We start from the raw sequence: 72,089 nt of genomic DNA, 5'->3' as shown, positions 1-72,089 counted from the left end.
AGAGTCCCTTGGACTGCAAGGAGATCCAACCAGTCCATTCTGAAGGAGATCAGCCCTGGGATTTCTTTGGAAGGAATGATGCTAAAGCTGAAACTCCAGTACTTTGGCCACCTCATGCGAAGAGTTGACTCATTGGAAAAGACCCTGATGCTGGGAGGGATTGGGGGCAGGAGGAGAAGGGGACGACAGAGGATGAGATGGCTGGATGGCATTACCGACTCGATGGACGTGAGTTTGAGTGAAGTTTGGGAGTTGTTGATGGACAGGGAGGCCTAGCGTGCTGCGGTTCATGGGGTCGCAAAGAGTTGGACACAACTGAGTGACTGAACTGAACTGAACTGGGTAGATAAAAAACCTTTCTCCATATCCACTTTTCTGAAAAATGGAGGGCATAGAGTAAGGCCTGCATTTATACTGATCTGTAGAAACAACACATGATCATTCATTTATTCACTGTTTGAAAAGTACTTCTTAAGCAGCTGACATATGCAGAACACTGTTCTTTATGCTGTGAGAAATACAACAAACAAAACCAACAAGAAACTGACCAATTGTGATACATTGTGTCTTTCTTCAAGGGGACCATATAAGAGAGGGAAGTAAAAAAGAAAAAGATGAATGATGTTCATCTCAGGTAAATTACACAGACATTACTGTGTGAATTCTTGGAAGAGATGCTCAAGTCTCCTCCTCAAGATGAAGCAAATCTGAACGTCCATGTGCAAAGTAAACACTTTATTTATCCTCTGGTTAAATAGAGGCATGGAGGCCAAGATACTCAGTGTGGTAGTCAGCTGGAGGCCAGGGCACTCACGTGGAGGAAAGTTGAGAACTGAGAAATAAGGTGGAAAAGTAGATGGAGGCTGTAGTGTGGAATGCTTTGAATGTAGAGTACACGAAGTTCCGTATATATGGACGGGCTCCATTCCAAGAGCACAGTGGGTAAGTCCAATTTGTTCCCTAAGTACAAAACGTTAGCCTGAAAGTGAAAGTGTCAGTCATTCAGTCATGTCCAACTCTTTGAAACCCCATGGACTGTAGTCCACCAGCCTCCTCTGTCCATGGATTTCTCCAGGCAAGAATGCTGGAGTGGGTTGCCATCCCCACTCCAGGGGATCTTCCTGTCCTAGGGATCAAACCCAGGTCTCCTGCAGGGAGATTCTTTACCATCTGAGCCAAGGAAACCTCCAAGGAAACCTAGATACCAAAATAACACACTCAGCTATATAGTACTGTACTGTAATAAGTTTGCAATACTTTTCATGAAAATAATACATAAAAAACAAACACGAAAATGAAGAAAACACTTTTAATCTTGCAGTACAGGACCTTGAAAAGTACAGTGTTACCAGCTACACCACTGATGCTTTTATGCTTACTTCTGGACATCCCGGGCTTGAAATAAGGCTATTGGACTACTGTACTCTATACAATATGGTACAGTGAAGTGCACAAAAGCACGACCACTCATACATGTATATGTATGTGGATACATACATACATACATACATATACAGGATACATGTATGTGACAATGTATACCAGACACATGAACTAACCTGTGTGGTGGACATTGGAATGCACATTTGCAACTTTGAAAGTTTGCAACTTGAAGGTTTCTATGTAGGGGACTTACTGTAAGTAATTTCTCTTCTCTGATGAGCAATTATAGGTTTCAAGGACCTGGCTTCTTCTGTTAACTGACAACGTTCTGAGGACTGGATATTTTCTACTGCCTTGCCCAAAGTGAAGCCTTTTTGATTGTATTATGAAAGCAGAATTCATGATTAATCTGGGGAAATGGCCAAGAAACCAGAAATAGGACAGCAGTCTGACACAACAAGTGATAATAAGTTTTATACACATATTAACTGATTAACCTGCACAACAGACTTATAATAAACAGAGAAGACAATAATCATTGTCTGGTTTTACAGATTACTGCACTGAGGGCCATAGGAGTTATTACACATCAGGTGAAGGACAAGCTCTTACTGACCCCCAAGCTTCTTCATTTTTGTGGGTCTCTAACATTAAAAAATCCATACTGTTCCAAAAAGCCAAAATCAGACATACTCTAAAATTTTCTGTCAACTGTAGCATTTATTTGGCAAAAAGAGTGCCTCTTATCTTGATCCACAGAGGCAGGAGTGGGTGGGAAGGATTACGGAAGATCCCTTTGCAAAGACTTAAAAGGAAGGGAAACATCTACTGATGTTCTGAACACCACATCTTAAACATTCCTGTACACGTCAGTCTCTCAAGATGAAGAGATGTTATTTGAAGCCTGGTGAAAATGTAGCCACACCCACTCAACTCTAACTTTCCTCCTTTCTAGTAAGTGAGTAATTTATGAGGGCAGCTTATTTCTTTCAGGACCAGAGGGGTTGGTTGAACAATGATTATAACACTTCTATGTTCATGGGATCAGAGTTGCATCCTTTCTTGTGAGGAAAAGTGAGCCGCCCTGTCACCACTGCACACTGGCAACTGATACCCTCGCCAGGCTCTATGAAATCAAACCTCATGAATGATGCTAATGACCCTGGGGTTCCCCTCGTGAAAACAAGTGAAAACAAGACTTCTAACCTAGAGACTTTTGGTTTATGTCGATCCTGAGTTCTCTCTGGACTCTTAGGAGTATCATCCAGAGTTGTTCTAAATTGCTTCTTCCCAGGCTTCTTTGTTTTAAGACTCTCTTTTTTAAAACTTTTTTTTTTTTGTATCAGAGCATAGCCAATTAACAAAGTTGTGATAGTGACAGGTGAACAGCAAAGGGTCTCAGCCATACATAGATATGTGTCTATTCTCCCCGCAAAACCCCCCTGCCATCCAGGCTGCCACATAACATTGAGCAGAGTTCCTTGTGCTATACAGTAAGTTCTTGTTGGTCATTCATTTTAAATACAGCGATGTGTACATGTCCACCTCAAACTCCCTAACTATCCTATACCCCGGCAAGCATAAGTTTTCTAAGTTTGTGAGTTTCTTTCTGTTTTGTAAATAAGTTCATTTGTATCATTTCTTTTTAGATTCCACATATAAGGGATGTCAAACAGTATTTCTCCTTTTGTGGCTGACTGTTGCAAGACTCTTTTTTTTAAAAAAAAAATTCCTCCTACTCTTCCTCTTGCTCTACATTGCACCCAGCATTAGGGACATACAGATATAACTCAAGTCCATATGCTTTGGTGACAGGCAAGCATCATGGTGACAAGCATGCATCTTTATGCCAAGGCAGGGACAAAATTCTTGTCTCCTGGAGGCAGCTGTGGACTAAATAACAGAGACAAAACTACTTAGCTCCTGAGTGGTGGGTTCCCTGGGCCCTTAGGGGAGTTTTTGTTTTCTGACTTTCAGTACCTCTACATTTTAATCTTCTTGGCCTTTCTTTCTCTTCATGAAATGACTTCCTTCTCCCACCTGTTCTGATGTTCTGCTGCCTGCACGCTGGTCTATTGCCTGACTTGGATCAAGTCAAGTGCCAAGAAAGGATCTTCTAAGCCATTTTCTCCTGATGGGAGATTTCAGGGAGTTCAGGGCCAAAATAAAAAGATTTCAGACCCTCTGAAGAAAGTATTTCTTGTTTTGATTCATCTTTCATTAACTTGCTTATTGAAGAGCTGAATACAGGCAGAAAGAAAAACACCTCACATTTTCTCGTACAACTATTTTCAGACATGCCCCTGCTGGTGGCTCCCTTTCTGGCCTCTCATTACATCTGAGGCATATTCCATAGATTTGTAGTCACTTAAAACTTGAATTTCATATTCAATTTTACTTTTTCCTTCTATACAAATTCAGGCTTAACTTATTGTTTGGAAAACGTGTGTGTGTGTGTGTGTGTGTGTGTGTGTGAAGGGGAAATTTTTAATTTTCCTTGTTTCTTTTACTCCCTCTCTCCCTCTCTCTGCTACTTCTGGCTTTCCAGAGATAGAGAGGGGAGCTTTAAGAAAAAGGGGCAAAAGGATGTGGGCAGGTGTGAAGGCCATCTGGCCACTGATGGTCGTCTTTTCTGCAGTAGCTGCCCTACTGGACAAACTTCTACCTTAGGAATAATCCAGAAAGGAAGCAGATGTTGATTTTTATACTGGTCTATACCCATCAAACCCCAGTGCATCCATATCACACCTGGCAGAGTTCCCTCAGCTCAGCAGTGGTTCTCATACGGTATTATATCATGTGATACCTGCAGCTTGGCTTGATCAAGGCAGTGGATAAGTTTTCCATCTCACTGGGCCACTTCATCACCATCTTTTCAAGCAGAGTTAACACAAAGGAATAAATCCTTCCCACAGGAAGGAAAAGGGAAAAGTCAGAACATTTTCTCCCATGCTCTTCCTGTTCTAACAACTCTTTCTAACTTATTAATTCCTCTTTCTGGCCTTTCTTTTATAGAAGCTGGTTGCTTCCATAGATGCTAACTGGCCGGAGAGGCACATGACTGATTCTACTCTTTACTGTGCTCTGAAGGCAGATAGTGTAACTTTCAGAAATTATCCTTAAAATGTAATTTAACATCCTGCTAATATTCTGTTTGGTGGCTCAGATGGGAAAGAATCTTCCTGTAATTACAAGAGACCAGGGTTTGATCTCTGGGTTGGGAAGATCCCCTGGAGAAGGAAATGGCAACCCACTCCAGAATTCTTGCCTGGAGAATCCCATGGACAGAGGAGCCTGGTGGGCTATAGTCCATGGGGTCACAAAAGAGTCAGACACGACTAAGTGAATAACATTTCCACTTCTGATATTCTTCTTAATGTTGTTTGTATTCTCAGACCCAACACAGTAGGAGTAAATTAAATGTCTGGAAGGATGAATCAATGGTTAAGTAAATAAAAGAAGAGGGAAAGGAAAATTATTTTGGTACAGAGGTCTGAATATAATAGAGCAATTTTACAAATGTTTAAAATATTTTTTTGATGTGGATCATTTTTCAGGTCTTTATTGAATTTGTCAAAATATTGCTGCTGTTTTATGTTTTGGACACAAAGCATGTGGGATTTTAGCTCCCCTGCCAGAGATTGAACTCAAACCTGCACCCCATACATTGGAAGGTAAAGTCTTAACCACTGGACCACCAGGGAAATCCCTATAATAGAGTATTAATGGCAATTCCATTAGGTATCTATTGTTGCATAATAAACTACCCCAAAACTTAATAGCTTGAAATAGCAGTTCTTATCTGACACAGTTTCTGAAAGTCAGGATTCAAGCAGCAGGTGAGGTAGGTGGTTCTGGCTCAGGATTTCTCATGAGATTGCAATAAAGATGTCTGCCAAGGCTGCAGGCATCTGACTGCCTGACTGAGCTGGGGGATCTCTGTCAAAGATGGCAGCCCCACGCCCTGTGGGCAAGTGTCTTCTTCAATTCTTCATCACATGGGCTTGTCCATAGTGCTGCTCACAATGTGGCAGCTGGATTTCCTCTGAGCCATAATCAGAGAGGGTTGTGGGGAGATGGAAGACCAAATCAAAAGCTGTAGTGTCTTCTAGAACCTACTCTCAGACAAGACATGATTCTCACTTCTGGCATTTTCTGTCACACAGACCAACCAGCTCTGGTGTAACGTGTGAGGAAAGAGCACAAGAGTGTGAATAACAGGAAGCAGGGCCCACTGAGGCGCCTCTTGGAGCACGGCTACCACAGCAGTCAACTCAGGTGTCTTAACTCTTTGAATGCGTATACATTCAACAACTGAGGAGAAATAGACCAATTCCTTGAAAACTGAAACTGCCAAAATTCAAACAGGATGAAACAATCAGCTTGAAAAGTTCTAAGACCATTCAAGTAATTGAATTTATAGTCTAATCTCCTGAAAAAGAAATAAGAATGAGTTGGGAGATTGGGATTGACATAGTTACAGTGCTGCTAATGCTGCTGCTGCTGCTGCACTTCAGCGTGTCCGACTCTGTGCGACCCCATAGATGGCCTCCCAACCAGGCTCCCCCGTCCCTGGGATTCTCCAGGCAAGAACACTGGAGTGGTGTATAAAATAGACAACTAATAAGAACTTAGAGTACAGTGCAGAGAACTCTGTGCAATGCTCTGTGGTGACCTAAATGGGAAGGAAACCCAAAAAAGGAGGGGTATATGTATGCATATAGGTGATTCACTTTACTGTACAGCAGAAAGTAACACAACATTGTAAAAAAATTATACATGTACTTCAATGAAAATTTAAAAAAAGAAATATCCAGGCCAATGTTTCATTGAAGAAGTCTACCAAGCATTTAAAGAAGAATTTACAGCATTTTTACACAATCTTTATAAGACTAGAATTACCCAGATAGCAAAAACAGGAACGAAAATACAAAGAAAACCTACATACCTAAATCCCTCATTAACTTACATGCAAAAACATTCAATGAAATATTAACACATCATGAGTATTAACATGGAGGAACAAGATGGCGGAGGAGTAGGTGGACGTGGAGTACATCTCTCTCTACGGATACATCAGGAATACACCTTCAGACACAGAAGTGCATGCAGAACCTCAGCTGAGACCAGACCAGAGTACCTGACCAGCGGAAAAGAATATATAGACCCAGGCAAAACTCGGCAGGACGAAGGAACTAGGGGGAAAAACTGGAGTGCTGGTAGGACTGGACCTAACCCCCCTTGGGTGGGGGAACGGAAGCAGGAGTCCGATCCCCACATCGGGGCAATTGTCTGAGTCAGAGGAGAAACATTTAAGGCTAAGAGTGAAACAGCTGATCTATGGCAGCCTAAATGGAATGAGAATCAGACAGTCTTTGCCGCAGCCATACATACCCCAGATGGCACAGTGGCTGGGGGCTGGAGTTTAGGGATTGTGGAGCAATCCCAGGGTGAGGGCTGCTGTTGACTGTGGAGAGATGGATCGAAGGGATGTGAGGGAGGAGATTGTGGTGGGAAATGCCTGTGGAGGAAAGCCAGGCAGCCATGGAAGCAAGGAGATACTGCTGAGTCACGTTTAGGGGGTAGAGCCATCACTATAGCCTCTCTCCCCACAACATGCCAGTATTGACAGCTGAACAATAGAGAGGCTGGCCCATCAAATGCCTGACGTACTGAACTACAGAGTAGGACCCCACCCAGTGTGATCCTTTAAGTGACTGATGCACTGATCTACAGAGTAGGACCTCACCCAGGGGGGTCCCTCTATGTGCCTCATGCAGTGAACAACAGAGAAGGACCCCAGGCAAGGGAGCCCTCTAAGCACCTGGATGGGTGGCACTATGGAGAAAGACTGGATAGAGAGGCCTTCTGATCGCCAGCTACAAGAGGCTCGAAAAAAGACTCTGATATGGCCATAACTCCTGCGACAGAGGCAGTATGTGTCCATGCACACGTGGTGTCGCCTGGGTCCGTGTAAGCTAAGCAACTGTGTTACCTTCACACTGAACTCTCACTGGGGCAAGCTGCCACAGGCGAGAAAAGTCTTGCCCCTATGAGTGCAGGGTCCCTTATGTAGTGTCCGACTCTGCAACCCTGTGGATTATGGCCTGTCAGGGATGGGGGCTCTCCAGGCAAGAATACTGGAGCGTATTGGCCAATACTGGTTGCCATACCCTTCTAGAGCACTGTATTTCCTGCTGCTCTAGCCACCAACTCCCCTTAGTGCTTGGTGCTACCAGAACCCTGTGACTCAAGCAGCTGCACCACCTCCACACCTGGCCCTCACAGGGGCAAACCCAAGTCCTCCAGGGCAGCCTCAGGAGCAAACCCCAGTGGACGACTCATATCCAGAGGTGGAAATAAAACCACAATTGAAACCCAGGGGCTGTGTGACTAAGGAACAAGACCCCAAACCCTCCCACCAGCTGTGCAAGCTGCAGATTAAATCCACACGATCAACTAGGCAGACTCTGTGTCTGTGGAATATATAAAAGGTCATTGCGAGCTCCCACAAAAGAAAACGCACTAGTTCTGATAGCTGTGGACATTGGAGGCAAGAACACAGACAAGTAGGACCAGATTAGAATCTGAGCTGCCTCCACACCAGGTCCAGAGACCAGCGTGGTGTTAGAGGGCATCCTATGGATGTGAGGTGGACTGTAACTCCCAGAGAGGGAAAGGACTCTGATAGCAGTGACTCAAGAAAAACATTTGTTATTCTTATGTTTCGACTTGTTCTGTAGATTCTTTTGGATTTTTTTTCTTTTTTTTTGCTCCCCTGGCACCCCACCCCCCGCACCCCACAGCCCCACCCCCCTCTCTGTTGTAGTTGTGGGTTTTTTGGCACTATGAAATAATCTAACTAAACTTTTGAGCTTTTTTTTTTTTTTTCCCTCAGTCGCATTTTTTATTTTTGTTATAAACCTCTGCCTCTATGTTGGGCTTTTGCCGTTCTGGGGAGTGTTGTTGTTTTTTTTTTTCCCTCTCTTTTTTTAATTTTACTTTTTTAAACCTATTATTATTTTTTCTACATTTATCCCTTTGTTTGCTTTTCCTGCTGTTCTTTTCCCCTTGCAGTTAATCTTTAATATATATAAATCTTCTTTATCTACCTATATTTAACGTTGCATATCTATTCTTTCTTTTCTTTAGTCTCAACATATTGGTTAGTTTTATTTTCATTGCTTTATTCCCAACTAGCACCTTGCTTTAGTTTTGTTTTCCAGTTTGTGCTTTAGTTAGTTTCATTCTTGTAGCTATAATTTTGGGTTTCCTTTGTTTACCGGCTCAATCTGTTGTACTTTAATTTTGTTGGACTGTTTAGATTTTGCTTATGGGTGGTGTATATGTATATGTGTATATTCAGACACAATTTTTATTGTTGTTATAAACCTCTGCATCTACTTGGACTTTTGCAATTCTGTGGAGTTTTCCTTTTCTTTTTTCCTTTTTTCTTCCTTTTTAAAAATCTTTTCTCTTTTTTATAATTTTAATTTTTAATTTTTTAAACCTATTATATTTTTTCTACATTTATTTCTTTGTTTGCCTTTCCTACTGCTCTTTTCCCCCTGCAATTAATCTTTAATATATATAAATCTTCTTCATCTAACTCTATTTAACTTTGCATATCTATTCTTTCTTTCCTTTCCTTCCAACATATTTGTTAGTTATGCTTTCATTGCTTTATCCCCTACTTGACCCCTTGCTTTAGTTTTATTTTCTAGTTTGTGTTTTAGTTAGTTTTGTTCTTAACTGGTAAATATAATTTTTGATTTCCTTTGTTCCCCAGGTCAATCTATTGTACTTTATTTTTGTTGGACTGCTTTGACTTTTCTCAAGGGTATATATGTATATGTGTATATTCCATTATTTTAATTATTATTTGCCTGATTTTGTAACTGCCATTTGTCTGGGGTTCCTCTTTGGTTTCTCATTTTTAGATATTTTAAAAATCTCACCTAATGCCACAATAAACCACTTGTGGAATCCTTGTTCCTGACCAGAGAGCAAGCTCTGAGCCTTTGGGGTGGGAGCACTGACTCCAAGACCATAGACTACCAGAGAACTAACCCTCAGTTCAGTTCAGTTTAGTCACTCAGTCATGTCCGACTCTTTGCGACCCCATGAATCGAAGCACGCCAGGCCTCCCTGTCCATCACCAACTCCTGGAGTTCACTCAGACTCACGTCCATCGAGTCAGTGATGCCATCCAGCCATCTCATCCTCTGTCGTCCCCTTCTCCTCCTGCCCCCAATCCCTCCCAGCATCAGAGTCTTTTCCAATGAGTCAACTCTTCGCATGAGGTGGCCAAAGTACTGGAGTTTCAGCCTTAGCATCATTCCTTCCAAAGAAATCCCAGGGCTGATCTCCTTCAGAATGGACTGGTTGGATCTCCTTGCAATCCAAGGGATTCTTAAGAGTCTTCTCCAACACCACAGTTCAAAAGCATCAATTCTTTGGCCCTCAGCCTTCTTCACAGTCCAACTCTCACATCCATACATGACCACTGGAAAAACCATAGCCTTGACTAGACAGACCTTTGTTGGCAAAGTAATGTCTCTGCTTTTGAATATGCTATCTAAGTTGGTCATAACTTCCCTTCCAAGGAGTAAGCGTCTTTTAATTTCATGGCTGCAGTCACCATCTGCAGTGATTTTGGAGCCCAGAAAAATAAAGTCTGACACTGTTTCCACTGTTTCCCCATCTATTTCCCATGAAGTGATGGGACTGGATGCTATGATCTTCGTTTTCTGAATGTTGAGCTTTAAGCCAACTTTTTCACTTTCCACTTTCACTTTCATCAAGAGGCTTTGTAGTTCCTCTTCACTTTCTGCCATAAGGGTGGTGTCATCTGCATATCTGAGGTTATTGATATTTCTCCCAGCAGTCTTGATTCCAGCTTGTGTTTCTTCCAGTCCAGCATTTCTCATGATGTACACTGCATATAAGTTCAATAAGCAGGGTGACAATATACAGCCTTGACATACTCCTTTTCCTATTTGGAACCAGTCTGTTGTTCCATGTCCAGTTCTAACTGTTGCTTCCTGACCTGCATACAAATTTCTCAAGAGGCAGGTCAGGTGGTCTGGTATTCCCATCTCTTTCAGAATTTTCCACAGTTTATTGTGATCTACACAGTCAAAGGCTTTCACATAATCACTAAAGCAGAAATAGATGTTTTTCTGGAACTCTTTTGCTTTTTCCATGATCCAGCGGATGTTGGCAATTTGATCTCTGGTTCCTCTGCCTTTTCTAAAACCAGCTTGAACATCAGGAAGTTCACGGTTCATGTATTGCTGAAGCCTGGCTAGGAGAAGTTTGAGCATTACTTTACTAGCATGTGAGATGAGTGCAATTGTGCAGTAGTTTGAGCATTCTTTGGCATTGCCTTTCTTTGGGATTGGAATGAAAACTGACCTTTTCCAGTCCTGTGGCCACTGCTGAGTTTTCCAAATTTGCTGGCATATTGAGTACAGCACTTTCACAGCATCAGGGAGTATCAAATAGTGAGGACTCACACAAAGGAAACCACTGTAATACAAGACTGGGCATCACCGAACCACCAATAGCACCCTGTGCAGGATGCCTCATCCAAACAACAAACCAAACAGAAATACAAACCCAATGGCAGACAGGATTACCACCTCACTCAGCCTTGCCCATCAGAGGAAAAACAAACAAACAAAAACTCAGCACAAATCTCACCTTATAAGAAGCTTATTGAAACCACTGGCCCAGCCTTAGAGGGAAAAAACCAAAAGGAAGAAAGAATTCAACCTTGAAGCCTGGGAAAAGGAGACCTCAAACACAGTAAGGTGGAAAAAAAAAATAGGCAGAGAAAAAGCAGATAAAAACTACACATATGAAGGAACAAACTACAAACACAGAGGTCCAAATAAATGAAGAAGAAATAGGCAAACTACCTGAAAAAGAATTCAGAATAATGATAGTAAAGATGAGCAAAAATCTTGAAAGCAAAATGGAGAAAATGTAAGAATCAATTAACAAAGCCCTAGAAGAATGAAAGAACAAACATGCAGAGACAAACAACACAATTACTGAAATAAAAAATACTCTAGAAGGAATGAATAGCAGAATATCTGAAGCAGAAGAACAAATCAGTGAGCTGGAAGATAAAACATGGAAATAACTTCTGAAGAGCAAAATAAAATAAAAAGAATGAAAAGAACTGAGGATAGTCTCAAAGACCTCTGGGACAATATCAAACACACCAACATTCAAATTATAGGGGCCCCAGAAGAAGAAGAGAAAAAGAAAGGATATGTATGAGAAAATTTTTGAAGAGATTATAGTAGAAAATTCCCCCAACATGGAAAAGGAAATAGTCAATCAAGTTCAAGAGGCACAAAGAGTCCCATACAGTAGAAAAAAAGAGTGTTTCTCCTTGGGGAGACACATACTAATCAAACTAACAAAGACTAAACACAAAGAAAGACTATTAAAAGCAGCAAGGGAGAAGCAACAAGTAACATACAAGAGAAACCCCATATGTTTAAGAGCTGATCTTTCAGCAGAAACTCTGCAAGCCAGAAGGGAATGGCAGGATATATTTAAAGTACTGAAAGGAAAAAATCTACAACCAAGATTACTGTACCTGGCAAGGGTCTCATTCAAAATTGATGGAGAAACAAAAAGCTTTTCAGACAAGCATAAGTTAAGAGAATTCGGTACCACCAAACCAGTTTTACAACAAATGTTAGATGGACTTATATAGTCAAGAAATACAAGAGAAGAAAAAAAATCTACAAAATCAACCCCAAACAATACAGAAAATGGCAATAGGAACATATATATCAATAATTACTTTAAATGTAAATGGGTTAAATGCTCCAACCATTCAGACTGGCTGAATGGATACAAAAACAAGACCCATATATATGCTGTTTACAAAAACCCACTTGGGGCCTCAAGACACATATAGACTGAAAGTGAGAGGATGGAAAAATATATTCCATGCAAATGGGAAGCAAAAGAAAGCTGGAGTAGCAATCCTCATATCAGACAAAATAGACCTTAAAATAAAGAAGATTACAAGAGATAAGGGAGGACAGTACATAAAGATCAAGGGATCAATCCAAGAGGAAGACATAACAATTGTAAATATCTATGCAGTCAACCAGAGAAGGCAATGGCACCCCACACCAGTACTCTTGCCTGGAAAATCCCATGGATGGAGGAGCCTGGTAGGCTGCAGACCATGGGGTCTCAGAGTCAGAAACGATTGAGCAACTTCACTTTCACTTTTCACTTTCATGCATTGGAGAAGGAGATGGCAACCCACTCCAGTGTTCTTGCCTGGAGAATCCCAGGGACGGGGGAGCCTGGTGGGCTGCCGTCTATGGGGTCGCACAGAGTCGGACACGGCTGAAGTGACTTAGCAGCAGCAGCATGCAGTCAACATAGGAGCACCTCACTACATAAGACAAACAACTAACAGACATAAAAGGAGACATTGAAAGTAACACAATAATAGTAGGAGACTTTAACGCTCCACTCACACCAAAGGACAGATCATCAAAACAGAAAATTAATAAGGAAACACAAGTCTTAAATAATACATTAGATGAGATGGATCTCATTGATGTTTTCAGGACATTCCATGCAAATGCAGAAGAATACACCTTTTCAAGTGCACATGGAACATTCTCCAGGATAGACCACATCTTGGGTCACAAATCAAACCTCAGTACATTTAAGAAAATTGAAATCATATCAAGCATCTTCTCTAACCACAATGCTATAAGACCAGATATCAATTACAAGAAAAAAAAAACTGTAAGAAACACAAACACATAGAGATTAAACAACACGTTTCTAAATAACCAACAGATTACTGAAGAAATCAAAAAGGAAATAAAAAATTTTCTAGAACAAATGACAATGAAAACATGACAACTCAAAACCTATGGAATGCAGCAAAAACAGTCCTAAGAGGGTAGTTTATGGCAATAAAGTCCCTACCTCAAGAAACAAGAAAAACATCGAATAGACAACCTAACTTTACACCTAAAACAACTGGGGAAAAAAAGAACAAAAAATCTCAAAATTAGTAGAAGGAAAGAAATCATGAAGATTGGAGAAGAAATAAATGAAAAAGAGATGAAAGAAGAAAAAGTAAAGATTAATAAAACTAAAACCTTTGAGAAGATAAACAAAATTGACAAACCTTTAGCCAGACTCATCAAGAAAAAAAGAGAGAAGAACCAAATCAACAAAATTAGAAATGAAAAAGGAGAGGTTACAATAGACAATGCAGAAATACATAGGATTATAAGAGACTATAATGAACAACTATATGGCAATACAATGGATAACCTGGAAGAAATGGACAGATTCTTAGAAAAGTTCAATCTTCCCGGACTGAACCAGAAAGAAATAGAAATTATGAACAACCCAATTACAAGCACTGAAATAGAAGCTGTGATCAAAAATTTCCCAAAAAACAAGAGCCCAGGACCAGATGACTTCACAGGAGAATTTTTTCAAACATTTAGAGAAGAGCTATTGCCTATCCTTCTAAAACTCTTTCAAAAAATTGCAGAGGAAAGAACACTTCCAAACTCATTCTACGAGGCCACCATCACCCTGATACCAAAACCAGGCAAAGACAACACAAAAAAATAAAACTACAGTGCCGGGGACCAGCCCCGGCTGATCCAGGGTATTCGAAGGAGAGACGGCATAGGCGAAGATCAGGAAACAATTGCTTAATTAAATGTTAATTAAGGATATAAAGAGTAATAGAATGAGGATAGCTCAGTAGGAAAATTCAGTGGAGAAAAGAGGCTGAATAATTCAGCCAGAAGGTAAGAGAAAGAACGACATGGTGAGACCAAGTTTCGGTGAACAAGGCCCGCACTTTATTTTCCAAAGTAGTTTTTATACCTTAAGTTATGCATAGAGGATAATGGGGGAAGGGGTAGAGTCTTGCAGCAAAGCAGGCTTTCTTCCTGCAAACTTATCATATGCAAAAGCTTAGGTGATTTGCATCATCTTCTGGCCCGGAGGCCTGTTAACATTTTAAGACCTTGTCTTCAGAAAACTTATTTTTCTCTGAAGGTGATTGGTCAGGAGCCACCCTCCAAAAGCATTAGATAAAGTTGCATTCCTACAGCGCAAAGGTGTGGTGGGCTATAACAAGAAAAAGAATTAACTCAAGGGTCCCAGGTTACAAACATTAAAGCTACTATTTACACCAATTATATTAATCAATACACTGCCAGGGACACCGCAGGTAAGGGATATGGAGACTTAGCAGCAAACATTGGCCCAACAAGTGAAAATCCCTTCACCAATACAATTTCTAATCAATCTTTTAACTACTCAAAAGAATCTGTGTTTAGACAGTTTAGAACATCTCCTGCCTCTCACAGTTGGGAGGCTCTGAACAATCACATGTGGCCGGAAAAACCTATTCAGGCAGGCTAGAGGATTTCCAAAGGAGTTTGTAGGTTAAACACTGTCACACCCAGGAATTATTAACTGGAGCTGTAAGCTAACTTTTTTCAGAGAGGTAGTGGGGGACAGCCCCCCGTAAAGTCAGAGGTGTAGGTGAAAGCACAAAGCAGAAAGTAGGCAGACTCTGGTTTTGAGGGTAGATTGCTCGAGAATTTCCAGGGAGACTCCCGAGGCTTGATCCCGCCTTTGCGTATGTCAAGCCTCCTTCCTCATGACCTTTGCCACGGGCGGAGCTCGCTCCCCACACTACAGGCCAATATCACTGATAAACATAGGTGCAAAAATCCTCAACAAAATCTTAGCAAACAAAATTCAGCAACACATCAAAAAGCTCATACACCATGATCAAGTTGGGTTTATTCCAGGAATGCAAGGATTCTTCAATATATGCAAATTGATCACTGTGACACACCATATTAACAAATTGAAAGATGAAAACTATATGATAAACTCAATCGATGCAGAAAAAGCCTTCGACAAAATTCAGCACTCATTTATGATTCAAACACTTCAAAAAATGGGCATAGAAGCAACCTACCTCAACATAGTAAAGACCATACATAATAAGCCTACAGGAAACATTATTCTCAAGTGTGAAAAACTGAAAGCATTCCCTGTAAGATCAGGAACAAGACAAGGGTGTCCACTTTCACCACTATTATTCAACATAGTTCTAGAAGTCTTAGCTACAGCAATCAGAGAAGAAAAAGAAATAAAAGGAATCTAGATCAGAAAAGAAAAGGTAAAGCTCTCACTGTTTGCAGGTGACATGGATACTATACATAAGAAAACCCTAAAGATAGTATCAGAAAATTGCTAGAGCTAATCAGTGAATTTAGCAAAGTTGCAGGATACAAAATCAATATACAGAAATCACTTGTATTTCTATATATTAACAATGAAAAATCAGAAAGAGAAATTAAGGAATCAACCCCATTCACCATTGCAACAAAAAGAATTAAATATCTGTGAATAAGCTTACCTAAGGAGAGAAAAGAATTGTACATAGAAAATTATAGGACACTGATGAAAGAAACCAAAGATGACATAAACATGTGGAGAGATATTCCATGTTCCTGGGTAGGAAGAATCAATATTGTGAAAATGACTATAATACCAAATGCAATCTACAGATTCGATGTTATCCCATTCAAATTACCAATGACATTTTTCACAAAACTAGGACAAAAAATTTCACAATTCATATGGAAACACAAAAACCCCCAAATAGCCAAAGCAGTCTTGAGAAAGAAGTATGGAGCTGGAGGAATCAACCTTCCTGACTTCAGATTATATTACAAAGCTACAGTCATTAAGACAGTATGGTACTGGCACAAAAACAGAAATATAGACCAGTGGAACAAGATAGAAAGCCCAGAAATAAACCCATGCACCTATGGGTACCTTATTTTTGACAAAGGAGGCAAGAAATTACAACGGGGCAAAAACAACCTCTTCAATAAATGGTATTGGGAAAACTGGACAGCTATATGTAAAGGAATGAAATTAGAACACTTCCTAACACCATACACAAAGGTAAATTAAAAATGGATTAAAGACCTAAATGTAAGACCAGAAATTATAAACTCGTAGAGGAAAACATAGGCAGAACACGCGATGACATAAATCAAAGCAAGATCCTCTATGACCCACTTCCTAGAGTAATGGAAATAAAAGCAATAGTAAACAAGTGGGACCTGATTAAACTTAAAAGCTTTTGCACAGCAAAGGAAACTATAAGCAAGGTGAAAAAACAACCCTCAGAATGGGAGAAAATAATAGCAAATGAAACAACTGACAAAGGATTAAATTCCAAAATATACAAGCAGTTCATACAACTCAATACCAGAAAAACAACACGATCAAAAGTGGGGAAAAGACCTAAACAGACATTTCTCCAAAGAAGACATACAGATGGCTAACAAACACATGAAAAGATGCTCAGCATTGCTCATTATTCAGTTCAGTTCAGCTCATTATTAGAGAAATGCAAATCAAAACCACAGTGAGAATCACCTCATGCCGGTCAGAATGACTCTCATGAAAAAGTCTACAAATAATAAAATGCTGGAGAGGGTGTGGAGAAAAGGGAATTCTCTTGCACTGTTGGTGGGAATGTAAATTGATACAACCACTATGGAAGACAGGGTGGAGATTCCTTAAAAAACTAGGAATAAAACCACCATATGACCCAGAAATCCCACTCCTAGGCATATACCCTGAGGAAACCAAGGTTGGAAAAGACACATGTATCCCATTGTTCATTGCAGCACTATTTACAATAGCTAGAACATGAAGGCAACCTAGATGTCCATTGACAGATGAATAGATAAAGAAGTTGTGGTACATATACACAATGGAATATTACTCAGCCATAAAAGAAAACGCATTTGAGTTAGCTCTGTTGAGTTGGATGAACCCGGTACCTATTATACAGAGTGAAGTGAGTCAGAAAGAGAAAGATAAATATCATATTCTAACACATATATATGGAATCTAGAAAGAGTATTACATTACCATATGTAAAATAGATAGCAACGGGAATTTGGTATATGGCTTAGGAAACTCTGTATCCCGAGGGGTGGGATGCAAGGGAGATGGGAGGGAGGTTCAAAAGGGAGGGGATATATGAATACTTATGTCTGATTTATGTTGAGGTTTGACAGAAAACAAAATTCTGTAAAGCAATTATCCTTCGATAAAAAAATAAATTAAAAAATAAGTATTAACACATCATAAGTATAAAAGGAATTATATACCATGACTCAGTGGGCTTTATAGTAGGTATATAAAGCTGAGTCAACATTCAAAAAATCCAACTGCATAATACACCATATCAATAGATTAAAAATAGTAACCAAACGATCATAATAATCAGTATGGAAAACATATTTGAGAAAACCCAAAATTCATTCATGGGAAACAATCTCAGAAATATAGGGAAAAAAGAGAATTTCAGCTGCCTAAAGAAAAATTTTTAAAATATCTGTAAGCTAACATCATACTTATTGGTAAATAACTTTCTTGCTAAACTGGTAAGGAAGCTAAGATTAGGAACAAAACAGGAATGTCTGCCCACTGCTCCTAATCAATTTGTTACTGGACGTTCTAGCCATTATCAGTTCAGTTCAGCCACTCAGTCATGTCCGACTCTTTGTGACCCCATGAATCGCAGCACACCAGGCCTCCCTGTCCATCACCAACTCCCAGAGTTCACTCAAACTCATGTCCATTGAGTCAGTGATGCCATCTAGCCATCTCATCCTCTGTTGTCCCCTTCTCCTCCTTCCCCCAATCCCTCCCAGCATGAGGGTCTTTTTCAATGAGTCAACTCTTTGCATGAGGTGGCCAAAGTCCTGGAGTTTCAGCTTTAGCATCATTCCTTCCAAAGAAATCCCAGGGCTGATCTCCTTCAGAATGGACTGGTTGGATGTCCTTGCAGTCCAAGGGACTTTCAAGAGTCTTCTCCAACACCACGGCTCAGAAGCATCAATTCTTCGGTGCTCAGCCTTCTTCACAGTCCAACTCCCACATCCATACATGGCCATTGGAAAAACCATAGCCTTGACTAGACAGACCTTTGTTGGCAAAGTAATGTCTCTGCTTTTGAATATGCTATCTAGGTTGGTCATAACTTTCCTTCCAAGGAGTAAGCGTCTTTTAATTTCATGGCTGCAGTCACCATCTGTAGTGATTTTGGAGCCCAGAAAAATAAAGTCTGACACTGTTTCCACTGTTTCCCCATCTATTTCCCATGAAGTGGTGGGACCGGATGCCATGATCTTCGTCTTCTGAATCTTGAGCTTTAAGCCAACTTTTTCACTCTCCACTTTCACTTTCATCAAGAGGCTTTTGAGTTCCTCTTCACTTTCTGCCATAAGGGTGGTGTCATTCCCCTCCCATCCAGGCTGCCACATAACATTGAACAGAGTTCCTTGTGCTATTCAGTAGGTCTCTGTTGGTTATCCATTTTACTCATAGTTGTGTGTGCATATTTGTGGACATAACAAGCTTATTAGAAAATTTATATGGAAAGGCTCTCGCTTAGCCTAGTTTTAACAATCTTGAAAGTAAAGAATAAAGTGAAAGGGAATCACTTGGCCTCCCTCATAGCTCAGTTGGTAAATCATCTGCCTGCAATGCAGGAAACCAGGGTTCGATTCCTGGGTCAGGAAGATCCCCTGGAGAAGGAAATGGCAACCCACTCCAGTATTCTTGCCTGGAGAATCCCATGGACAGAGGAGCCTGACAAGCTACAGTTCACAGGATTGCAAGAGTCAGACATGACTTAGCGACTAAACCACCACCACCACCACTGTAGCTAGAGTCATCAAGACCACATGGAACCAATGCAGTGGTAGACAGTTCATCACCGACTTGATGGCCATGAGTTTGAGCAATTTCCAAGAGATAGTGAAAGACAGGGAAGCCTGGCATGCTGCAGTCCATGGGTCACAAAGAGTCAGACACAACTTAGTGAACTGAACAACAACAGACAGTTCAGCGGAGAACAGAACAGATAATCTGTAAGTAGATCCACATGAATATACCCAACTATTTTTTTTAAACTTTATTGGAGTATACTTGATTTACAGGGTTATGTTTTATTTCTATTGTACAACAGAGTGACTCAGTTATACATGTATGTTCTTTTTCATTTTAAATGAAGTTCATTGAGAGTTGAGAGTTCTGGGTTCTGGCATCAGCTCCTTCCAGGGTTTTCACCCCAGTGGCAAGTCCCTCTTTCTCTGAGACTGACCATGTGTCTTATTTGTGTGGCATCAGGCACTTCGCTAGGCAAGAGGGACCTCTGTGGCCTTGAGACCTGGGCACTGCTTCTCTGGGCCACTGTCTTGAGCCAGACTGTGGAGTGGCTTTGCCCAGCCCTGTTTAGAGATGCTCTCAGGGGTGCCCTTTCGAGACATGCATGGTGCCTTCACGCGGGAACCTGAGGAGTCATTTGTCTTCCAGCTGCTCAGAGCTCTTGTGTCCGAGACCTGCTGTAGAGTTGGGAGTGGCCAGACCCCAGTGCTCCTCCACTCGTCCCCGGGCACATCCTGCCTCTCGTCCCTCATAGCTACCAGACTGTTTACCTCCCAGAATGTTTGGGCTTGAAGTTACATTAAAGTGACTTCAATGTAAAGTCATTACATTACATTACAGGTGTTTAAGAGAGAAAAGAAAAAAAAACCCAAAAACCTCATCATTTCCAAGGATGGCTTAATTATGGTGTCTTTTCCTTTCACATCCTTCTGTCCCCTAGGGTGAATTTCCAGCATTAAATAAACACTTCAAGTATATTGGAGGCTTCCCTGGTGATTCAGCTGGTGAAGAACCCATCTGCAATGCAGGAGACCTGGGTTCAATTCCTGGGTCAGGAAGACCTCCTGGAGAAGGGAATGGCAACCCATTCCAGTATTCTTGCCTGGAGAACCCCCATGGATAGAGGAGCCTGAAAGCTACAGTCCATGGCGTCACAAAGAGTTGGACAAGACTGAGTGACTGACACTTCCATTATAGTTTACCACAAGATATTGAGTACAGTTCACTGTGTTATACAGTAGGTCCTTGTTGTTTATGCATCCAGTACATGACAGTTTGTACCTGCTAATCCCCAACTCCCAGTCCTTCCCCACCCCATCCCTCTACCCCTTGCCAACCATAAGTCTTTTCTTTTTATTTGTGAGTCTGTTTTTGTTTTGTAAATAGATTCATTTGTGGTTGTATTTTAGGTTCCACATAGAAGTGATATCGTATAGTATTTGTCTTTCTCTTTCTGACTTAGTTCACTTAGTACGATAATCTTTAGGCTCATCTATGTTGCTGCAAATGGCATTATTTCATTCTTTTTTTATGGCTGAGTAGAGCCTGGTGGGCCACAGTCCATGGGGTTGCTAAGAGTTGGACACGACTGAGCGACTTCACTTTCATGCATTGGAGAAGGAAATGGCAACCCACTCCAGTGTTCTTGCCTGGAGAATCCCAGGGACGGGGGAGCCTGGTGGGCTGCCGTCTAAGGAGTTGCACAGAGTCGGACACGACTGAAGCGACTTAGCAGCAGCAGCAGCAGTATTCCATTGGCTGCACCAATTTACATTCCTTTCAACAGTGTAAGAAAGTTCCTTCTTCTCCGTGCTCTTTCCACCATTTATTATTTGTACACATTTTAATGATGGCCATTCTGAGTGATGAGAGGTGGTACCTCGTTACTGTTTTTATTTACAGTTCTCTAGTAACTAGTCATGTTGAGCATCTTCTCATGTGCCTATTGGCCATTTGTAGAAACATCTAGGTCTTCTGCCCATTTTTTGATTATTTTTTGTTGTTGCGGTTATTGAATTGTAAGAGTTGTTTGTATATTTTGGACGTTAAGCCCTTGTCAGTTGCATCATTTGCAAATATTTTCTCCCAGTCTGGAGGTTATCTTTTTGTTTTGCTTATGATTTTCTTTGCTGTGTCAACTTAAATTTTTGAGTTAAACTATTTATTCTGATAAATATAGATCACAGGCAGCTGTTAAGAAATCACTCAGGGAGATCCCATGCCCCCTTCACCTGGTTTCCTTCCGTGGTGACGCCTTGTAAAACCATGGTTTAAGATTACACCCAGAAGTGTTCTGTGGCTACAAAGATCCTGTGTTGCTCCTTTATAGCCACATTCCCCTCCCCCTGCCCCCAGCCAAAAGAATGTTGTATACAGACCTAGAGAATGTTACATATGTAAATAGAATCACACAGTATGTGATTTGAAACTGGCTCTCTTCACTCAGCATCCTTAGTTGGATACAAGATGTCCCATGTATCAATAGTTTGTTCTTTTTAACTTGCTGAGTAGTACTCCATGGCATGGACACACTGGTGTTTTTAACTGTTTATCCACTGAAGACAGTTGGGGTGTTTCAGTATTTGGCCATTATGAATAAAGCTGCCCTAAACAGACTTGCCAGCCCCCATGATTGTGTGATGAGCCAATTCCTTAAAATAAAAAAATATAAAAGGAAAAAGTAAATAAATAAACATTGTGTATATGTGTATGTGTGTGTTTGTGAATGTGTGTGTGAACATGTGTGTGTGCATGTATTTTCTTGTTTTTTTTTTTTTTTTTCCTGGAGAACCCTGACTGATACACTAATTTCCCCATATTTACTACTGAAATATCTGCCTTAGGGAGAGGATGTTGCTAATTTTGTCAGCTTCAGAGCCCATTTTAGGTCAAATTCACTACTGCTTTGACATGGTAGAGTTTTTCCTTCTTGTGTTTTTGTATCTCTTGTCCAAACTTCCAAATATTGAAATGTTTCACATTTATTTGTCTTCCTCTGGGCCAAATGGTTATAGTTACTCATGGCAACCTAGTTCAAGACTTTTATACCTCATCGAATGTTAAATGTAGAAAAGATCTTTGAAATCATCTAGTCTGAATTCCCTCTTAGCAGAGGAGAAAGCTATCGATTGCTGATCTTGGAACTGAGCTAAGCAGCCATGTTTTCTTAAGCACTCAACTTACTGAGTGCTCAATTCACTCTTCCATTCTCTTCCTCAAGCCAGTAGTGGCCAACCTTCTCCCAGCCCCTGGTGGTCTTCTTCAACCGCCATAGAGTAAGCCAAACTAGCTCCTGGGATGAGGATAGATGCCAGTGGATAGGGTGGAAGAACTAGCTACATTTTGTTCTGTTCCCTTACCATGAGCCAAGACATTCAGATCGCCCAAAGCTAGGGTGACTGACTACATCTTTGGATTTTTGAAGCCCTCTAGGAACTCTGGCACATTCAAAACTAACATATTCCAGTTGGATTCACATGTGGTTCAAATATGCAACTTTCCCTGTCCAAATAAATAAATAAATTTAAAACATTCAATCTTAAAAAAATTTAAGACGTAGAATGATTTTAGCTTCCAACAAATGGCTGGTAGAATTTGTTTCCTTTCTAAGTGTAGTTTCATTTTTGAAATCAAGTCTGCAGAGATTAATGCACAGCTTATGAGACTTGGCACAGAGAAAGTGAATTGACTTTCTTCTGGGAAGTGTGAACCTGCATTGTGTGCAGTTTTATTCTTCTAACTGCCATTGCGTATCTTGGTGTTGGGGGTGGTGTTTTGTATTGAGAGTACTGAATTTGGGGTGTGAAGCAAATACACAGTGTTAATGCTTGAAAAGAGATAGAAACGCAATACTGTGGATCTTAAAAAATGTTCCTATACAGATAAAAAAAGAAAAACTTGAGATGCTTGAGTTTTAATCACACTAAGTTTCAAGCCTAGGTCTTGACTCCAAAATGGGTACACACATTTCTCAGAATAAATGAGTACAGTGTTTCATGGTTAATTAAAGATTTTCAAGCATATCAATGAACTGTGATATTCACTCTATGAAACTTGTTGTGTGGCAATTGGGAAAACAGAGGCTATGGAAAGCTTTGTCACTTCCCAGTATCAAATCAGTTGTAATCAGCAGATTTGGGTCTTAGTCTAGGTTTACTGATTAAAAATTTTATGTCTTTCCACTGCATATTTTGGTCACATAAATATGAAACAAAATATTAGGTTAAGCAGCTGTATCACTCTTTCTTTATTTATGGTCTGGGGGAGATCAGCTATCTTGAATTTTTAATTCTCAATGTCTAAATTTAGGATAAAGAATTCTAATAATGCTTTATTTTTATATCTGTGAATAAATGTCTACTATAAAAGCTAGGCTATTACCCCACTATTATAAATAATGGCCATGAAATTCAAGTGCTTACATGATTTATGCTGGCTTGTTGGCACTCACCCATGACTCACAACTCCAAGTCAACAGTTTTAAATCTCACCAGTCCCACCTCTCAGTTGGGGAGTTCCCAGGGTTAGTGGTCTTCAGAGCCAAAATTGTTCCCTGAGTGAGCCTTGAGGGTGAGTGAGTCACTGCCCTGGGATGAAGCTTGACAGCCATTCAGCTTAGGTGGAGTCTCTTTGGCACACAGGTCAACAGAGAACACAAAAGTGACTCACTTTCTAGCTCACCTACCTACATGATTGTCACAAAATCAGCAAACTTTCCATTTATATAAGTTTGACTTGTATCTCTAATTGACTCATTGATCGTCTATGTGGGACTTCTGAAGGATAGTATTGGGAAGGCAAATCAACTTGCTTATCACTATCGACTTAAGCTGGCTGAAAGGTTAATCTTTACCCAAAAGTGTATACCTGCAAGTCAGGGTCAATCTACCTGTCTAGGATACCCCTCAGTACTTATGCTGTCATGAGTCTCAAAGACGTTTTCTTTTCATCCCCTCCTACCATGCTAAGGGTCTACATTTTCTGCTCAAATTTGAGCCCTTTCTCCTTTTTCAACCTGTAAAAATAAACTTTCTTATCCCAAGAAAAAAGATCACAGCAAAATATGGCTCGAAGACTTCTCAGAAATCAAGTAGCACTTATGAAACACTCTTTGCTTATATTACTGTGTCAATGAATCAAAATCATGTGGATTAAATTTCCTTGCAAATAAATAAGGACTCACTAATGAGGAGTTGAGTTTGCATTTTGCCAAAACTACAGCAATTTAGTAAAGATGTGTAGTCTTTCTTGAGCCAGATGGACGGCTGTTCCATAGCAAAAAGTAAAATAGATCATAAAAAAATGTTCCTATATATCTTGATTGGCCATTCTGAAATCATTTTCAAAACTGACCCGTTATCGATTTTGGTTACAGTTAAAAATGAACACTTGTAGTAATTTTAAATTGATATCAACAAATACTGTGTAATTAATAAAAAAATTCCTGCCAATAGGTACATAAAAATGTGCTCAACATTAGTGATCATTAGGGAAATGCAAATAAAGACCACAATGTGATATCATTTTCATGCCTGTTTAGAGTGACTGTAATCAAATGATAAGAGATTACAAATGCTGGCAAGGATGTGGAGAAAAGAGAACTCTTGGGCACTGTTAGTGGGGTTATAAATAGGGGCAGGCAATAAGGAAAACCGTATTGAGTTTCCTCAAAAAATTAAAAACAGAAGTACCATATGATCCAGCAATTCTACTTCTGGGAATATATCTGAAGAAAATGAAAACACAATGTGGAAAAGATCTCTGCATCCTCATGTTCATAGCAGCATTATTTACAATAGCCAAGATATGGCAACAACCCGTGTCCATAGATGGATAAAGGGATATAGAAGTTGTGATATATATGCATATACATATATGTTACTCAGCCATGAAAAATAAAGAACTCCTGCTATTTTCTATTTTTGACAACATGGATGGGCCTCCTGAGGGCATTATGCTAAGTGAAATAGGTCGGGCAGAGAAAGACAAATACCATATGATACCACATGTATGTGGAATCTAAAAAAGCAAGAAACCAAAGTCAGAAAAAGAGATCAGATGTGTGTGGTTACCAGAGGCAAGGGCTAAAGAGAGGGTGAATCGGAAGAAGGAGGTCAACAGTCTCAACTTCCAGTTATAAGATAGACAGATACCAGGGATGTAATGTACAACATTATGACGATAGTTAAGGTTGCTGTTTGGTGTATTTGAAAGCCGTAAAGAGAGTAAATCCTTAGAGTTCTTATCACTGGGAAAAATATTTTTTCCTCTTTTTTTTCTGTATCTATATAAGATGATAGATATTCACTAAATTTCTGTGGTGGTCATTTCACGATGTGTGTGAGTCAAATCATCGTGCTGTAGATCTTAAAATTATACAATGCTGGATGTTAATTATATTTCAATAAAACTGGAGAAATAATAAAACAAAAGATATAATACTTATTGTTTATTTTTAATAAAAATATTTGTAAAATAGTTAACAGAAAACCCTACTGATGTAGTTAAAAGTCTTATTATTTTCTAAAATATAAGTGGTTACACACTATTTAGCTGAAGCTTGACCTATTTATTAACTATTCACTTACTATGAAATCTTCAACCATAATTTATGTTGTTAATCTTTTATTTCTTAATGAAAGGAATTGACCAAAAAAAACCAAAAAAACAAAAAAACAACAACCTAGGAACACACATTTAAGATTCAAAGACACAAAGAGCACGTCATTGACAAAGCAAAGCAGGGAATGAAAATGTCTTCTGAGTCCTCTAGTCAAATTTTTTTGGCTTCTATATTGGAGCTCCCCAGGAAGCACTAGTGATAAAGAACCTGCCTGCCAATGCTGGAGGCATAGACACAAGAAATGTGGGTTCGATCCCTGGGTTGGGAAAATTCCCTGGAGGAGAGCACGGCAACCTACTCCAGTATTCTTGCCTGGAAAATCCCATGAACAGAGGAGCCTGGAGAGCTACAGTCCATAGAGTCAGAAAGATTGAGGCGTGACAGAAGTGACGTAACACACACACACACATTTTTATACTAATGGTAGTTTTAATAATGACATGTGATTTTAATAATGACATATGTGATGAAAATATTATTAAATGTGCTAATGCAACCTTAGTGAAATATAAAAACGTAACTTTACATCTATGTTTCTAAATGGGTTATTTAATTATTCAACAATGGGATTCATCCAGCTAAAATATATGCAAAAATAGATTCTAAACTGGAAGAATTATGATCTAAAGATGACTAATATGATCATCATTTTCCCAGTCATGTTACCAGTAATATACAAGTAACTACAGACTGTAGAGGACAATTTGACTTGTTCTGGATAATGCTGGCCAAAACTCTGGAGAGGAATTGGATAAAACAAATGTTTTTATTTTTATAATGCATTTTGTCCCAAAGCCAAGACTTACAGGATTTTGCTTGGAATTACATTCTGTTTTTTGCAAGCAAAGAGTTCCCTTGGCTGTTAGATTGGCAGAGCTAGTGAAATACTGCTCATCTGAGGCTATTTAATCTTAGGACTCTGAAAAGATCCAATCTATTACTGCTGCTAAATTTAACCTCATGTGAGCCATGCTGTGGGGCATGAGGTTCACCGTTGTCCTAGTATGGAAAGTGAAAGTCTCTTCTGCCCATTGTTTGGTTAACACACTCAAATAGAATCAACATGATAGAATCTGTCCTTAGGAAGGCTAAGTCTTCAGATGTTTGTTAACAGTTGTTTCTTTAGTGCCTGCTGTGTATTCAGGCTCGTTGTGAGGTCCTCGGGCTATTTCTGCTTCTAGGGAACTCAGAGTCAAGTAGTGGAGAAATGCATAAACACACGATCATGTTAAAATGTGACTCTTACTATATTACAAGTAGACACAGGGTGCTATGCTGTTTCAGAATTCAAAATGACTAGCTATCTGCGGTTGGAACTGGGGTGGGGTTATACCACCTACCTACGGCTATGTAACACACCTTTCCAGAACTAAGTGGGTTTAAGCAATTGGAGTTTATTTGCTCATGTTTTTTCTCTGAAGTCTGAGCTGAGGCACACATTTCTTCCGTTGGTGTTTCCTGGAATTACTCATGGTGATTCAACCAGGTCAGACAGGCAAAGAAAGGTGCTCATATCCCTGGTCTTTAGGTTGGATGTCAGATTACCAGCTGAGCATCTTGGTTCTCCTCCGTGTGGCCCATCCAGTGGACTAGCCCAGGTGTTTGACAAGGTGGCTGCAACTTTCCAAGAGAGTGAGAGCAAAAACCGTAAGGCCTCTTTAGCTGAGGCTTGGCAGCCATACGATGTCACATCCATTGCATGTTATTGGAGACAACAAGGAACTGGTCTCTTCCAGAATCAACAATAGTGGAAACCACCCCCACCTCGTGATGGGAGGAGCTGAGAAGAAACTATAGCCATTTTAACAGTATTAAAGTTATAAGGTATTCCTCCTCCTGGCACTCAGTCTGTGGCAGGATTTTTCCTCTAAAGAAACACATGGATGCTTTTTCACTAGTTCCAAAAATGACTGTTCTTTGCTCTTCAGTCTGTGCTTTTTGTGTTTTTTCTTAACTTTCTATTTTACGTTGGAGTATAGTTGATCAATGAGACTTCTCAGGTAGCACTAGTGGTGAAGAACCCACCTGCCAATGCAGGAGACAGAAAAGACATGGGTTTGATCCTTGCATTGGGAAGATCCCGTGGAGAAGGGGAGGGCAACACACTTCAGTATTCTTGCCTGGGGAATCCCATGGACAGAGGAGCCTGGTGGGCTACAGTCCATAGCCTTGCAAGCCAGGGATCAAACCCAGGTCTCCCACATTGCAGGCGGATTCTTTACCAGCTGAGCTACCCGGGAAGCAGGGTTGCAAAGAGTTGGACAAGACTGAAGCAACTTAGCGTGCTCACACACACACACACATACACACACACACACACACACGCACACACACACACACATACACACACAGTTGATGAACAGTGTTGTGTTAGTTTCAGATGTACAACCAAGTGACTCAGTTACACATATACACGTATCTATTCTTTGTGAAGCTCTTTCGCCATTTAGATTGTTCCAGAATACTGAGCAGAGTTCCCTGTGCTTTCAGTGGGTCTTTGTGGGTTATCCATTTAAAATTGTTTTTATTAAAAGTGTAAGCAAAACCCCTAGCCTATAACAAAACTTAACTTTTATCATACATTATAATAAAACATTGTATAGATTTAAAAAAAAGAAATTGTAGCCATTTTAACCATGGCGTTTAGTTAGGGAATATGTCAAAGGAAGGCCTTTTAAAACTGAGTCTTAAATGATTTATATTAGTTTCCTATTCAGGTGTGTGCGTGTGTGTGTGTGTGTGTGTGTGTGTCGGGGCAGAAGATATTCCAGAAAAGACAGAGGAAGCATTCCAAATGCAATGATTAAGACGAACATGAGCAAAGTATGGTGCAATATTTGTGAAATTACAAGTAAACATATATGGATGAATACAGCATGTATCATAGCTGCCAAGGTAGGGAGTGACCTGAAGGGGAATAACAGTGAAAGGAGGGACGGAAGTGAGTCTAGGATGATAGGTTGGCAGACGGTTAAAGGGTTATGAGAAAGATGAGTGATTTGCAACATGTTCTCTAGGTGTTGGGCAACCAGGGATCATTTTTATAACAAGTTTCAGGCCTATGTAGCCTGTAGAAATCACTGAATAAGAATCTGTTAAATAAATAAAAGCAGCTTAGTGACCTGGTCAGAGTTGCTATTCTCAAAAAATAGGATGCGGGACTTCCCTGGTGGTCCAGTGGTTAAGACTTCACTTTTCGGCGTAGGGGGCGCAGGTTCAGTTCCTGGTCGGGGAGCTAAGATACCACATGCTTAGCAGCCAAAAAAACAAACAAAAAACAGAAGCAACATTGTAACAAATTCAACAAAGACTTGAAAAATGGTCCACATCAAAAAAAAAGTCTTAAAAAATAGGGTGAGATTAAGTACATGTATACTTGGGAGTCACGTGTGGTGGGTGAGGAGAAAAACTTCATGCTGACCCTTACCAAGAGCAGCAGGCTGTTTAACAGGGGACCAGCGCCTCTCAATTTACTCATTGTGAGTATCAGATAAACTTTATATCTGCAATCTACTGTTTTTGAAAACCTCATCATAATGGTGAAGGGCTCTCGAGATATTTAAGTTGATTAATCTTGAAAGATCAAACCAGGCCAGAAATGGAGAGGTGACCACTCTGTGTTTTCAGAATGAGGGCAGAATGAGCAGAGATGGTAGACTTGGAAACATGAAAAAGAAATCCTTGAAATGCAGTGCCTAGTGGTTTTTAATGTATTTGGAAGAAATATCAATGGCTTTGAGTTTGTTTTTTCATTGCATTTTAAAAATGGGCCCTGAATAGAGTTTAACAAGATGTTGAGAGAGAAATGTTGAGAGAGTTTGAAAGACCAAAAGCCACAGTGAAGACTGGATTCATAAATATTCCAAACCTAACATAACCTTCACAGACTTTCTTTTTCTGGCAAAATGAAACAAAAGTTTATTTTTTGCAGTTTTCTGTAAATCACAAAGGCATTGAATATTTCTGAATGCCCTCAACTCTACCAGCTCCTGTAAATTATCTCTGGAGAGACTGTTAGTACCAATGGGTTCTTCAACTTTGAAACAAGAAATACTGGTAAGCTTTATGGTGCCTAGGTGAGGTCTTGGGAGAAAACATTTCTGTTCACCTTACTTTCAGGTTAAAAATGTTTCTAATTTGAGACTTCCCTAGTGGTCCAGTGGTTAAGACTCCATACTCCCAATGCAGGGGACCTGAGTTCAATCCTTGGTCAGAGAAATAGATCCTGCGTGCCACAAGGAAGACCTGGTGTAGCCAAATGAAGTAAAACAAAATAAAAATGCTTAACAACAGCAACAAAAATGCTCCTAACTTGCTTGCAGCTTTCTTTATGTCCTTTATCTAACTGAGGCATGTAAACCTTTCACAAACTTATTAAATCATCCTTTGCTAGACAGACCTGTAATGTCACAGAAAGCTTTGCCACTTAAAGCCTCGTTTGGACTATTGTCCAGACTGGACATCTATTTTGGGTTTTTTTCTTTAGCAAAATTCCTCGTCAATGAATCAACCCATCCGGGGCTGGGATAGAGGCTCTAAGATGTGTTTTGCTCTCAACCAGTGGATAATTGGGATTGCTTGTCTTATCTGCCTGCAGACTCTCAGTCTGCTGGCCAAATATATGCTGGCCACATGTGAAAGAGTATTTCCCTGCCAAGCACAAACCATAGAGAGTCATCCTTAATAATATCATGAGTAGACAATGTGGTGATTAGTCCCAGCTCTTGGTGTGCTGGGTTCCAGGGGCTGCTGCTGCTGCTGCTAAGTCGCTTCAGTCGTGTCCGACTCTGTGAGACCCCATAGACGGCAGCCCACCAGGCTCCCCCGTCCCTGGGATTCTCCAGGCAAGAACACTGGAGTGGGTTGCCATTTCCTTCTCCAATGCATGAAAGTGAAAATTGAAAATGAAGTCGGTCAGTCGTGTCCGACTCTTAGCGACCCCATGGACTGCAGCCTACCAGGCTCCTCCATCCATGGGATTTTCCAGGCAAAAGTATTGGAGTGGGTTGCCATTGCCTTTTCCGGGGTTCCAGGGGCAGCTCTGTCCAATAGGAATTGGATTAGAAAGTCCTGCCCTGTCCATAGATGTCCTTAACAAGTGCAGTGGGTACAACATCTGGGAGGAAGGCAGAGCCCCTCAGCGGCTGTTGGCAGAGAACCCTTTGGCTGCTTTTCTAGGCTAGGAGCGTAGTATTGCCTGAAGCCCAAAGACAGGTTTTCCTCTGGCTAATTAAGAAGATGCTGCAGGAAGCAAAATAGCTCAGGCAGAGATCTTGGGCTTTTCCAAGTGCTCCTTTCTGCATGTTAAGTCACTTCAGTCATGTCTGACTCTTTGCGACCCTACGAACTATAGTCCGATAGGCTCCTCTCTTCATGGGATTCTCCAGGCAAGAACACTGGAGTGGGTTGCTATTCCCTCCTCCAGGGGATCTTCCCAACCCAGGGATCAAACCCACGTCTCGTGCCTCCTGCATTTGCAAGCGGGTTCTTTACCGCTAGCGCCACCTGGGAAGCAATGAAGGGAAGGCCGTTGCTGTCTTTGCCTGATTCCATTTTGATGGAATCACAGCATACTGTATGCATTCAAGGCTGCAGCTGCTAAATTTAAAGAAGAATTGTGGGTAGTGACAGAGGACAGAGGAAGCTTCCTGCAAATTGCCTCCATTCCCACCACCTTCAACTCACTTTTAAGGGGTAGAGAATTTTGAAGCCCTCAGTGAAAATTTCTCAAGTGTTACCATGAGTTTTTCTCTTCAGCAGTATCATTGGGAACCGCATGACAGCAGTTAGATTCTCTGCATTGAGTGGTTTGTTTCACGTACAGACCAGCTCTTGACCTCATTGTGGTCTCGAGTCCCAAGGAGAAATAGCACCACTTGGCTGAGTTTCCCTAGCAACTAAGTAAGTTACCATGTAACAGTGCATTGTTTGTTTAAAGAGTTGTCTCTCACACAGTTTTCTGAACAACTTACTTACAGAGACCAGTATCCTCAACTCCCCAAAGGATGATCAACACAGAAAATGCTTCACAATATTTGTTGACCTACTGAATATTGATATTGACACGAGTCAATGGAGGGACCCTTCTGTCTGCTATTTAAACTTTCTTGTCATTTCCAGTATCTCCAAAATGCAAACCAATAAAATGTAAGAATCCAATGACTTAATACTGCAAACTAATTAAGAGTCCAGAGATTCTGGAATTAGATCTTGGTGTGAATCTCAGGCAAAATATTGATTATGCAACTTTCAGTTCAGTTCAGTTCAGTTCAGTCACTCAGTTGTGTCCGACTCTTTGTGACCCCACGAATTGCAGCATGCCAGGCCTCCCTGTCCATCACCATCTCCTGGAGTTCACTCAAACTCACGTCCATCGAATCGGTGATACCATCCAGCCATCTCATCCTCTGTCGTCCCCTTCTCCTCCTTCCCCCAATCCCTCCCAGCATCAGAGTCTTTTCCAATGAGTCAACTCTTCGCATGAGGTGGCCAAAGTACTGGAGTTTCAGCTTTAGCATCATTCCTTCCAAAGAAGACCCAGGGCTGATCTCCTTTAGAATGGACTGACTGGTTGGATCTCCTTGCAGTCCAAGGGACTCTCAAGAGTCTTCTCCAACACCACAGTTCAAAAGCATCAATTCTTCGGTGCTTTTTTCACAGTTCAACTCTCACATCCATACATGACCACTGGAACTTTAGGCAGATTATTTAAAATTTCTATACCTGCAGGTTTTTTTATTTGTAAATTAGTTTAATAATAATATCCAAATCATATAGTTTTGTGAGATTCAAATAAAGTGCCTGATATATCATAAACATTGAGCTATTACTATGATTACTATTATACCAATTAATTACCATTGTCTTCAAGTATAGGATAACACACTGCTGTCATTTTAAGGTTGATATTTTAAAGGGCTACCATGGCATTTCTTAGGGCTTCCATGGTGGCTCAGATGGTAAAGAATCTGCCTGCAATGCAACAGACTCTGGTTCAATCCCTGGGTCGGGAAGATCCCCTGCAGAAAGAAATGGCAATGCACTCCAGTATTCTTGGACAGAGGAGCCTGGTGGGCTACAGTCCATGGGGTCACAAAGAGTTGGACATGACTAAGTGACTAACACACACACACACCATAACATTTTACTAATTGTCCCTTGTAACTATTACTGAGTGTGAGTGAAGATGTGGTCCAGCCTTTCTCCAATTGCACTTCTGTTTGTAAAGATGCTTGAGCTCTTTTTTAAATTTTTTTTCCTCGTATTTTCTTGGCCACACCACATACCATGTAGGATCTTAGTTCCCTGATAGGGATCGAATTTGTGCCCCTTGCATTGGCAGTGTGGAATCTTTCTGTTTTAGAATAATGGTTTAATTTTTAAACTTTATTTATTTTTAATTGGAGGATAATTGCTTTACAATATTGTATTGGTTTCTGCCATACATCAACATGAATAAGCCATAGGTATACATATGCCCCCTCACTCTTGAGTCTCCCTCCCCAACCCACCTCTCGAGGATGTCACAGAGCACTGAGTCATACAGCAAATTCCCACAGGTTGTCTATCTTACATATGGTAATATATATGTTTCAATGCTTTTATTTCCATCTGTCCCACCCTCTCCTTCCCCTGGTGTATCTGCAAATCTGATCTCTATGTCTGCATCTCCATTGCTGTACTGCAAATAGGTTCATTGGTAATATCTCTCTTTCCAGATTTCATATATAGAATCAATGGTACATATATGCAATGGAATATTACTTAGCTATAAAAAAGGAACACATCTGAGTCAGTTCTAATGAGTTGGATGAACTTAGAGCCTATTGTACAGAGTGAAGTAAGTCAGAATTTTTGTTTTTCTCTTTCTGACTTACTTCACTGTATACAATAGGCTCTAAGTTCATCCAACTCATTAGAACTGACTCAAATGTGTTCCTTTTTTATAGCTGAGTAACATTCCATTGTATATATGTACCATTGTTTCTTTATCCATTCATCTGTCAATGGACATCTAGGTTAGGAAGTGCAGAGTCTTAACCACTGTATCACCAGGGAAGTCCCAAGGCCCTTGAATTCCTTGGAGAAGGTACATTATAAAGCGGAAGAATAAGAATTCTAATTATTTGTGTCACCAACAACTGCACCAACAGTCAAAATAACTAGGGATTCCTCCAAGGATTTTAACGACCTTTAGAAGGCAGTATTTCCAGACATTATCACGTCACCAGGAAATTTAGTTTTCTGCAGTAGAGTATGGTAATGCACTTAGCCGTAAGGCTCTTATTTTCAAACAATTTGCATCAGATTCATCTGTGTTAGGAAAGTGGAAATAAAAAAAATTGAGTCAGCTAAAACTGATTGTCTCTTTTCATTGGCTTCTGGGATTCCACTCTACACAAACAACGACAATGCCAGCTGGTATTTCAGCTGGAAACATCTGCAGGACCCTAAATCTTTCTTTGCATCATTTTTTTTTTTCCTGTTAAATTTTTTCTCTCTTCTATTGGTGATTGCACACATTGAACAAAAGTGGGCTTGGGAGAGAGACAGTTACAGCCACAGATGGTGTGGAATAATAAGATACAGAACAAAATATAGAAACAAGGGGACTATTGAATAACTAGGACAAAAGCTGGAATTACATAAAACGTTCAGGTAATCAGAGAGAAAAGAACATTATGAAATCAAATCAGTTTTTAACATGTAGATATAACCCAATGTTTTTGCTGCAGCTCCCAGTAAGATCTCCCAGTTCTACAGGTTATTGATTAGTAGTTGTTGTTGCTGCTGTTGAGTTGCTAAGTCGTGTCTGACTCTTTGCGACCCTGTGGACTGCAGCACGCCAGGGTCCTCTGTCCTCCACCGTCTCCCAGAGTTTGCTCAAATTCATGACCGCTGAATCAGTGATTCTATCTACCCTCTCATCCTCTGCTGCCCGTTTTTCCTTTTGCTTTCAATCTTTCCCAGCAACAGGGTCTTTTCCAGTGAGTTGGCTCTTAGAAGATGCACAACTCATAATTTTCATCTGATAATTAATTGATGCAGTCATGCAGAAATATTATTATAAGAATGTTGCATTTTTATAAATTATTATGCAACACTATAGTCATATAATAATGTAAGTATATTATAATATTTATTTCAATAATAGCCCTGTGGTAGTAGGGTATCTATTTCACTGATGACTTTCCTTTCCCATCTGATTTACGTATTAGAAAAGAATGAATGCGAATCACCAAGCCATCCTTGGGACAGAGTCGTTGATGAGGTGTATGATCACTGGAGGATCATTGGAAGATCAGTCATTCTTTAAGGCCCCTGAACATGAGGGAACTCATGCTTTTGAGTCTAAAAGCAACAAGTTACCCCTCAGTAACCAAGAATACACACAGTAACTCCAGAAGTCCCCACCCTCCAAAACGTGTGTAAGTTGAGAGAAAAGAAAAGCTGAACTAGAGAAATATTCCTACAATAGTGTTTCTAAAAGAACTTCTAAAATCATTGTATCTGAACTATGTGTAGGGTGTTTGTTAAAAATGCAGAATCCAGGGCCCAATCTTTGAGTCCCAATCCTGGACTCAATCTTTGGGGGTGGTTAGTTAGCTTAATAGGCCATTTCAGTAACCTGCTGGCACATTAATGTTTGAGAATTCTTGACCTAGAAAGTCAGGAAGTTGGGGGGAACCAGAGAAAGTGTATGGATACCAAGATTCCCAAACTATAGGTTTTTTCATATGAACCATGAGAAGTGCTTCTTGGGACCATTAACATTGACTCATAAATAAAAACACCATGAGGCTACCCATAGCTAACTAAATATCCACTAGAAAAGTAAGAAGTACACTATTACTATTACCTCCAGTTACAAAATGCTTTTCAGAAAACTCATATCCTGGGAAAAGTGAGCATAATTACATTCTATCACATTTCTTAAAGTCACTGGGTAATGGAATTTGTGACTAGTTAGTTCGCTGAACTGCAAAACTCTCTATTTGACTGTTATGTATTTTAAGTCTACTATTCAGTTAGATTCCTTTTTTCACTTTCTCCCTAGAATTCAAATCCTTAAAAAAATGTGGAACAAATTCCTTCCCAGACTAATGAAAAACAGTCTCCTACAAATTGTAAGCCCACATGTGGGAACTCAAGACTCTGTATACAGATGTATGCGAGTGAATGGTTGTGCAAAGAGTTAGAAACCATTGCCAGCACCGTCTAATTGGCACTGGTCACCAACCTGGCAAAGGCCCTAGCATTGCATTCTTTATTTACATTACTAGTAATGTCATTTATTATGTTACCCAATTCAAGAGGGTCTCTGCAACCACAGTTCTCCCACAGATTGACACTTGCATTGGAAATCTGTAGAAGCATCCTTCGTGAGGGCTTTTTTTTTTTTTTTAACTGTCTTTTGTTTCTGTTATCTGCAGAATCTTTCTGGAGTCTAATACATTAGGAGTTCAAACAGGAAAGGTGACTGCGAATGTGCTTTCCAGTTTGACCAGATATGCAGCCAGTGTCATGAATTCAATTATACTATAAATAGAGGGCAGCGGCATACTATTTACCACTTGGTAATTAATAAAATGTGCCGAATGCCAAGACGCATCTCCCTCCCTATTACTCAGTTACTAGAACCACCATTATGTCAGTGAAAGACAGGTCCTGCAGGTGTTAGAGAATGGATTTCATAATGGGAGTCTCTCTATAATAGCCTGAGAAAATATAGCTTCAACTGCAAACCCAAAGAGGCTGCAATTCTTTTCTTTTTTCCCAAAAAGTAATAAAGATAAAGACAAGAGACAGGTTTCAGTGAAGAAGAAAAATCTCTGATCTAATTAAATATGTTTCACATCTTGAAGGTAGAGAGTAATGTTCTTGTCCAATTGGGCTACAATAGTTGCAATAAAATTTAAAATGGGAAAAAATATAGTAATCTATTAATCTGTCTCATGTGAAGAGCTTTCACCCTATTTTCCCCTCTGTGATTTCAGGTTCAGACAGTAAGGACAACTTCTGTGTGTCAGTTTCTTGCTGAGTCATATGCAATGAAATAGGAATCATATCCAGCATCTTGTGAGTAAGCCCCAAGGTTAATGAAAGAAGTTAAAAACTTGGAGAAGGCAAAATCTATCTGTTCAGTCACTCAGTTGTGTCTGACTCTTTGTGAGTGACCCCATGGACTGCAGAACACCAGGCTTCCCTGTCCTTCACTATCTCCCAGCGTTTGCTCAAACTCATGCCCACTGAGTTGGTGATGGCATCCAACCATCTCATCCTCTGTCACTCCCTTCTCCTCCTGAACTCAATCTTTCCCAGTGTTAAGCTCTTCACATTAAATGGCCAAAGTATTGGAGCTTCAGCTTTAGCATCAGTCCTTCCAATGAATATTCAGGACTGATTTCCTTTAGAATTGACTGGTTTAATCTCCTTGCTGTCCAAGGGACTCTCAAGAGTCTTCTCCAGCACCACAGTTTAAAAGAATCTATTCTTTGGCACTCAGCCTTTTTTATAGTTCAACTTTCACATCCATATATGACTACTGGGAAAACCATAGCTTTGACTCTACAGACCTTTTTGGGAGAGTGATGTCTCTGCTTTTTAATATGCAGTCTAGGTTTGTCATAGCTTTTCTTCCAAGGAGCGAACATCTTTTAATTTCATGGCTGCAGTCATCATCTGCAGTGATTTTGGGGCCCAAGAAAATAAAATCTGCCACTGTTTCCACTTTTTCTAAAGGGTACCAGAGATGAAAAATCCAGGGAAATATATAAGTTGCATTTTTGGGTGGCCGAGTGTATACACTTTCTTGATAAAGTGCTTTCCAGTGTAAACGTTAAGCCAGCCACTTAACATTTGCCTGCTCCCAGGCTGTGAGAGCCAGGGCAGGCATGTAAACAGGAATGCAAACTTCCCAGAACAACATTCCTGCTGAGGACACAAAGATTATTCATTCAAATTCAAAATAAGTCCAGTGTATATGTTTCTCTAACAGCCTGGGCAGGAACTTGCCCATTCTCCCCTACTTCTCTGTCTCTCCCTCTCCCTCTCCCCCTTCCTCTCTGTCTGTCAGGGGACAAACTTAAATACTGTCACTCTGTGAGCATGATGACTGATGCTTGGGTAGATCTTTCCTGTGGCTGGTCTGGGTTATACCAAGCTCTTGTTTCCCCCAGCTGCTTCCGATGTGACTGTTACATAAGATCACACTCACCTTGCTCACTCCCTTACTGGAGGAACTGTTGTGGTTCACTTGCCCCCAAATGTATTTCAGAGCCAAGTAGTATACAATAGAGGCAGGAAGACATGGTTTTGTGAACAGTTGTACAGCAAAACCAAGTGGAAAGTTAAGAAATTATACAATGAATTTGAATATGTTCAGATCAGATCAGATCAGTTGCTCAGTCGTGTCCGTCTCTTTGCAACCCCACGAATAGCAGCATGCCAGGCCTCCCTGTCCATCACCAACTCCCGGAGTTCACTGAGACTCACGTCCATCGAGTCAGTGATGCCATCCAGCCATCTCATCCTCTGTCGTCCCCTTCTCCTCCTGCCCCCAATCCCTCCCAGCATCACAGTCTTTTCCAATGAGTCAACTCTTCGCATGAGGTGGCCAGAGTACTGGAGTTTCAGCTTTAGCATCATTCCTTCCAAAGAAATCCCAGGGCTGATCTCCTTCAGAATGGACTGGTTGGATCTCCTTGCAGTCCAAGGGACTCTCAAGAGTCTTCTCCAACACCACAGTTCAAAAGCATCAATTCTTTGAATATGTTGAGATCTGGCTAATACTGGACTAAGGAAAACTATTTGTTTACATGAAAGATACCCTGATCTCACCCCCATTCAATTCAAGTGTTTCTTAGACATCTTTGATATTTTTTTAATGATTTTATCTAGCAACAAATTCGTTGGATTCACGTTGCATTCATTGGGTTTACATCCCATTTTTATTAGCTGTCTGCCCCATTCTCTGTGTACATTTTTTTTTTTACCATCTAGGTTATTCTCAAGCACTCCAGAATGTAGTCACTTAGAGTTGAGACTCTGGCTAAGATCTGTTTTAAAAACTGATGATGGAAGAGGGAAAAGATGTTCAAGATGTCATGCATTTCTGGAAAAAAAAAAAAGATGAAACTACAAGGAGGGAAGAAAAGGAAAGAGGAAGAAAAAGAAGGAAGAGAGGATAAAAAGGAGGGAGGAAGGAAACAAAGACAGAGGGGCGGAGTATGGATGGAAGGAAAGGTGGAAGGACAAAGCATCAACACGACTATTTGTTGACTACAATTACTTAAGGAGGAAGCGTCCAGAAACAGCTACCATATGTGACTGCCTCAACCATGAGGCTGTTGTCACTTGGTTCCAAAATGAATATGTTATCTGAGTAAGAGACACAGTATCAAGTTCGGATTCAGTGAATTGGTGTTAGGGTGGAAAAGATCCATTAAGTCCTGTTGTTGCTTTGTTGTTAAAAAAAATAAATAAATAAGTGATCCCATAGTATTGGCCTCTGGGGCTAAATCTCTTCAGATTTCAAAACAGTCCAAGCTTGAAGGCTCCCTCCATTTCCCTCAGAGACTATTTCATCATCCAGCTGAACTTAGACATAAGGAAGTTTTCCCAGTTATTATTCCCCAAGTTCCTTTTTTTCTAAATGTCACTACATTATTTACACTATTTCACTCTGCCTCATTTTTATACCTTGGATTTTATAGCCTTCAAGTACTAAAAGATGGTTGTCATTTAACGCTCTTTATTCATCCTGTGGCCAAGAGAACACAAAAGAGTTATTAAGTTGTGCATTGCTGGAGGTTGTTAAGCTCTATTTATAAATCAGAAATCCAAAAGCCTTGGGAACAGGGATATATTAAAAGGAAATTTAGCTTTTATATATACATTTGTTTGTCAATTCCAAATGCTTCTGTCAACTGAGGTGTCCACCAAAGTTCTCACCGAATTTTGTGTATGAATGAAACTAGTGTGAGAATGGAAGAGCCACAGGCTTTCTGGGTAAGAGGGAAATTTCTTTCATTATCGTCTGGACTACTTTTCCAGTAGTCATGTATGGATGTGAGAGTTGGACTATAAAGAAAGCTGACTGCTGAAGAATTGATGCTTTTGACCTGTGGTGTTGGAGAAGACTCTTGAGAGTCCCTTGGACTGCAAGGAGATCAAACCAGTCAATTCTATAGGAAATCAGTACTGAATGTTCATTGGAAAGACTGATGCTAATGCTGAAGCTCCAATGCTTTCGCCACCTGATGCGAAGAACTGACTCATTAGAAAAGGCCCTGATGCTGGGAAAGATTGAGGGCAAGAGGAAAAGGGAATGACAGAGGATGAGATGGTCGGATGGCATCCCAAACTCGATGGACATGAGTGTGAGCAAGTTCTGGGAGTTGGTGATGGACAGGGATACCTGGCATGCCTGGCATGCTGCAGCCCATGAGGTTGCAAAGAGTTGGACGTGACTGAGCAACTGAACTCAACTGGTCACTTCTCCGCATACTACTGAGACATCTAAGTATTTCTCTCAAGTTACCCTTCAGCCTTCTCTAGTAAGAGATACACAGAGATAAAACAAGATAAACTCCATGAAACATATTAAGCTATTTTTTAGAGGCAACAGCATAATTCAAATCTTCCATGAGACGGTATGACATCTCCTCGCTGCCCTGGAGGAACCACAGCAATCCCAAAACTCAGATTCTTTGAACATCCACTCACAGATCAGGGATTCTGGAAACTCAGTCTACCTCATTCAGTTCTCAGATCCTTATAAGACAACTTATCACCATTTCACAATGAGGAAAATAAGGTTAGAGAATGAATTAACTTGCCCGAGTTCTCAGAAGTTTTCACTGCTGAAATCACAGTTTGTCACGCTGGGCTGGATTTGGAGTTCCATGACAGTTCCTTGTGTGACACCCACCTCAAAGCACAGGCTGGATTTGGAGTTCCATGACAGTTTCCATTGTGTGACACCCACCTCAAAGCACAGGATGGATTTGGAGTTCCATGACAGTTTCCTTGTGTGACAGCCACCTCAAAGCACAAATGCTTAATTACCACTGGACCAGCTTGGTTCTTCATGGAGAAAATTTACTTCTGTGACAGACAGCTAATTCGTAAATTCAGTATTTAATTAGGACCTAGAATGTTCCTGGCAATCTTTTAGTACTGGAGACACTGTGGTAAATGGAGCAGGCAAACATCCTGTTCTTACAGGGCTCACATACTAAATAAAATAAATATCGGGTTGGCCAAAAAGCTTGTTTGGGTTTTTCCCTAAGTTGTTACTGAAAAAACCCGAACAAATTCTTTGGCCAACCCAATACATACGATGTGTATTTTATCAGAAAGTTACAAGTACTGTAGAAACAAATAGAGCAATAAAGGGGGGATAGAACTACAAATTAAGAAATAAACATATTTATCGTTTACCAGACCATTTTGTGTGTTAAGAAGAACACAAAGCAGGAAGTGTGGTTAGATAGGGCTGGAATGAGGAGCGAAATTCTCTCTGCAGGTGACATGTAGACCAAGACCTAAAGAAGGTGAGGGAGTGAGCTGGGTGAGTTCCATGGAATAATCACACTGGGTAATCGGCTGCAAAGGCTCTGAGGTTGGTTATCTAGTGTGTTCAGATAAGAGAGCTACTCCAACAGGGGCAAAGATATGAGGGAAAGAATGGTAAGTGATGCTGTCAGAAGGTGGTCCAGGAAGTTCTGTTGTCTCTTGTAAGCCACTGGGAGAACTCTGATTTTTGTTTTGAGTGAGATGAAAAACTGTTGGATGGTTTTTAGCAGAACAACATTATCTTGTTTACATTTTAAAGAGTCACTCTGGTTGCTATTTTAAAACTGTGCTCCCTATAGAAAAGCAGGGGTCAAAATAAGGCCTATTAAGGCTTAATAGCTAACAATGATTCCACATCATAGCAATAGACATTTCTTAGACTCTGGTACTTACTTTATATTCATTATTGCATTAATTTTCACAACTTACGTGATGGCTGTCATCATTATGCCCTTTTCTGTAATTTGTGGTTGAGGGTTTGTGGAATTTTTATGGCAGTTGACCCAATACACATGTGGGGGGCATACTTGACTTGAATAAATTTAGTTGTCTTGAAATTAGTTTTAATTAGTATAATATGAATGTATTTGAGACTTTTATGACAACTGGTGTAGTAATTAGAGATATCAAAGAAGACAAATGACTCTCAATCCTAAATTCACATAAAAATTACCAAGAGCTTTTAAATTATATCTGGGCTTCTTTTGCCCAGATTTCCTTGCCTTCTTCAAAAAAAAAACACAAAACTGCGGACTTGCCTGGTGGTCCGGTGGTTAAGGTTCTGTGCTTCCACTGCGGGGGTGGGGTGAGAGGCAGGTCTGATCCCTGGTCGAGGAACTTCAGCATGCTGCAAGGTGTGGGTAAGGAAAGAAATCTCCCCAAACTGTGTGTTTATCTACTTTGAAGTGTATAATTTTAAAAAGTAAATTAAAAATATAGTACTGGCACCCTCTGCTGATAATTCTTAATCAGTAGCTAAACAACTACACGGACCAACTCAAATGTTTATGAAACAAAAGGAATACTGAAAAATAAACCCACGATCACGTTTCTGTAGAGAGAGGCGCAGCGCTTTTGGCCTTCGAAAATGGAGATGTTTTAAACAAGTGATGTATTGGCAGAAAAGGGATTCCTACGGGTGGAGCATTTCTCATGTTCTCACCACACCCCCTCTGAGACGGCCCAGGCTGTTCACAAAGACGTTGCAGTCGTTTCTTATTAAAACTGGGCTCAGGCAATAGCTGAGGGCGGCGGGGGAAGGCCAGAAATAGCCTTTGAGACAGGCAGAATGGTGAGCCTCACACAGGGAATCAGCAGGCGGAAGGAATATTCTACAGATGAGCCGGGATCACTCAACAGGGACCAACTGCAGTAACAAGCGAGGCCAGCACTACCGAAGCTTCAGCACTACCGAAGCTTAATGGAGCAGAAGCCTGCTTCTTGTCCTGGCAGTGGGCAGTGTGGGTCCGTGGTGGTGGAGCGGGCTGTTCTGTCCTCTGCCCCACACTTACTCATGTAGGGACCCAGAGTTCCTCCAGTTGGTGGCTCTCTGGACTTCATGGCGTTGGCATTCTCTATAAGATTCATCCCTGAACAAAGCTCAAAAAGAGAGAGAGTAGAGAAACATGTGCCAAATTCTAGCAGCCAGTCCAGAAACTGGTGTATATAACTTTTGCCCTCACTGCCTCGGCCAGAACTCAGTCCTGTGGTCCCATCTGAGAGCAAAGGGAGGAAAACGGGTAGAATTACCTGCCAAAGGAACCTGGGGATATGCCATTAAAAGTAACCTTTGAATGAAAAGCTATTTCGAAATTATTTTCAAAATTACAGACTGAACTCTGTGTAGTATACCTAGGGTATCACAGATATCTTTCAACATGATCTGGTCAATGATCACATTTGAGCTTTAAAAATAGTCATTGGTATACGAGATAATGAGGATCAACTGCCTGGGATGGACTCGTGGTGAGTGAGGTCCAGGGCTGGACCCCACCTTCAGGAGTCCTAATGATACACTTGAATCCGAGCCAAGCCATGAGCAAAGCTGAGAGATCTTTCTGTTCTTCCTGGTTTGGAACAAGATTGGAGATAGAATCTGAGGATAGACAAAATCAGGATGTGGGTGCTTTAATTGTCATGGCTGCAGTGGATGGAGTGGAGTGAGGTGAACAAAGATTCAAGCATGGTTTTTATAGTTCAGAGGGCATGGTCTCACCCTGTCACTCTGTAGTCCAGATGCTGGTTCTCTGGAACGCCTGGAGCCATCTCAACTGGGACCGGCTCCGAGAGTTGCACCGGCCCTTTGTTGGCGGCAGGTGGTGGGAGGGACTGTGGTTCAGAGGCTGAACCTCAGTTCAGTTCACTGAGCTCTGTGCTAGTGAGAAAACCACAGCTTGCCTTTTCTCAGAAGCTTCTATGGACAGACCTTATGATAATGTACGTTGCTGGTCATGATCTCTTCTCACTGCAAGATGGGAAAACCTTCTCATAGTCTGCCATTTCCTGACGTTCTCCATAACAAAGAGTGTTCATAGGTGTGTGTGTGCACATGTATGTGTGTATACCTGCGTGTAAGAGAACTGTAGGAAACTAGCTTTAAAACCACGTTTCTTAAGAGACTTCTGGTGTCCATCCAAGGATAGGTTATGAGCTTTGTTCTAGCTGCCCCAAGTGTAGAGCTAACATGCTGTCCTGAACTTCAGACCCTCCCTCAACTCATATCTCCTTATTGCAATGCCCATTTTTCAAGTTGGACATAAAAATCACAACGTCACAAAGGCAGGGGATCAAATACTAGTTTTGTATATGTTTTCCCAAAATGTCATAAAATGTTGTATTATTATTCCCCCCAGCCAGTCATGCAAACAATTCTGATCCACAGACTTGGAACCAAAGAAATAAAACACGAGTCTAAGAAGAAGAAAACAGATTTGGAGCCTAGAAGTTATTGCTGTGTGGGTTTTTTTTTTTTTTCTTCTTTTGCCTCAATCCTGAATTTCATATTTTTTCTTTTTTGGTTTAGGAAGTTTGGTTAAATTTGCCTCAATATTTTCTTATATATTAATACTTTTGGCTCTATGATAGGAAAATCCATTGTTTCCTTTTGCCCACCAGTCAGACAGTTAACTAGCCAACCAATAAATGTTTATGAAGATCCTATTATATGTAAAGACAATGTGTTAGGTAGTTTGAAGATGAGGAAGGTAAATTTAGCCTATACACACACACACACACAGAATATGTAGTTATATCAATGTGGAAAAGTGAAAGTGTTAATAACTCAGTCATGTCTGATTCTTTGTGACCCAATGGATTGTAGCCCTCCAGGCTCCTCTCTCCATGGAATTCTCCAAGCAAGAATACTGGAGTGGGTAGATGTTCTCTTCTGCAGGCGATCTCCCCAACCCAGTGATCGAACTCAGGTTTCCTGCATTGCAGGCAGATTCTTTACTGTCAGAGCCACCAGGGAAGTCCATGTTTTCATATACACTATTATATATAATACATGGTACATACTTACCTGTTATAATTATGTATATGTAGCCATCCAGAAAAACATCTAATTCTGCTGCATTGACTACACTAAAGCCTTTGACTCTGTGGATTACAACAAACTGTGGAAAATTCTTAAAGAAATGGAATACTAAACCAACCTTTCCTGTCTCCTGAGAAACCTGTATGTAGGTCAAGAAGCAACACTTAGAATCTGACATGAAACAACGGACTGGTTCAAAATTGGGAAAGGAGTGTATCAAGGCTGTATACTATCATTTTCCTTATTTAACTTATATGCAGAATACATCATGTGAAATGCGAGGCTGGGTGAATCACAAGCTGGAATCAAGATTGCCAGGAGAAATATCAACAACCTCAGATATGCAGATGATACCACTCTAACCACAAAAAGAGAAGAGGAACTAAAGAGCCTCTTGATGAGGATAAAAGAGGAGGGTGAAAAGGCTGGCTTAACACTCAACATTCAAAAAACTAAGATCATGGCATCTGGCCCCATCATTTCATGGCAAATAGATGGGGAAAAGGTAGAAACAGCGGCACATTTTATTTTCTTGGTCTCCAAAATCACTGTGGACAGTGATTACAGTCACGAAATTAAAAGATACTTACTCTTTGGAAGAAAAGATATGACAAAGCTAGACAGAATATTGAAAAGCAGAGACATCACTTTGCTGACAAAGGTCCATATAGGTAAAGCTATGGTTTTCCCAGTAGTCATGTATGGATGTGAGAATTGGACCATAAAGAAGGCTGAATGCAAAGAATTGATGCTTTCAGATTGTGATGTTGGAGAAAACTCTTGAAAGTCCCTTGGACAGCAAGGAGATCAAACCAGTCAGTCCTAAAGGAAATCAGTCCTGAATATTCATTAAAAGGACTGATACTAAGCTGAAGCTCCAATACTTTGGCCACCTGATGCGAAGCATCGACTCATTGGAAAATACCTTGTTGCTGAAAAAGATTGAGGGCAGGAGGAGAAGGGGGTGACAGAGGATGAGATGGTTGGATGGTATCACCGACTCAATGGGCATGAGTTTGAGCAAACTCTGGGAGACAGTGAAGGACAGGGAAGCCTAGCATGCTGCAGTCCATGAGGTTGCAGAGTCTGATACAACTTAGCAACTAGACAACAACAAATATACATTTAGTACCTATTATGTAATAGGCATTCTGCAGAGTCATCATTGAGATAGGTTTGTCATTTTGAAACATGAGCAGGGACAATGGAAATTTTAAAAGTCAGGTGAAATGGCTCAGCCAGATACTTTCCCAATAATCGCTTGAGAGTCTGTTCCCAGGCATTTGTCTTCTGTAGGGACCAGCCTGACTGCTGGGAAAATGGGCCATGCAGACAAGGGGAATGACTTTCAGAGCAGGACCCGGGCTCTCTGCCTGTCTGTAATGATACATAAAGAAGACTGGGCTGAGTTCAAAGATAGGGAACATCAATCCTTGATAACACACATTTTTCTAGGATGGTGCGAGGAGTCAGGAATGTGTGACGTGATGTGTAGGGCAAGAAAATGACAGATGAGGCTGCTGAAAGACAGGGCTCATGTTACAGTATAAGCCCTCCTTTTCTCCAGAGCTGGAAGTTCAACCCACAGGTCTCACAGTTCCGAGGGAAGGGTGAGGTTTTGAAACAGTTTGGGACATCCTGGCCAGGGGAGTTCTGGGATTTATGAAAGCCTCAAGTCACAGAGCACTGTTGTGAGTGCGGCATCTGCTTCATCTGTAGCCATAGGGACACCGAGCATCCACCTTCTGTCTGGATCAGCAGCTCTCACCCTCCCTGCACCCTCCTGCCCGGCTTGCCATCTTGCCCTCGGAGCCTCAAAGGTCACCTTCTTTAGAAAATGTTTTTTCATGACTCTAGAGCCTAGTTAGATTCCCAGCCTATAGACTCAAACAGGACTGCGCCTGGACTGCGTAGCGTTTTTCACACTGCATATTTTTCGCTCGTCCGCCTCAACCTCTGACTTAGTTCCTCTGAGGGCTGCGTTTGGGTTGCGTTTTTCATGCAGCGCACAGGGCCTGGCAATATGACACCCTCCATAACGCCGGTTCACTATCAGATGGATCAGTGCCCTGCGTTGTCTTCCAGAGCGCGGCCTGCGCTAGAACGTGAGGCCTTCTGGGAGCCCTTGCTTCCCGTTGCTATGGAAATGATGCTGCGTTTCACTTAATGCAGAACATCTGAGAACCGGCCTGTGTGGGAGGAGCCCTGGAATGCAGGACAGTGAATGGCTCATTAGTATCAGTGAAACTTTCCTCCACGTGCAGAGGCACACACACCATTAGCATCTGGCCCCGAGTAAGTGGGAAACTCCGACAGATGTTGGAAAGGCTCCGTGGCTTGCGCCTCGTCATTCACAAAATTGTTTTTCTTTCTCTTCTCTTATCAGCTTTGAGAAAATCGGAATGATCTTCTCAATAACCCTAACTCTATATCCTTTGCTGCTGCTGCTGCTGCTAAGTCGCTTCAGTAGTCTCCGACTTTGGGCGACCCCATGGACGGTAGCCCACCAGGCTCCCCCGTCCCTGGGATTCTCCAGGCAAGAACACTGGCGTGGGTTGCCATTTCCTCCTCCAATGCATGAAAGTGAAAAGCGAAAGTGAAGTCGCTCAGTCGTGTCTGACTCCTAGCGACCCCATGGACTGCAGCCTACCAGGCTCCTCTGCCCATGGGATTTTCCAGGCAAGAGTACTGGAGTGGGGTGCTTTTAAATTGGACCAAATCTGTTTCCTTATTGTGGCTCTGGAAAGAAAGACAAAAGAGAAAAGATGGACAGATGGGCACCATTGTTAATATTATAGGTGGGAATTCCTTGGTGGTCTGGTGGTTAGGACTCTGAACTTTCACTGGGAGGGCACGGGTTCCATCTTTGGGTGGGGAACTGCTGCTGCTGCTAAGTCGCTTCAGTCATGTCCGACTCTGTGGGACTCCATAGACAACAGCCCACCAGGCTCCGCCGTCCCTGGGATTTTTCCCAAGAACGCTGGAGTGGGTTGCCATATCCTTCTCCAATGCATGAAAGTGAAAAGTCAAAGTTTAGTCACTCAGTCGTGTCTGACTCTTAGCAACCCCATGGACTGCAGCCCACCAGGCTCCTCCGTCCATGGGATTTTCCAGGCAAGAGTACTGGAGTGGGGTGCCTTTGCCTTCTCCGGGTGGGGAACCAAGAGCCCATAAACTGTGTCATGGCCAAAAACCAAAAAAAGAAAAAAAAAAGAAAAACCCCACCATATGTGTTAGGCACAGAGCCTTTGTGTGTGTGTGTGTGTGTGCGCCTGTATTAATTTTTTAGGGCTGCCATAACCAAGCACTAGAAACTAAGAGACTTAAACAACAGACATCTATTGTCTCACTGCTCCAGAGGCCAGAGGTCCCAAATCAAGGTGTTGGCAGGTTGGTTCCTTCTGTGAACTTTGATAGAGAATCCATTCCAGGATTCTCTCCTATCTTCTGTAGTTACAGGCACTCATTGGCTTGTAAAGGGTCCTCTTCTCCCAATGTCTCCAAATCATTTTCCCTCTGTATGTGTCTGCTTCTGTGTCCAAGTATCCTCTATTCATAAGGACACAGTCACCATGGACCCAGGCTCTTCCAAATGACCTCATCTCACCTTGATTACCTGCAAAGACTATTTTCAAATGGGGTCACATTCACAGATACTAGGGGCTAGGACGGCAATATCTTTCTGATGGACACAATTCAATCCATCAGTTCAGTTCAGTCGTTCAGTCATGTCTGACTCTTTGCGACCCCATGAATCACAGCACGCCAGGCCTCCCTGTCCATCACCAACTCCCAGAGTTCACTCAAACTCACGTCCATCGAGTTGGTGATGCCATCCAGCCATCTCATCCTCTGTCATCCCCTTTTGTACAGTAAATGGTTTAAGGCCATGTTAAGGTAAAAATAAGCTGAGGCACAGAGAAGATAACACATTTCACGATATTCTGTTGATCTGAAATCTGGTCTGCTTGATTCTGATCTTCTCCCTTTTCCATTATTTCATGATTTAAGAAAGAGAGACTGAGAGAGGAAAGTATTCTGCAAAGACAATTGTCTATTCAGAAAAATGGCAGTCAAACTATAGACAGATGAAAGTGGGAAAAATTATTACCCATTGCTATCCATTGCTCAGGTGCTTCCCAGGTGGCACTAGTGGTAAAGAACTCTCCTGCCAGTGCAGAAGAAGTAAGAGGCGTGGGTTTGATCCCTGGGTCAGGAGGATCCCCTGGAGGATGGCATGGCAATCCACTCCAGTGTCCTTGCCTGGAGAATTCCATGGACAGAAGAGCATAGTGGACTGAAGTCCATAGGGCCACAAAGAATCAGACATGACTGAAGCTAGTCAAAACTTATTTCACACATTTATTCTACAAATATTTATTGAGACCATGATGGGCTTACAGTATTCTAGGAAGTAAAAAGCTCTGAAGTGAACAAGACAGATCCCTGCTTCCATGGAGCTTACAATACAGTGTGCAGAGGCAGTCAGCAAACAAAGAAGCAATTTCATTCATTTATATTTATACTTGCTTACATTTCGTCCCTCATAATAAAATTTCAGGTAATAACAAAAAATCAAAACCAGGTAAAGGGATAGAAAGCTACTGGTACAACCACTATGGAGAACAGTGTGGAGATTCCTTAAAAAACTGTAAATAGAACTGCCTTATGACCCAGCAATCCCACTGCTGGGCATACACACTGAGGAAACCTGAATTGAAAGAGACACGTGTACCCCAATGTTCATTGCAGCACTGTTTATAATAGCCAGGACATGGAAGCAACCTAGATGTCCATCAGCAGATGAATGGATAAAAAAGCTATGATACATATACACAATAGAGTATTACTCAGCCATTAAAAATAATACATTTGAATCAATTCTAATGAGGTGGATGAAACTGGAGCCTATTATACGGAGTGAAGTAAGCCAGAAAGAAAAACACCAATACAATATACTAACGCATATATATGGAATCTAGAAAGATGGTAACAATAACCCTGTATACGAGATAGCAAAAGAGACACTAATGTATAGAACAGTCTTTTGGACTCTGTGGGAGAGGGAGAGGGTGGGAAGATTTGGGAGAATGGTATTGAAACATGTATGATATCATATATGAAACGAGTCGCCAGTCTAGGTTCGATGCACGATACTGGATGTTTGGGGCTGGTGCACTGGGACGACCCGGAGGGTTGGTGTGGAGAGGGAGGAGGGAGGAGGGTTCAGGATGGGGAACACATGTATACCTGTGGTGGATTCATTTTGATATATGGCAAAACCAATACAATATTGTAAAGTTAAAAAATAAAATAAAATTAAAATTAAAAAAAAAAAAGAAAGCTACTGGGGATGGTAAGTTTGGCTGGTCAGAGAAGGAAAGACAGAGTTCCAAGGGAGCAGGCTAAGAGCCATACTGGTATCTGAGAAAAGGGCCTTTCATTGCAGACCCAAGAGCAGGTGCAAATGTCCCGGGCCAGCAGCAAGCTTGGTAGGTTTGAGGATTTCAGAATGAGCCCTTGAACCCTTATTTAGTTCAACAGTGAGGGCCAACAAGAAGAAAGAATTGATTTAGACAAAGAGTAGAGTCAAAAACAGGCAAATTTAGAGCAAGGAGAAGAATCGTGTTTTAATACATAGAGCAGAGATTATAAAATAAGGAGAAATATCAGCAGCAATGACCATTTCCCCCTTTATTATCACAAAATCAAACAGTGTCAAAACAAATACCTTTTTTGTTTTTGTCACTGACCTCATACACAGTTTGCGTTTTGGTCTAAACTTTCTCTCAGTGGGAGAAGGCAAGGGTGGGATGATTTGAGAGAACAGCACTGAAACATGTATATTACCATATGTGAAATAGATCGCCAGTCCAGGTTCAGAGCATGAGACAGGGTCCTCAGGGCTGGTGCACTGGGATGACCCTGAGGGATGGAGTGGGAAGGAGGTGGGAGGGGGGTTCAGGATGGGGAACACATGTATACCCATGGCGGATTCATGTCAATGTATGGCAAAAACCACTACAATATTGTAATTAGCCTCCAATTAAAAAAAATAAGCTTCCTCTCAGCCATCCTTTCTTTCTGGTCACCCACTGCCCATGGACACTCATTAGTGCTCACACAGACCATTGGTCATCTGTCCGCTTGATCCTTCACACAGTCACCAATTATTTTTGTAGCCATGGTTCCATTCCCAATACACTACTCTCTGCCTCCAAAATATAAACTTATTCCCTTTCCCCACAATTCTGAACCTGTACCCTCACTCAGGTCTGCACATCCAAAGACCCAAGAGCAAATAATTCAGAGCAGGGGAGTATTTGGGGATACTGAATGAGAGTACTTATCCATTAACATATTTATGTTTCTCCGGTCACTCCAGGAAATGTCCTGGCCCACTCCTCCTTCGCCTCCACATTTGTTGTAGCTCTGGGACCCAGGAACCCTGTGTGTGCAAGGTAACCTTGCTGTTCGGGCCACTGTCTTTTGTTCCAGGAGGTGATACTCAGCTAAGCATAGACAAATGACATCTTTGATCTCCTCAGTTTAAGTGATGAACAGGAGAGAATTCATGGTTGTTGCTGTTGTTGTTGTTCCAGAAACGTGGGTTTGTAAGATGTAAATTTTACAAACTTGGGAGAGGTCAGGTTTTCAACACTTGGGCTTGAAGAAATCAGAGGAAATAAGCAGAGGAGTGCAGAGTGGGGAAGAAAAGGGGAGAGAGAGATTCAGATAGAGATGGAGATGGAGAGGAAGAGGGGTGGGAGAGGGAAAGGAGAAGAGGCGGAGGGAAGGGAGGGGAAGAGAGAGAAAGAGGACAGAGAGAGGAGGAGAACGGAGTAAAAGAAAAAGTCTCTTGACATTTAAGCAAATACTTTAAGTTTGTTCCCGAAGCTTGGGTGAAACTCTGCTCCTGGATTTTGTGGGACACCTTTTTGGTTTCATTAGCATGTATTTATGCTAGTGTGCAACCAAGGGTTCAACTCATTCAGTCTTTTTTTAGATTTTGCCTCTACCCCATTGTCTGTCTCTGGGCACTTCCACCTGATAAGAGGCTGAATTTGTTAGTGTGACACTGGAACTTGACAAGTGTGTCTACTAGGTCCATCATTTTGTCTCCTGAAGTCATATTTGCATTCTTCAAGTAGCTACTATTTGCTGTCCTGAAAGAAAACAAGTAGGCTATTTTTAAGTTATACTGTTGTGTTCTATGATGCTGAAGCTGAAACTCCAGTACTATGGCTACCTCATGCGAAGAGTTGACTCACTGGAAAAGACCCTGATGCTGGGAGGGATTGGGGGCAAGAGGAGAAGGGGACGACAGAGGATGAGATGGCTGGATGGCATCACTGACTTGATAGACGTGAGTCTGAGTGAACTCCAGGAGTTGGTGATGGACAGAAAGGCCTGGCGTGCTGAGATTCATGGGGTCGCAAAGAGTCGGACACGACTGAGCAACTGAACTGAACTGATTGTGTTCCAAATTAGGAAAATTTGAAGGATTGAATTATAAAAGGATTCTCCCAGAACTATTTCTGAGGGCACTAGATACTTAACCAGAAAGATGAAGAAGTGCTGAAAGTTGAAGTCTAATGGTTACTCTCAATTGAAGAATAAATAAATGAAAGTAAGACACATCTGGAAAGATAACTGTCAGTGGAGGAGCAGGATTCCATCTATAAACGTGCACACAGATCCTCCAAACACAAGGCATACAGGATGCATAGATTTAGGTAGGATTACAGAGGTGAGTAGTAAAAAGATCAGCAGGTATCTAATGTCTGTACACCAAGCATTCAATATGTAATTTTAACACATCTTGTGGAATGTAATTGCTACAAAACTCTATAACACATATATGGATGAGGAAATTGAGATTCAGATCATTTAAACCACTTATCCAAGACTCTGTGGCTATTAAAGCGGGACTAAAACATAGATATACCAAGTTCAGGTGTGCAATATTCATTCCTTTCTCCCTTCTGCCTTCCAGTTTCAAACTGTTCTGTCTTGCTCTTCCTTTAGAGTAAAGGTTTACAAAGCATAGTCTGTGGGTTCCCAGCATTCTGTGGGGGTGATGGCAGAGTTGAATCAGATACCTCTACTTCCATCTCAACCAGAGATGCTACACATAGATATCTTTGGTTCCGTGTAATGGGATTTCTGTGTCAGATTTCTTTTGAAGGAAATACTCCATTGCTTTAAGAAGTTTGAAAGCCATAACCACAAGCTAGTGCTAGGTCATTTTTTCCAGGAATGCCAGTTGAATACCATCTCATCTAGGACCTTAAATAGATACAAATCATGACTTTTGTAAGGATCAAAAAGGAAACTTAGTTATTTTTAGCATGAAATGTAAATAGGAAAAACTGGGTGTAGGGTTAAGTAAATATACCACATAACCCCACCTGGAACAGGGGCAAGGACCTATATTCACCTAAAGTGGTGGGGAGAGGAATGACATAATCCTTATATGACAATTAACAGATAATAACTTTAAAAACAGGCACAATTCCCTTCATTATATCAGGGTGCAAAATTCCAGCAACTCTGGTTTCAAATTGCCAACAGTATGTCTAAGAAGAACCCCTTTCCTGTTAGAAAGATGAGCTGTAAACATAGAGGAAAAGCTTCATGACATTGAATTTGGCAGTGATTTTTGGATACAACACCAAAAGGACAGCAACAAAAGCAACAATAGGCAAACAGAAGTATACCGAGTTTAGAAAGTTCAGTGCTACTTGAGCTTTTTCCATTTCTCATGTGTTAGCTGGTTAATTTGTTGTCTGGACAGGAGCCCCTTCTTCAAAAGTTGTTTGCAGGTAATGATGCTGATGAGAAACTTCACACTCATGATAAAATATTGACTTGCAACCTTCTCCCCTGCAAACTGTTCTCCTGCAATCTCCACCTCACGATATGATTATGACATCTAGGAAACAGCTCCGTTTCTCTAGGTAATAAAAAGCTCTCTGTCTCTCTCTCTCATTGTTTCTCAGCATAACCTTCCTCTCCCTGCCCCTCGCCTCTGCTCCTGCTCTTCTCTAGTCTCTGCCCCCTGATCCCACCATGTCCCCAGGCCACAGCTTGAAGTGTGAGCTGCCTTCTATGATTTATGGGCCCAGGGAGGCTGAGGTCAGAACGCAGATTGTTCGGCAGGCATCCCTGGAGACCCCGTGCAGTGCTGGAGATGCAAGCCCAGGGGATGGTCACGGGATATGGGATCACATTTTCAACGAGCAGTGCAAAGTGGCACAGGATATCTGTCACCAGACAAGCAAAACAGTCATTGTTTTCTCCCCGCCCTGTGACCCAGACCTGAGTCTGTAAAGAGACAGCAGCTGTGGTCCTGACACCCAGATAAACACAGAATGGACAGTATGTTAGAAGGAAGCAAGATGCTATGTTGTCTTGGTGGTGATTGAGATTCCTGGGGCTCCGTTTCTCTGGGGTTGTGTGTACCTAAACAGTGTGAGTGTGGTAAGATTCCTGGTGGAATCTGAACATGGCTTGTACACGTGGCACAGGGGTAAAGGCTCCTCCTGCCAACACAGGAGACATAGGAGACGCAGGTTCCATCTCTGGGTCAGGAAGATCCTCTGGAGGAGGAAACGGCCACCCATTCCAGTATTCTTGCCTGGGAAATGCCATGGACAGAGGAGTCCGGTGGGCTATAATCCATGGGGTCACAAAGAGTCAGACACGACTGAGCATGCACACACACACCCCCTCAGTTACTTAATCAGCAACATGGTACTTACTGAGGGTCTTTTATGCCATATGCTGGGCTTAGGGGCTAAGGCAGACAAAAGATGATAGTACCCAAGCCCCCAGGCCAGGTGAGTCTGCTCCAGTTCCTGGTCTGCCCCTCATCCTCTGATCAACCTCAGACAGCTTGTCCAACCTCATGGAGGAGAAATGTTATGAGTATCACACTGAGACAGTGGATATTGGGGCTTCCCTGGTGACTCAGATGGTAAAGAATCTGCCTGCAATGGGGGAGACCCTGGGTTCGATCCCTGGGTTGGGAAGATCCCTTGGAGAAGAGAATGGCAACCCACTCCAGTGTTCTTGCCTGAGAAATCCCATGGACAGAGAAGCCTGGTGGGCTATAGTCCATGGGGTTGCAGAGACAACTGAGCAACACACACACACACACACAAAATGGATATTAACACCTCGGGGTTCAATAGTGTAATATACACATATATTTAAGTATAAGACACTGTCTCTGCCTTTAAGAGCTTCTTTAGCAGTTCTCTGTTCTTTCTTTGCTGTCTAATAATCACCTGGGGGACTTTTTAAAAGTGCTAATACCCAGGTCTTACCTTCAGAGATCCTGAGGACATTGCTAAGGTGTAAAAATTTCTTGTGCCATTTTAAGACATAGCCAGGATTGAGGACAGCTCTGACAAAACCAAATCAACACAAGCAGATTTAGAGAAAAGTGTGTCGCCAAATACTTGTAGTGACTTTCAAATGACTTCAGCCCTGATGGCAATATTCTCATCTAAATTATCCAGATGAATTTTGCAAATTTCCTGCAGACTCATTGAATATTTCATAATGGTTTCCAGAGGCTGCTTCTAGAATCTGTATTTTCCTACTTTTAAAAGATGTCCCTTTTCTCCAGTAAAAGTCTTGGCTTTTTATGTGCATCCCCTTCTCTATGGGCTAAAATAAGCTTGAGACTTTCATCTCTAGAAGCATAGTCAGATGTTTTCTCTGTAAGTTCAATTCCCATGAAAGCCAGAACAAGGAGGGCAAGAAGAAGGGAGAAAGAGTATTAAGTGCTTTTTACAATCTTTCATCCTCCTTCTCTCTTCCTTTCCCCCCTACCCCCAAGCCCAGGATCACTGGATTCCTATTTTGCCCCCATTAATGTCTCCCAAGTCTTGGATACTTGGGAACATTGTCATCTCCACAGCAGCTACTTCATCCCTTCACTTCCTCCCTTCACCTCCTCTTCCTCCCATCACGCTGGCCCAAAGCAACAACCAGCTCTGACCATGGATATTGACAACAGTGTGAACATCAAATACTTACAGGAGGGTCTGACATCAGTAAGGCCTTTAAACTGCCATCCTCCTCCAGTAACAGGCCACCTTCCAACCTAGGAAGTCAAAACCCTTAACACATATCAGTAAACTAATCTTCCTAGAAACCTGTATAGGAGGGTGAGACAGATGAAATGTAAGGACATAAATGGTCATCCAAGGCTTCTGCAAGGAGAATCAGATACCCCTATCTTCCACTTCCCAACCCAAGGTCTAGCTCTGTATTTACAGAGCACAGTGTGGCTCTAATAGCCTAATTGATTTATAATGTTTTTCTCCATATTGTACCATGTGTGCAATTAGTTAGTGAAAGGAAATGTAGCTCAGTTCACTTGCCACATCTGCTGCTAGTCAGGGACATACGATTTCATGCCTTGTTTTCCAGATGGCTTGATTAACATCCAGGAAAACCTAGTGACTTGGCCAGAGCCGCAAAAGAAGCTGGGGAGCTCAGGTATGCTCGGTCCTGGGAGAACTGCCCCAGATGGAAAGAAAGCACAGTGCTGTCTCAAAATGCAAGTCAAATGTACAACATCGTGAGAAAGAGTCATAAGTGGGGGCTAACTCTACCTGTCTCCATTCAGTTCATGAGTTTGTTTATTTGTATTCATTCATATTCACTGACTACTTAGTAGGTGCCAGTTTTTTTTCTTTTTAACAGTGGTATGCAAACATGCATGTCCCATGCTTTCGTGGAGTCCACAGTCAAGTGGGAGAGGTACACATTATTGAGTTAGTAAGTAACTGTAAAAATAAAGATGTGAATGTGAGAGTAATGGGTACGTGTTAAGAGGAGAGTACAGTATTGGAGTGGGGGAGGCTTCTCTGAGAATGAAGTATCATTGGAGACTGAAGAATGAATGCAGATTAAGTCCAGAGATGGGGAGAAGCACTCGAGACGTGCATGCACGTGGACTCAGTTGCTCAGTCATGTCCAACTCTTTGCGACCCCATGAACTGTAGCCCACCAGATTCCTCTGTCCATGGGATTTCCCAGGTAAGAATACTGGAGTGGGTTTCTATTTCCTTTTCCAGGGGATCTTCCCAACTTGGATGGATCCTGCATCTCCTGTTTAGCAAATGGACTCTTTACCGCTTGAGCCACCTGGCAAGAAGCCCCAGAGGGAACAGCAGCTTAGAGGAAAGGTCTTGGGGAATTTCTGGAATTGTGGGAAGGCTGGAGTGGCTACAGCACAAACAGGTGTGGGAAGTGGTGCGAGGGAGTCTGGAAACAGGAAGGAGCAAGATACGTGAAGGTTTTGAAGTTTCTTTTATGGATTTTATACATGAAATCTAAAAGTATCATCAAACTCAGTAACAGATACTGTAACAGTGGTTTCCAAAGTCTGGATGGTGTGTGTATGGAGGGAGGGATAATGTGGTAAAAGACCATAGAATTTCACCTATAAGATGAATAAATGAAGATTCAATATAGAGAAATTTCTCAGAGTAGAACTTGAATGTTCATATATATGGTGATGGATGTACTAATTAACTAGATGGGAAGAATCTTTTCAAAATGCATATATCTACCAAATCATCAAGAGGTACACTTTCAATAGCTCTTAATTTTTTCAATTACAGCTTGGTAAAACAAACAAAAAAAATGCACTTTAAGTGTTAAAAAACCTTTAAATTGAGCCTTTTAAGTAGAAGAGATAATATGATTTAAAACTGTAGACATTTCTTTGTAGACAATCTTGTCTCCATCTCCATGGAGATGGAGACAAGATTGGGAGGACAAGGAGGGGAAGCAAAGATAGGAACTGGAATCCAGATGATGGTGGCTGCGGTTTGGGTTTGGATGAAAATGGTAGAATTAATTGAAAGGGATGATTCAGAGAGATACATGAGGCAAAAATCAGTAAAATGTGGTGGTAAATTGAAAATGGGAAGGGAGAGAAAGTGGTAGGAAAAATGTTCTGTTTTCTTTCTTAAGGAACTGTGTGTGTAGATGACATTTACTGAGCCGGGAAAATGCAGAGGGGGAGATATTAATTCTGAATCCTTGTCACAGAGATGGAATTTGAAACAAGAGAGGACGATAAATCATTTTGAGGGAATGTGTAGACTGAGAGGAGAAGAAGGCTTGAGATCGAGGCTTGAAGAATTCCAATTTTTGAGGTCAAAATTGGAGGAGGACCTGGTCGGAAAAAAGAAGTGTATCTGGAGAAATAAGAGATAACCAGGAGAATGTGGAATCTCAGAAGCCTAGGAACACTATATCAAGGAAGAGGATATTAGCTCTGCTGGGTGCCGTGGAATTAGCAGATAAAAGTGTCGATTGGGTTTAGGAGCTTGGAAACCATCAACGACTAACAGTCAACCAGTTTCGGCAGATGCATGACATATCCTCAAAGAACCAAACTCAAGACCAGACTGACACTTAAGAAATTATGTAAAGATCCCCAGCATGCTTGTGAGGACTAAAGAGGAATATTGTGTTGTTGAATGGGTGGGTAAGTATAGACTTTGCCTACATCTCAAAACTTAAAAAAATTTTTTTTCATTTTTCTAAATCCTCTGGTTAGTCAGAATACAACATGGGAGAAACAAAGAAGCGAAATAGTACTGGCATCAGGAGTTGGTTTTAGATTCTCCCATAATGCTCCGTGGAAATTCCGACACAGAACTGCATGACTCTGTTCCCTCTTTCCTCACTGTTTCATAAAATTCATGGAACACAAAGAGAACGTATTTGTGATCCACTCACAGTGCCAGGAAGTCACAAAGAAGTTTTTTCTCTCATCAGAGGACAATAAACCTGAAAAGCAAGAGTGGTGTAGTCATTTACATACCCCGGGGCCTTGATTTGCTCCTCATAATATTCTGGGTTGAATATTGGCAGGCTGTTATCGACTCCACCAACTCCAGTTTTCAGATGAGGAAACTGAGGCAACAACGTTAAATGCACAGCTATGACGGGATAAAGTGGGGACTTTAATCTGGAAGTTTCTCTCCAAGTTCAGGTTTTGATGGGGGGCTGTTCGCCATACTGATTTTGGGAATGCAGATATAAGAGGTTACAGTCAGCCTGGCAACCCGTAGTATAACCTGTACTTTGATATATGGGCTTCCCTAGTGGCTCTGTGGTAAAGAATCTGCCTGTCAGTGCAGGAGACTCAAGAGTCGCGGATTCGATCCCTGAGTCAGGAAGATCCCGTGGAGTAGGAAATGGCAACCTTTTCCAGTATTCTTTCTGGGAAATCCCATGGACAGAGGAGTCTGGTGGGCTACAGCCCATGGGGCTCGCAAGGAATCAGACAGGACTGAGTGACTGAGCACACACACACATCTTGATACAGATACGCATGTACATACATATGCACACATTCTGAAAATGACCGGCTCTATATCAAGCACAGAAAGAAAATAAAGTGGGAACTACCATGATTTCTGCCCACAGAGGAACTTATAATCTCAATGCCAAGATGTTACATCTATTTCTATAATACCCAGATAACTAATAACAGAAGGCCCCCAGGCTAAGTGCAAACTGAGCGCTTTGGACCATAGTAGCTGCTGAAGAGTGGATGGAAGTGGAGTTCATGTGTCTAATGAAGGTCAACTTCAGGCCCTTCACTTGTACATAAAAGGTTCTGGGATGGACCCTATCAACGTGTTCATATGCTATTTTGGTAAAAGGTGCAAAGGTAAGATTTTTTAGTTGTAGGATATTTTAACTTGTCTCTTTCTGCTTTGACTTCAACTGCATCACATTTCTCCTTGGGCTCATTTGTGGAGGAGTGTCTTGGATGCTTAGACATCTGGCTTCGGGGAATTTGAATTGGAGGGATATACTGAGTTCATGGTCACTCCTGTGTATTGTTAATCATGGGGAGCAGTCTTGATACAGGAATGACCTTCAGAAACCCTTCTAGTTGCTTACGCTGCCAGCTCACTGGCATCACACACAAGGGCACTGGGCTAGAGGTCTTCTCCCACATGGTCATGTCCTGAGGCACCTGCCGTGCCAAGTCCATATGTGGGTAGTTGTTAATGAGTGTCTCAATTCAAATATTATTTATAACTACTCACTACCTAAGAAAAACTAAAATTCTTTGAAATTGCATAGGTCAAATATGAAGAAAGCTTCACAGGGATTTCTTTAAATTTGAGAGCAATCCTCAACTATCAGTTTTTAAAAAATCAACCCCAGTAAGTCCCCTACATATGAGTTCTGTTCCAAGAGCCCTTTTGTAAGTCTAATTTGTTCATTAAGTCCAACAAAGTTAGTCTAGGTATCCGACTAACACAGTTGGCTCTATGGTACTGCACTGTAATAGATTTATACTTTTCATATGAATAATATGTACATAAAAAACAAATAAACACAGAAAATAAAGAAAACATTTTTAATCTTACAGCATAGGACCTTGCAAAGTAGAGTCGTACATTACGGCTGCTGGCAGGCAGGGGCTGGCATGCACATCCACCTCCTTGAAAATTCACAGCTTAAAGGTTCATAGGTAGAGGACTTACTGTACTATTCATGCAAGAGGAAAGACAGGGTGGTCTTTCTTTTCTCTACACAGAAAAAGGTAATGCAAAATTATTGTCCTCTGAAGAGATGAGCAAAGGGAATAGAGCCAAAAATTGTTTTATAGACTTGTGTCAGGCCAGGTGGCGCAGTGGTGAAGAAGCCACCTGCAATGCGGGAGATCCAAGAGTTGCTGGGTTCGATCCCTGGGTTAGGAAGATCCCCTGGAGTTGGAAATGGCAACCCACTCTGGTATTCTTGTCTGGAGAATCCCCTGGACAGAGGAGCCTGGCAGGCTACGGTCCATGGGATTGTGAAGAGTTGAACATGACTGAGCACAGTTTGCTAATACATCGGGTTATATAATACTTGGGGTGTTTATTGACTTTTTAAATTTTCCAAATAAATATCATATTCTAAAAATTATTTACTCTGGAACATAATTCTATATTTTATTGTATTTTTTTTAATTTTTCATATTTTCTTCTTAAATAGCATCCTCAAACTGTTTACCTTCAGGTCCAATAAAAAAATGGTTCTGCCTCTGAGTTTAGTGAAAGAATAAGTCACCAGGGAGGTTAGACAAGGCCTCATGACTTTGAGGAAGTGGGGGAAGCCTTCCAAGTAGATACAGCAATGTGAAGCAAGAGTCCAACTTGGAAGAAGCGCTTGGAAACGTCAAATGTCCTTGAAGAACATCTATCCAGGCTGATTCTCAGGGGGCTGTCACAGTCTCTTTGTTTCTGTTGGTTTTGCTCATTTTGTTTTGTTTTAATCATTTAATTGTTTTACATCTCACTGTTGAAAGAGCGCAAACCTCTCCCTGTGTTTCTAGGTAGGTTTGCCTCATAAAATAGAATGCCCATTAAATTGGAATAATGTTTAGGTAAAAATGTATCCTCTGAAATACAGCAGACATATTAATTCTATAAAGATATTTGTTGTTCACTTGAAATTCCAATTTGACCGTACACCCTGTATTTTTATTTGGAAATTCTGAAGAAAGGAAAACCAGGTTTAGTTTTGGAAAACTTTGATGCCAGGCCAAGGGTCTTCATCTGAGACAACTCTCCAGTGCACCAGCCACTAAGCAGTATCCGAAGGACGGCTGTAGATCTGCGGAGCCTTTCACTCCACACAGAGCAGAGCAAATTGACAAAGAGACAGTGTCAGTGGCAGAGGGAATTTCCAAGTGAGAAGTGAAAGTGAAGTCGCTCAGTCATGTCCGATTCTTTGCGATCCCATGGACTGTAGTCTACCAGGCTCCTCTGTCCATGGGATTTTCCAGGTAAGAGTACTGGAGTGGGTTGCCGTTTCCTTCTCCAGGGGATCTTCCTGACCCAGGGATCGAACCCAGGTCTCCTGCTTTGCAGGCAGACGCTTTACCCTCTGAGGCACCAGGGAAGCCCTAAATTAGCAACAAAGCTTTCGTCTAGGAAGCAAATGTTGGAGAGTGAAGTAAAGACATTCCCCAGTGAACACCACTGTTATCACTCTGCATATTAAATCCAAGACTGTGTTACTCAAACATATCTAAGGGATGGAGACCTGAATTTGTGTGATCCAGGGGTGATTTAGTTGTATTAATTACTTATGTATCCTTTATATTACTTATATATCCTTTATATTACTTATGTATCCTTATATTCTGAACATGGTTCGGTTTCCTTAATTTAAAAAGTTATTTTTTTTTTTTAATTTTCACAACTCACTCCTCTACAATATTGTTTCATTTATACCCTCACGAAATACGGGTTTGCTGTTTTATGAATAAGGGTCAGTAGATTTAAGAAGTAAAAAGAAAGAATGCCCAGTTAAATCTGAGTTGCTGATAGATAACAAGTAATTTTTCATTGTAAGGATGGGGTAGCATTTGTTATCTATCAGCAATTCAAATTTAAATGTGTGTCCTGTGGTTTACCTGGCAACCCTGCATGGGATACAATCTGATATTTCTGATTTTGAAACCATACTAAGAGGAAAGAAAAGAATGAGGGAAACTGGAAGATACTTTTGTAAGTATACAGTGTATTATATTTTATCACAGCCTTCTGGCAATGGGAAGATTTGAAGTCTCCCTAGGAGATGAGTAGAATTACATCCCTACACAGTCTTTGAGCAAACTCTGGGAGATAGTGGAGGACAGGGAAGCCTGGTGTGCTGCAGTCCACGGGGTTGCAAAGAGTCAGACGCAACTTACTGACTGAACAACACAGTCTTGAGCTACCCTTGGTTTTGTGAAAAGCCAGGTATTTGCAGAGGAAACTGAAGGACACCTGCTCTGCACACAGCCTGCTGCCCTTCCAACTCAGCCCCACACTGAGCATTAGCGCTTTGCTGCACTGAGCCCTGAAGAATGGATGCTTTTGAACCATGGTGCTGGAGAAGACTCTTGAGAATCCCTTCAACTGCAAGGAGATCAAACCAGTCAATCCTAAAGAAAATCAACCCTGAAAATTCATTGGGAGGACTGATGCTGAAGCTGAAGCTCCAATATTTGGGCCACCTGATGAAAAGAACTAACTCACTGAAAAACTAACTCTTTCCCTGATGCTGGGAAAGATTGAAGCCAAAAGGAGAAGGAGGTGATAGAGGACGAGATGCTTGGACAGTATTACCGACTCAGTGGACATGAATTTGAACAAAGTTGAGGAGATGGTAGGGACAGAGGAGCCTGGTGTGCTGTAGCCCATGGGGTTGCAAAGAGTTGGACACAATTTAGTGACTGAACAACAATTCTTTAGATACAAGCTACTGTAATAAAATAGATAAGCAACAAAAACCCACTGTATAGTGTAGGGAACTCTACCTAATATTTTGTAATAACTTATATATAATAATATATAATAACTTATATATTGTTTACATATATACATGTATGAATGAATACACTTTGCTGTATACTTGACACTAATACAACATTGTAAATCAACTATACTCCAATAAAAACATATACATACATACATAAAAAGAGTTTGCCCTTCTTTAAAAGTGTGACTGAGTTTTATACTAGAGGAAATTGTTGAAAGATAAAAGACCCGCTTCAGAAGGGAGTGAGTCCCTTGTGTTTGGAGACTAGGTGAACTTCTGTGGGCGTGGAAGGGAGGTGACGCATATTTGGATGAACGTATTTATTGGGTGTTAGATTTTAGGACATGATTTTTCATATCTGGAAGTTGGTGTAATACAGCACAGGCTTTAGAACTGTATAGATTTTGTTTCAAATTAATGACTTGGCCTTTGATTACTGGGTTTTTTTTTCTGAGCCTCTGTTGCTTTATGTGTAAAATGGGGACAAACTTAATGAGTCATTATAAATATTAAAGACATAATGCATACAAAGCACATAGCACTGTTATAGACACAACACACCAGTGAAGTAAATGTTTGCTACTGTCCAAGTCCCTTCACGTTTTGAGATTATATATTTCCATGAACTTTGGGCACAGAAACAAACTGTGAGAATTTAAATAGCAGGAATTTGGGCTTGAAAAGGAAACTGCCTTAGTTCAATAGCTTGAGATCCCACCATGGTAATGACTGAAAATACATCACATGGCCTCTTTGTTGGTGTATGTTTTTGGAATTGGCTTAAGGAGAATGAATTTGGGTTCTACTTTTCTTATTTGTCTCTCCAGCACCTGACACAGCATAAAGCACATATTTAGTGTTCAGGAAATAATGTGTTCATGAACAGTGTGCTCTTTGCCATAAATGAGAGTCAGGGCTTTAATGTTTATTCCATGAAACCCTTGGTTAGAAATAAACAAGAAAGAAATTCAGTCCCAAGGACATGAGGCTTGTCTGCCTTTCTATCTCTCTGAAGAACTTCTAAAATGTGGTTAGTTGTGGACAAAGAATGCCTCCTTGCATTTTAAGCCACTCAGCAACAGGATCTCACTTTTTAAAAGGTGCAATCTCAAATGCTTTAGGTGAGAGTTGTATGACGGTTTCAGTTTTATGTCCATAGGAGCACAGATTGCTATTTCCAACTGCCTGCTAAGGCATTTTTTCAGTATTTTGCAGAAAATGTAGCTTTTTCTTTTTTTAAGGACAAGTCGTCTTGATATGATCCATTCTTCTAAAATAGCAATGCCACACAGGTCAGCAGGTCCCAATAATGAATACACAGAACACAAGGGCTTTATAAAAATTAGTTTCCTGCCCATGTCAGGAATGTGTAGTGTATGCATAATAAGCCAGGGAGATTAGTTTATGAGAACTTTAGGTCCACCCTGAGTGCACTGAGTGCACAGAGATAAGTTCTAAAAATAAAGCTGAGTTCTACTCTCCTTCTCCCCACTCCCCATCCTGGAGTAAATGCTGAGCACGGATCTTCCGGAGTCTTGAGAGTAAAGCCGAGTTGAGTCACCATCCTGCAGTCTCACAGTGCCACCTTTTGGTAAATGGTTTCTCCTTCCTCCAAAACAGTGAATACGAGACAGCTGGTTCCTCTAGTGATTTTCTTATAATCCAACTTCCTTGGCTATGACTTGACATAATTTCCCTGGAGAGTTCAGGCTTGGGGTATGATAATATACCTTGGATCTGCAAAGCATTAAAAGGGAGGATATTGTCAGATATATGATCTAGCCATGGACACAGGCCAGATGCATTCGCAACTAAGGAGAAGGCCCTCTAGTCATGGTCCCTTCCGAACTGGTTTGGCTTCCCTGCTATCTATCAGCACCTTCCTTCCTTTTGCAGAAAGGTCAGTTGATTTCTTTCTTTGCCTTCCAGCTACATTGTTGGGAGCTTGCTAGTGACCATATATAACTGGTGACAACAGTGTCTTCTCAGAGAAATACAACCGAGAGAGAAATAGCAAGGACTTTATGTCCTTTTCAAGATTACTTCTGTGGAATGTGTACCCACAGTAGAGAGCAGCACGTGGTGAATTACTTATAGATGGGGCAGGCTTTTTTGTACTAATTCATTAGTTAATTAGGATTTGGGTTGTATTTCTGGCATTCACTGAAATTAGACTTGAGTTACAAATAAAATAAAGCTATTGAGGCCAATCTGTTGGAGGGGAAAAAAACCTTCAAAACACCCTGAGATGATGAGATTTTTTGTTTTATGCTTTTGGCTGCTCGCTGGAAACCTTGAAGGAAAACCTGGCTGAATTCTCTAAAATTAGATTTAGTGACTGCCAAGGGCTTAGAATTCCAAGTGAGTTGTTTGGGCGGAATTTTACCCTGTCCCAACAGCTAGTCAACTCAACAAAAATACAACTCGTGTTGCTTTCTATCACGTGCCCAACAGAAACAGTTGTTATTTTTCTCTTTTAATTTTCAATCAGAAATTTTGGCTTGTTGGAGACAGAGTCTGCCTTGGCGTCATTGTCAGGCACTTGTTTTATCCTGAGTTTCAAGAAGAAGATGCTGAGAAATGCTATAAATAGAATCTCTGGTCTCTACGCTTAGTTTGAAGTTTAGTAGCCAAGATGGGAAGGACATTTGGGTCAGAGTGTTTGAGCTGCTCTACTTAGAAAAGCCTTACCCATCCATCACTTTTGAGATCAAATTTTATTTACTTCAAAAAGCTACTCTAATTCCCACAATGGTCATCTCTCTCAGTTATGAATCTCTTTAGCTCTTTGACCTCGACTGTGGGCTGTGCAAAAAGATGGAAAATGGCTAGAAATTTTAGACCTTGTCTTACTTGTGCATGCTAAGTCACTTCAGTCATGTCTGACTGTTTGTGACTCTGTGAACTGTAGCTCACCAGGCTCCTCTGTCTGTGGGATGCTCTGGGCAAGAATACTGCCCTCCTGCATGGAATCTTCTGGAGCCAGGGACGGAACCCGTGTCTGTTGCATCTCTTGCATTGGCAGATGGTTTCTTTCCCACCAGCAGCACCTGGGAAGTCCCTTCTCTTACCTACTTTGGTGCTTTGCGCCTTGTAGTCTCTGTTCGTGATTTTGAATGAAATGACAAAGACACACATGGCAGAAGCACAAGAACGTTTCCAAAAATTCCACAGCTTAGCTCAGTGTGGCGTAAACATCTTTGTGAAGAGGAAGCCACCATCCCATTCAGTGGTTTCTCTTTTCTCCTGCCAAGTCCAGATTCTGCTGCCAAAGAGCCTAAAAGCTGACTTGAGCACATTACCCTCTTCCTTTAAAAGCTCTGTGCCTTTTTCTGACCTCCTGATAGACTCCAAACACCTTCGATGGACCTACCAGGCTTATCTGTCTGTCTCCACGTGCGTGTGTGCTCAGTCGCTTCAGTTGTGTCTGACTCTTTGCCACTTCATGGACTGTAGCCTGCCAGGCTCCTCTGACTATGGGATTCTCCAGGCAAGAATACTGGAGTGGGTTGCCATGCCCTCCTCCAGAGGATTTTCCTGACTCAGGGATTGAACCCGCATATCCTGCATTGTAGGGGGGTTCTTTACAACTGAGTCACTGGGGAAGCCCTCTAGGACTTTAAATATGCTGTTTATTATTGTTGTTATTTATGTATATGTTGCAATCTTATGATGCAGGTGGAGATTTTGCCTGTCTGATTGTGTGTTGTGTTCCACACTTAGAACACAGTCATAAGCCCTCAATAAATGTTTGTTAATTGTCTGACCAACCAAGTTTTCCTGTTATTATATATGAGTATTAGGGAAACAGAAAACATTATAAAAACATCATGAATAACCACCTGAATATTCCCTTGAACAATATAAAGTCCTTTGGTTTTAGAAAGGAAACTTGTACAAGATATGTGGATCTAAACTCAATGTACATAAAGGTCTTCAGATCTAAACTCAGTGTACATAAAGGTCTTTCACAGTGTCTCCTTTTTCTCTTTGACAAGGTTTTAAAGAGATATATGTCAGAGTAAGTATGTCATATATGATATATACACTGAAATATACACATGTATTTAATAGCTGGCTAGCCAGAATCCAATAATCACCCAGAATTATCAGGTATGGTCCCCGAAGCAAATAGACAGCATCCTGGAACTGAGTTATTTGAGGAAAGTTTAATAAAGAGATAATTTACAAGGATGTGAGAAAGGTTTAGGAAAAGCAGTAAGCAGAGACAGTGTTAGTAACAAACAGCAGGGGGCTGTTATTACTTCTAGCCTTGAAGGAGGAAGAAGCAATTGCCTGAAGTCAGAGTTACATAGAGAAAAACGTTCTGATGGCTGCTGTAGGCTTCCCCCCACCCCCACTATATTTTGCTCCAATCTGTGCTCTTTTTTTTTTTCCCCCAAACTGGGGTATAATTGCTTTAGGATGTTGTGCTAGTTTCTACTGCACAATGGAGTGAATCAGCTATAAGTATCCATATATCCTCTCCTCTTAAGCCTCCTTCCCACCTACCCTCATTCCACCCCTCTATGTCATCACAGAGCCCTGAGCTGAGCCCCCTCACTATGCAGCGGCTTCCCACTAGCTATCTGTTTGATGGAAGGATGGCGCTAACCCCACACAATCTACCAGAAATGGGACTAGGGCAATGACTCTGCCAACTGTACCCTCCTCATTCCTGCTGGGTCTCCCATGTGCTGAGCCTCCATGAGCAGAGCTCCACCAGAAGCTGGGACCCCTCGCTGCTGCACACGTGCCTCACAGGGCACAGGACTGGCAGAGAACGTGCAAAAGTGATTCTTCTGTAAGAGCGAAAGGAAGATGCCCATCAATTAATTGGCATTCATGGAAAGTATAAGATATGGTTCCATCCAAAAGTCAGCTGGCCAGATGAGGACAGAGCCTTGATCTAGCACTAAAGCAAGGGACCGACAACCTTCTAAAGGTTTTCTGCCAAGTTTCAGATCATTTTCTTCTCTGCTACGAGGGAAGGAAAGGCGATGCCTGATGTTGACTCAAAAAAGAAAAGAAAAAAAGTGGTTAGGGAAAGTGCCTGAAAACAATACTTTCTGTTTCTTTTTTTGTATTCACCTTTTATAAGCCTGGTCTCAGAGGTAAGGAACCCTCTCGCCAAGGCAGGAGATGTAAGAGACATAGGTTCGATCCCTGGGTTGGGAAGATCCCCTGGAGGAGTGCACAGCAACCCACTTCAGTCAGTATTCATTCCTGGAGAATCCCCATGAACAGAGGAGCCTGAAAGGCTACAGTCCCTAGGGTCGCGAAAGAGCTGGGCGTGACTTAGTGACTAAACAATGTGTTTATAAGCCTAAAATGGTGAAACTGACTCAATCTTAGAAATGCAAGAGGGTCTATAACAGGAGCAAGTCTAGTGACACAGCTATCACGTATAGTAGGGACACATTGCCAAGTTGTGCTGTGTTCACCATGTTTGCTTATTTTTAAAATTTTTGGCTCAACCCAAAGCATGCAGGACCTTAGTTCCCAGACCAGGGATTGAACCCACATCCCTGGCATTGGAAGGTGGACCCTTAACCACTGGACCACCAGGGAAGTCCCAACCAAATGTATGTTTTCAACAGAACTGCACATGAAAGAAACAGATTTTAATAACTCTCTGAAACTAAACTGGGCAAATAAGCAAGGCAAAGGAACTGATTTTACGAATCTGTGAGCTTCCAAGCATTCAATTAAGAAGAAATATCAAATTGCCTACAATTTCGTATCAGTAATATAATAGCATGAACCTGATTTTTGGCAATTTTCCAAGGTAATTTTTTAAGAGACATCATAAATGTTCAGAAGGAATAACTGATACGCTCTCCAGCATGAGGAAAGAAAGTAGCAGAAAGGTAATGTGTTGATCATCTGTTTTTTTGAAATTTGGCCCCAAACAAAAAGAAAGCATGGGGATATTTAAAATTTCTGCTTTCTTTTTCTTGACTCTGTATTGCTCTTTTATTTGACCCAAAGACATTTGGGAATGAAGAATATTTTGCACAGTCCTATGGACTTAGGATGGAAGAGAAGAGTTTGAAAGAAGAATGGGCAGCTACCAAAAGTTGGGAAGGGGGAGCTTTCCTGGTGGTCCAGTGTTGCAGGGGGCCTGAACTGGATCCCTGGTCAGGGAACTAGATCCCAGAGGCCACAGCTAAAAGACCCTGCATGCCACAAGGAAGAGAGAAGATCCCAAGTGCCTCCACTAACTCCCGGTGCAGGCCAGTTAGAAATAAATGAGCATGAACGAACCGGGAGCTGGGTGATGGAAGAAATGCTCCCCAAGATCTGTCTCAAACTCTGAACTTGAACTAGGAATTCTCAACCGTGGAGTTGTCTATAGATGTCTACAGCTGTCAAAGAGAGAGTCGCAAAGGAAAAGGGAGGTGGGGAGAGAAAGGATAAAAGATACAGAGAGAAATTACAAAGAAAGAAGGGGAAAACCCAAGATGAAAGAAAGGAAAGAGAGAGGACAGGTAGAGAAGGGAGCAAAGGAAAGTGGAGAGAAGAAAATGGAAATCTTGTGGGAAAGCAGCCTGCTTAGAAGATAGGAGGGCTGGAGGGATTTTATTTCTTCCAGGCGTGACCAAGCCAGTTGCCAACAATTTACAGTAGTTGAATTTTTAAGATTTTTCTTTGTGTATGTGTGTGTTTCTTGGAAATTGAGTTCAACAAAGGAAACCCAAACTTATTTTGACAAATGCATCATTAAAAGAAAAAAAAGAGTATTCCATTAAAGATGATGTGGTACATATATACAATGGAATATTACTCAGCCAGGGAAAGAAACAAAATTAGGTCATTTGCAGAGACATGGATGAACCTAGAGTTCTGTCATACAGTGTGAAATAAGTCAGAAAGAGAAAAGCAAACATTGTATAATATTGCTTATATATGGACTCTAGAAAAATGGTACAGATGAACCTATTTGCAGGGCAGGAATAGAGGTGCAGTCACAGGCAACAGGCATGTGGACACAGGAGGGGAAGCGGCTGGGATGAACTGGAAGATTGGGATTGACATAATCCATTGCCATGTCTGAAATACTAGTGGGAACCCTCAGTATAGCACAAGCAGGCAGCTCAGGGCTCTGTGATGGGACGGGGTGGGGTGGGAGGGAGGCACACGATGGAGGGGATATATGTATACATACAGCTGATTCACTTGATTGTACAGCAAAAACTAATACAGCCTTCTAAAGTAACTATATCCCAGTAAACTAAACCAAAAAACAGTATTCCAAAATACACTGAACACCTGAATTATTTAACATGGCCAAAAAAACCTTCAGTTCCCAGTCTTATGTCATGAGATGATCAACTTATAATAATTTGCGATTTAAAGCAATGTCATTTTTAAGAAAATACATAAAAGCTAGCGGCATAAATGGAAGCCAGATTGTAATAAGTCCGAATGAAGGGGAGCTTTTCCTCGTTTGCTTTATTTTCTCCTTCAAATTCTTTACATTTCTATCTACTAGTAGCTCTACTGTTGCTAAGAACCACACACACACACACACACGCACACACACACAGACACTCCCATACACTTTAGTAAGTGCACACACACAGCTGTTTCGAAAAGAAGGCAGCTAATGTGAGTCACTGCATTAGTAAGTATCTGTGAGTTTTTATCATACCTCCCTGACTATGTGACTGAGTGTGTGGTATGTCTCTGTGTGTATGTACACAGAATCTTAACAATAGCATATTGTATGCACCTTAAAGAAACTTTGGAATTCAAAATAGGAAGCAGATTTATTAGGCTGGTGTCTTTGGGGAGCTTTCTCTTATGAAAGAGGGAGAAAGAAATATAGCATTTGTCACCCATGTCTTAGCCTCTGACAGTAAGGAATTGTTCGTGCAATCTAGTTTCAATTGTCCTAAGCAGTAAGATTTCCTTTGTTCCATTTGGGGAACCAGTTTCATAAATAACTCCTTCTGCATTCAAGGAAATATTTTCTGACATTCAGGGCTAGAGCCTTTCCTTTATTTACCCATTCCCAATTATATTTTCAGAACTCTCTGCAAAAATTATTGAATCTATCTGGTTAGGGATGATAACAGTAAATGAACCACCAGAGACTTTTCTATTTTAATATGTGTTTCCTGGAATAACACAAAGGGATTTTGATTAGATGGAAATGCAGTACAAGTAGGGAGTGTGTTCATTTTCAGGTTTCACACGAAAGAGCCCTGTGTGAGCACTGATGAAATCCGAGATGGGAAGATTTTGGGTTGGTCCTTGAGGGGAGAGCCTAGACAACAGCTGTGACATGGCTCCATGTTTGAGTAAATGCGTCCTGAGATAGTGAATTCCTGACTATTGGTGAGAAACCACAGTTACTTGCCTGATGTTTATCCTTAGCTCTGCTTCTGCTTCTGTCTCTTTTGGACAATAATATAAAAGTTTTACAAGTTTTTAAAAATTAATTTTTATTGGAGTATTTGCTTTACAATGTTGTATTAGTTTCTACTGTACGGCAAAGTGAGTCAGCCACAAATGGCCCCTCTTTTTTGGATTTCATTTCCATTTAGGTCACCACAGAGCACCGAGTAGAGTTCCTGGACTGTACAGCAGGGTCTCACGAGTTGTCTGTTTTATACATGGCAGAGTTTCTATGTCAGTCCCAATCTCCCAATTCATCCCAGCCCCTTCTTCCCCCCGTGCTGTCCATATGTTTCTTCTCTGTGTCTATGTCTCTATTTCTACTTTGCAACTAAGATCATCTATACCATTTTTCTAGATTCCACCACCGCATATGTGTGTTACTGTACAACATTTTTTTTTTTCTTTCTGATT

The sequence above is a fragment of the Bos taurus genome, chromosome 29 (genome assembly GCF_002263795.3).
Source record: "Bos taurus isolate L1 Dominette 01449 registration number 42190680 breed Hereford chromosome 29, ARS-UCD2.0, whole genome shotgun sequence".
NCBI classification, from domain to species: domain Eukaryota; kingdom Metazoa; phylum Chordata; class Mammalia; order Artiodactyla; family Bovidae; genus Bos; species Bos taurus.
Note: the sequence above shows the minus strand (reverse complement) of the source record.